This window comes from Capsicum annuum, chromosome 4 (genome assembly GCF_002878395.1).
Source record: "Capsicum annuum cultivar UCD-10X-F1 chromosome 4, UCD10Xv1.1, whole genome shotgun sequence".
NCBI lineage: Eukaryota > Viridiplantae > Streptophyta > Magnoliopsida > Solanales > Solanaceae > Capsicum > Capsicum annuum.
This window is the reverse complement of record NC_061114.1, coordinates 4,378,986-4,451,074: the sequence shown is the minus strand read 5'-3', so window position 1 is coordinate 4,451,074 and position 72,089 is coordinate 4,378,986. Positions and strand designations below refer to the sequence as shown.

At 36.1% G+C, this 72,089-nt stretch overlaps 2 protein-coding genes and 4 long non-coding RNA genes across 15 annotated transcripts; 2 read left to right on the top strand and 4 right to left on the bottom strand.

Moving 5' to 3' along the window:
• Nucleotides 1-5,342: 5,342 nt before the first annotated feature.
• On the bottom strand, nt 5,343-8,052 carry LOC107869258 (receptor kinase-like protein Xa21). The gene is made up of 4 exons (XM_047411476.1): nt 7,352-8,052; nt 6,528-7,135; nt 6,158-6,391; nt 5,343-5,599 (listed from the first exon to the last, which is right to left on the bottom strand). The coding sequence occupies exons 1-4, from the start codon at nt 8,050-8,052 to the stop codon at nt 5,343-5,345; spliced, it is 1,800 nt and encodes a 599-aa protein (XP_047267432.1).
• A 2,866-nt stretch (nt 8,053-10,918) lies between these two features.
• On the top strand, nt 10,919-13,198 carry LOC124897605. The gene is made up of 2 exons (XR_007054369.1): nt 10,919-11,162; nt 12,946-13,198. It is a non-coding gene; the product is annotated as an uncharacterized LOC124897605 (long non-coding RNA).
• A 7,077-nt stretch (nt 13,199-20,275) lies between these two features.
• LOC124897604 lies at nt 20,276-22,089 on the top strand. Its single transcript, XR_007054368.1, has 2 exons — nt 20,276-20,586; nt 21,779-22,089. It is a non-coding gene; the product is annotated as an uncharacterized LOC124897604 (long non-coding RNA).
• Nucleotides 22,090-25,610: 3,521 nt separating this feature from the next.
• LOC107869259 (putative leucine-rich repeat receptor-like serine/threonine-protein kinase At2g24130) lies at nt 25,611-33,734 on the bottom strand. Of its 10 annotated transcripts, none has more exons than XM_047410621.1 (4): nt 32,128-33,734; nt 27,610-31,781; nt 26,848-26,920; nt 25,611-25,925 (listed from the first exon to the last, which is right to left on the bottom strand). In XM_047410621.1, exon 2 carries the CDS (start codon nt 30,849-30,851, stop codon nt 29,931-29,933), a length of 921 nt encoding a protein of 306 aa, XP_047266577.1. In that variant the 5' UTR covers nt 30,852-31,781; nt 32,128-33,734; the 3' UTR covers nt 25,611-25,925; nt 26,848-26,920; nt 27,610-29,930. The 10 variants fall into 10 exon arrangements, with proteins under 10 accessions (XP_047266577.1, XP_047266573.1, XP_047266570.1 ...); XM_047410617.1 differs by lacking the exon at nt 26,848-26,920 and adding an exon at nt 26,298-26,438 and having other exon boundaries at nt 25,611-26,125; XM_047410614.1 differs by lacking the exon at nt 26,848-26,920 and having other exon boundaries at nt 25,611-26,438; nt 27,610-29,708; nt 29,794-31,781.
• Nucleotides 33,735-37,392: 3,658 nt separating this feature from the next.
• Nucleotides 37,393-40,330, bottom strand: LOC124897603. The gene is made up of 2 exons (XR_007054367.1): nt 39,592-40,330; nt 37,393-38,046 (listed from the first exon to the last, which is right to left on the bottom strand). It is a non-coding gene; the product is annotated as an uncharacterized LOC124897603 (long non-coding RNA).
• Nucleotides 40,331-62,243: 21,913 nt separating this feature from the next.
• On the bottom strand, nt 62,244-63,046 carry LOC124897602. Its single transcript, XR_007054366.1, has 2 exons — nt 62,695-63,046; nt 62,244-62,595 (listed from the first exon to the last, which is right to left on the bottom strand). It is a non-coding gene; the product is annotated as an uncharacterized LOC124897602 (long non-coding RNA).
• Nucleotides 63,047-72,089: the final 9,043 nt, after the last annotated feature.

Here is a 72,089-nt window from a genome sequence, read left to right as displayed (position 1 = left end):
ATGAACCATAACACTTTCGACATAGCCTACCACTATTGCGACTCCAAATTTATATCCCTCTACTATGAGAATCAAGATCACATCAAAAGGCTCAACACAATTAATTAAGGCTCCTTAACTTGGCTATCTAGAACACCTAACTAGTCTTTTTCCAACTAGGAACTCAACGCTACAACTAGTCACACGGAACATGAAATAGTCTTACAGAATTGCCACAACTCCATATCGTCTTGGGCATATTTACCCACCATACCTAAAACATTATACTTCATTACGAATCAACTTAAACTTAAGCCATTTCATACAACGTTCAAGCCTATTAGATCACTTCCATTACCATATAACTAGTATCATTAACCAAGAAATCATCACATCCACCTTCATGGACATCAACTATTCAAACTTAATATCTAGTGCTATGCATGATTTACAACCCAACCTTACACAAAATTTTCACTTGGAAACTATAAATAAACATCACGATACACTAGTGCACTAGAACTTCATAACCAGAATAATCGATCATGACCTAACGGTTTTTCTTATCATAATCCATTAGCATGTACTATTTCAGCACCTCAAGCCTACTAATTTAATCCTACAAAACATGCATCATCAAACTCTTGCCACTACTTACCACCACACCATTTAAATTCAAGCCTATAGTTTAGTATCAATCATCTACCACCAATGAAGAATGTAACATAATATAAATATACTAATCCATCAAATTGGAACATTCTACCCAAATATCTCAAAAATCCACTACATACCTTCTCACAAGTAGCACTAGTTTACAATTACCAATGAAAAGAGGGTCAAGGGGGTTAAAGCCTCATAATAGACATGGTCAACCTTATCCTTATATTATAACCCCGTACAATCGTATCTACTTATATTGCTTTCTCATATCACAATTACTTACCCAAGCATACATTTACACTATCTTCAAAGTCCACAACAACCATGAGTCTATACTTATAACCGACTGGCTAATCCATCCATTTTCATACTTCAAGCAAGGATAATTCACCTTGCCTAATAACTCCTTCTCTATCTTCTACTAATAAACTAACACACAAGGACGGATCATCTCTTTACCGGCCCAATCGAATGCAACTAGATTCAGCTATACATACATTAAACCTACACAAGAACAACAAGTTGCTAGTGAATAGAAATAGGCCTCACACGACTTCACTAGACTTTGATTTTGTATTTTGAATAAGAAAATGGGATGAATGACAAGTCAACTATGCTAATGAATCGAAAGAGCCCCACACGCTCCACTAGAATTTATGTTTCAACAACACTTTGATGACAATATTTCATGAGATGGAGATTTAATACGCAGTATTCAATGAACTAAGAATACACATCTTACTCTGTAGAAATAAAATCGGAGTCAAACACTTCCTCCATGGACTACCATACTGTCCATACATGCTGCTAGCTACCAAATTCTTTTATCACTATAAAGGGGTAAATCATCCTTACTCTGAAGCACTAACGGACCCTTCTCAAGTCCTTGTAACAATCTTATATGATTCGATCAAAATGAACTATACAATTTAGACTCTAAGCTTCTGTACTTGAATCGGCCCAATGATGAGACATGACTAAGAATGTTCGAGTAAGGAAAGAATTGGGATGACTGTTACTTTCGTATAGACGTCACCATAGCACGAATTAGAGTATGAAGGAGGAGCATTCTGACTCTGTTGCACGAAGTAGAACATGAAGAAAGAGAGACATTTCTAAATTCCTAGTAGCCTCCTACTTATAAGTGTGGCGTGCTACACACCCATAAACAAGACTCTACTCGACGCAACTTTGCAGACACCCTGAGACCATGAATCGTGCTTTGATACCAAGTTTTTCATGACTCGAACCAGGCCCTGGCCGTGATGAGTATTCCGAACCATGAGGCCCAAAACACCCCTATCTGTCTGGTAATCACGCACACAATTCATATGATAAAAGAAATACGGAAGATACACAATATAATGAAAACATGGTCAAGAATCATGCGAAAGTAATAATGGGAAATAATGTCCCACAATCTCAACACAACATCTCTATAACGTCTCTGAAATATCTACTACAAGACTAAAATAAATGTCTATTTGAAAACTGGGACAAGGCCCCCAATAGACCCAAAACTAATAAATGATAAATTAAACTGCAGACATCCGGCCTACCAAAATATAGAAGGCTCACCACTTAATTCTACGATCTGTTGGAAGGAATCTACTGGTTGTTTAGACCCCTAGATTGTGCATCCGAACCTGGGAGGAGAGGGGGTCAATACAAAAGAACTGGTACGCAGAGAAATCAAAACAGAAATATAATATTTTTACACAATATAGGTAAGAGCCATTATAAAGCAGTTTCATTTCAAATTATTTGAAAACACATGGGCATAATTTAATAGTTTTAAATACCAATGTAATGAGATTGAGGTAGGTGGAATACCCTATAATTGTAATTCCACGACTATGTGGAATCCGCCTCTGGTGCTCGGCGGTCAAGACTCCAATCCAAGTAGCTGCTAGGATTTAGAGCCAGTATACCCCCTATGTGAGTACATCGCTGGGAATCCCCCATGTGAGATGTCCCAATTATTTTTTTATCCTCCCATTTAGGATACAATATCATTTGACCCGCATCAGAAACTACGATTTCCAGTGATGATCCCTTTCACTCAAATGCCTTCTTCAGGCGTCCACCTTTCTCATGAAAATAAATGCATTCAAACTTTGTTCAAGCCACCAATATCACATCATTCTTCTAATTCAACCATTGTATTCAACATGAATAACCTTCTCGTTTTCAAGTCAAAATCATATCAATTCTCAAAACATTTCATGTCATGCTCTTCAAGATGTTTTCAAACAATTTACATCATATGAACATTTAAAACAAATTCACATCAAGAGAGGAAATTTCATATCATTGATGCTCTCAAGTTAACATCGTTTTGAGTAGGCCTAAGGGCCAAATCAATATCATAAAATGTTTCAAACATAATCATATTCGTAATTTCAAAACCCCCATTTGAAAACATGAATTTTTAAAGCCCATGAGATTTTTAAGATAACCCCACGTACCTCGATTACTATGAATATTAGGTTCTTCTTGAAGCCTAGAGGATTTCAAATATGCAATTAGTTTCTAAAATCCATGGTTGAATCTTGAGTTGCTTGGGTTTTTATTTTGAAACCCTAGTAAGAGTTATTGAACAATTTTGATGAATGAAGGTGTATTTTGGGGTTTTTGGAATTGAATTTCGTGTTTAGGGCTAAGTAAGGGTGGAAAAGGACCATTTTGCCTAAAAAACGGAGTGTTTAAGTCACTTAAAACCTTTACATAGCCGCTGCCTATGCTAACGCCTATGTTTACAAAGGCTCCGCCTATGCTATTGCCTATGTTTACATAGGCGCCGCCTATGATATCGCCTATGTTTACATAGGCGCCGCCTACTACTTTGAAAGGCCATAACTTTTTGCTCGGCTGCCGTATTTTAGCAAAATTGGTATTGTTGGAAAGCTAACTCAAAGACCTATCATTTGAAACATAGTAGGATCTCTAATTTGACATATACAGAGAGTTATGGTCAATGAAAGCTATCACAAATTACAACATCCACTAAAACTTAATTGATCGAAATAGTTTCAACTCGTCCTTGAGTTGAAGGATCTCTATGGTCGAAATTAAAGCTTGAATAGATTAACATACTATACAAATAATTAACATGCCATATTGGCATGGGATTTATGGCTTCGGGATTATCAACGCATCGAAATCATGGTCTATATTGTAGCCCGAAATACGGGACGTTACAACTTTTTAGGTCTTCTCTCGTTAGTTATGAATGATGAATGTATGACACATTGAAATCCTCTATCTTTATAGTAGAACACCTTAGAGTAGTTCTTAGTTAGGGCTTGGAAAAGCCACCTTAGTGTAGGGCTTGGAAAAGCTAGTATTGATCTTTGCTTGGAAACAATGGATCTTGAGGTGAGTCAATTACCTTGGCGGTCACCGTAATAGTGTGGTTTTGATTATTATATTCATTAGGGGTTCAGTTTTGAAATACACTTGGTTCTTAATTTTGTAATAATCTAGGTCTCACTATCTATCCTTTTCTTTCTTGTATTATTGTTGTGTTTGTTCTTGTCCTCTACTCTCGTTTTGTGTTTGTTGTTGTTGGCCGAATGGTTGCTCATCTTGTTTATCATATTGTGTTGCTAATATTAGTTTGGGTTGGCTGTTTTGGTGTTCTAAACACCTTGTTCATCTCGTTATTGTATTGTATTATTGAATCCGAGAGTTGGTCACCAAAGAGGTCCTCGGTTTCTTGAGCTTGTGGACTGATTTTGGTGTGTGTTTCGTGTTCCCCTTGTGCTTCTTGTATCATTGTACTGAAAAGAATAGCACCAATTGGAAAATTAGTTCAACAGTTTGAAGAAGTCATAAGCAGAACCTGTTCCTTTTACTTAGAGATAAAGAGTCATAAACTTTATGTAATAGGCTCTCGAGTTGTATTTTACTTGAATTCTAGTCTCAGTGAAGTATAAACTGAGTTAGGATTAGTGTCTTCAAGTTGGAGAAGTTGAAGACTTGGATTACTTATTTGGGAAGATTTGTGTTATTGTAGAAATAGGAGTTAGAGTTTAGTTCCTAGTTTACAATATTCTTGTAATTTGCTGATTGTTGAGGCTTAAGAGTTTTAGTAGAATCGGGGTTAAATCGTAGAGGTACAGGTCGTGGTTTTTTACTCCTCTTTAAGACGAGTGTTTTCTGTTGATTTTTGCCTTTCTTACCAAATTTTAAGTTTTACTTTTTCTTGTAAGGAAATAAAAGTAACCATAAATACTTTTACTTTTCCTGAAAGGAAAATATAAAACTTTTCCATATTTGGCTAACTTCTTTCTTGGAGGAAAGGTTTTGGGCATCTATAAATAGAAGACCCCTCTTCTCATACCATAACATAATAGCATCCACAATATAGTCATTAAAGAGTCTTTGTTTAGGGGGAGATTTCTCCCAACAGGTTTAATGTTTTTGATATTAGGTTTTATAATATGTAGGCCGATTGGCCAAAACATATAATAATTTTATGCCTTTTTAATATTATTTTCTTTTTCATCTGATTTACTGTCTCAAGGTCTGCAAACGTTAAGCTTCCGCATGACGCCCTCTCGATTTCGAACCCAACATTTTCCATGCAAAAAATGCTGTGTCTTTTACTTACGCAGCTTGAGTGAAACACGTTAGACTGCCTGTTCCTTTGATAGGCAATTACTAGAGTAAAATAAGTAAATCAGTAGGGTACGCATTCAACAGTATGCAGTTTTCTCAACGTGACCAGCAACCTGTTTTCCTCTACCAACGCTCTGTTCAATCATTTTATCACCTAAAACACCTATGTTTCCAGGTAGCTGCTGCCCTGATTTGATATTTGAAGCACCGATCAAATTAGCAGCAAATTTTGGGACTTCAACATGACTGTGACCCCTGGTAGACATAACCAATGCATCAGATCCTGGAAGATCTTCCTTGTTTGTATCCTTTTCTCCTGAGTATCGCCTTGATACTGCTCAACATCTATAGGATTCTTTGCAACTTGCTTATTTATGAGAAATCGAAAATAGAATATTCCAATCTACCTTAACCATATCTAAAACTGAAAATAGCTGTGCCTGATCAGACATGATCCATATGCAGGTAAGTCAGTTTGACAAATTGAAATGTCGTTTACCAGCAACCAGCTGTCTTTTCCCTTTCAAATAAAATTCGGCCTTACTCCTCTTTGAAAATTTCCACTTCGGCACACTTAGCTTTAGAATTCTATCTAATGGGATCCATTGTGTTAGTGCTGATATGAATGTATCCTAACTTCCATAAGATGTGAATTCCAATAGTCCAACTTTACAACTTCGAAAACTTGATGAAGAAAGCACATTGATAGGATAGTATTGGACCACTTATATAAGGTACCCAGGATTTAGTTAAAAAGAAATAGTGAGATTTATTGCAGATCATGCACAAATCAAGTGCTAAAAAAAAAAAAGCAATCTTTACATAAATCCAACAATTTAGCAAACATTTGGAACAAGTAATTTGGACAACAGATTCCAACAACATGCTCAACCTGCAAGAAGTTGAATCATGATCTTCTGTAGCATCCCAACAACATCTTTCATGTTTGTCCTTCCTTCCGAAGATTCAGCAGAGAAATCTAAAGCCACAACATCTAGCTCCTTTTGTAAGCGATTATTCGTTGGTGTTATCAAATTGGCATCTAGAACGTCCATTATTGCCTCAGGGAGTGAATGACTCACCCATTGCTTCAAGCTGATCTCCCTCAAAATCATTAGGCTTTCTCCTGGTAAAAGTTTCCAGCAACATGATCCCGTAACTATAGACATCGCATTTAGTCGACACCAACCCATCTTGCCCATATGGTGGAACATAAAAAGAACTGGAAAATAACAGTTTCAGAGAAAAATCAAGAGACATACCTGGCGCAATATAACCCAGTGTTGCTAAGGTTTTTGTGAATAAATCGCTCTCATCTTCACCAAGAAGTTTCAAGATGCCAAAGTCGCTTAGGTGGGCAACCATATCCTCATCCAGCAAGATGTTACTAGGCTTCACATCATAGTGAATCACTGGCAATGTGCACCCATGGTGCAGATATTCCAAAGCACATGCCACATCTATCATTATGCTTAGTTTCTGCTTGATGTAGAGGAAGTAGTTGTGTGAATACAAATACTTCTCAAGACTCACATTAGGCATATAATCCAACAGTAAAGACTTAAAATCAAGGTTGGAACAACTATTGATGACCTTTACGAGATTCCTGTGGCGAAGGTTGCGCAGAACTTCACATTCCATATCAAAGCTCTTGAATGCCTTATCCACTTGCAGATTGAACACTTTAACTGCAATGGCAGTTCCACTTGTGAGAATGCCTTTGTAAGCAGAGCTAAAACTTCTGGAACCAATCAGATTACTCTCGCTAAGCGTATCAGTTGCTTGGAGCAATTCATAGTATGAAATTATTTCTCTTGTTATGGAAGCCAATGAATCAGCTTGTTGAGGAGCCCTTTTACGTCTTCTGTACCTTATCCATACACACACTAAGATGATAGAAGCAAATAGAAATATGAATCCCAGCAAAAGATATAGAACTAGCAATTTTTTCCTGTTTGATTTGTTCTTTGATGAAGTGGGGAATGGCGGGACACTAAATCTTGAAGAGCCACACAATGCTTCATTTTAGATGAAAAACTGAATTGAGAGGTTCTTGAAAGGACCCCTTGAGGGTATTTCAACATACAATTCGTTGACAGAAACATCGAAATACTTCAGGTTTTGAAGTTTCTCCAAAGACTTGGGAATGGTTCCCGATATATTATTGTGAGAAAGGTCTAGGAATTCAAAACCTACCATGTTGCTCACTGAGTTCGGTATAGATCCTTGCAATTTGTTATGTTTCAAAGAAAGGTGCACCAGAGTTCGCAATCCTCCAATTTCTCTAGGAATTTCATTTGAGAACTGATTCATTGCCAAATCTATCAGTGTCGCAACCTTTAGATTTCCAATTTCTGGAGGTAAAGAATCTACCATGTTGTTTGACGATAAGTCAAGAACCAATATATCTTGAAGGTTCCCTAAGCTTGGTGGCATATTGGAACTCAATTTATTGGAACCCACATGTATCTCCCTAAGGGAAGTAATATTCCCTAAACAATTAGGAAGAGATCCTGAAAGTTGATTTTGATCCAAGTAAATATCACCCAGACGCTGCAATTTACATATATGATCACCAAAATATCCTGTAAGTTTGTTGTTACTCAAGTTGAAGCGCTGAAGGTTTCTCAAGTTGCCAATTGATGTGGGAAACGGTCCAACCAAATTGTTTCCAGAAATATCAAGGAACAATAAGCTGCTTAAGTTCCCAACCTCATTAGGAATTCGCCCTTGGATTTTACAACTGCCGGCAAAAAATTTTGTAAGAGATGTCGAAAGGTTACCCATGGAGGCTGGAAGCATACCATTTAGAGGGTTGAAAGATAGAGAAAGATATATTAAATTTCTGCAATTGGTTAAGGAAGTCAAGAAGCTTAATGATGAATCACTGGTTAAATTGTTTCCCCCTAAATTTAGATACTGTAGATGAGTCAAATATCCAATTCAAGCCAGTGAGTTTGTTGACTGAAAGATCTAAAATAGTAAGTTTTGAACAATTGGAGATAGAATGGGAAATAGTCCCAACAATATTGTTAACGGCCATATAAAGACCATCAATGTTATCGTTAGAACACATGTTTGGTGAGAGGCTTCATGATAGATTGTTGAATGAAAGAGAAATCTCTCTTAGCCCGGATATGTTGAAGATCTCTGTTGGAAGTGGACCACTGAATCTATTATTCGGAATATTAAGTTCCTCCAACTCAATGAGATTGCTTTTCTCTTTGGGTATTTCACCTGGAAACACATATAGTTGAGTACTAGTGAGTTGGTTCAATCTATTTTTGCTAAAATATAAGAATTGCATCTTGTTTAAGTTGTCAATCTCCCGTGGTAGAATCCACTAAGATTTTAACTTTTATATTGTTGGTGATGCGAAAGTATCAGAAGAAAAAAGAAAAAAAATATGTATAGAAGATAAATATATTTGAACAGAACCTTTAATCTGGCTTCTCTCCATGCCTTATATGACCAAACTTAGATACCTCTTAATTCAATAACTGAAATTATCCGAAGCAATTAGATAAACACATTCATAAGATAAAAACTGTTGGGGTTAGCATTTGAGATTACTTTTATAGAATGTTATTTTGCATTTGTGATGTAACTCCTATCCGTTAATATGGTGAAGCAGCAAACACATTATCCCATGGTGTAAATAAGTGACGACATTAAATAAAAAGCATGTCATTTTGGCTTCTTTTTTAATCTAAAATTGTGAGGTATTTTATACCTATTTACTCACATTAGTAGTGGTAAGAATGTAGGTTTTAATTCAACTTGGTCATTTACACTCTTGTAACCTAAATAGCCATTAGTTTTTGTAACTCTCAATGTCATTAGTTCTTTTAACTTCATGGCCATTACTTTCATGTAACTTATGTAACATAAGACTATTCATCTACCCGTCATTTATCCTATTCAATACAAGAATGAATACCTCACCTATAAATAGAGATGGTCTTGCATGTTATTGGAAGTACAAGGAAATATGATAAGGAAAAAAAGATGTGAAGTGAAAGAGAGAGTTGAGACATAGAAAATGTTCTAAGTCTTCATCTATATTCACTAAATAAAAAAGAGTAAATATACTAGTAAAAGAGAGTTGAGACACAGAAAATATTCTAAGTCTTTAACTATATTCACTATATAAACTATATGTTGAAGGAAGGTGCTCTTTTGGTAGAGCTTTGGACTCTACAACGAATTCGGAGTTGCTTGAGTTGTACATCGTTGATGGGCTGTTGTATCCTGGAGGTGACAAGTCAAGAGATATACTGCTAGATCGGTGTAGATTATGCCGCAGTGGGCTTGAATCTCCTTAAAGAAAGTGAGATATCCGCGCCTCAGTCAAGAAGAAGATGATCTTATTTTCTTCATTCTTTGTTTATTTTATTTCAATTGTAACAATTATTGTGATTTGTGGTATATTACACCAATAAAACATACATGTGAATTGGTTATATCTGAGATACAAGAACTGCAGATTAGTTAATCTTCCAATTTCACTATGTATTGGTCCATCAAAATCATTTATTGATAAAGACAGTCTTTGAAGTTTTGAACAATTTGACAAACTTGTAGGCATATGACCGTGAAGATTGTTTTTGGATAGATAAAGCCCTTTGAGTATTGGGAGACCATTACATAAACCATTGGGGAGATTTCCTGATAAGCTATTGCCTGTAAATCCAATGATTTCGATCCTAGAAATATTGAAAATTGTGGATGGTATAGAACCCGTAAGTTAATTATATTCTATGGCCAACCAGTTCATGTTGATGCCGATCCCTTCTGGAATGTTTCCTTGAAGTGAATTATAAGATATATCTAAAGTCTCTAACCTTGACGCATTCGAGAGTGACAGAGCAATAGAACCTATGTGCTTGTTAACCCTCAATTTTAATTCTCTAAGGTTTATAAGACTTCCAATCACTTTTGGTATTTGGCCCTCGATGGAATTGAAATTCAGATTCAAAGTCTCAAGTGTGGACACATTAGAAAATGAACTAGGGATGGAGCCTGTGAAACTATTATTTCCAAGATTTAGAACTTGAAGTTGGTGTAAGAATTCAAATCAAGAAGGAACCACCCCGCTGAAGTTGTTGACACTTAAATCAAGGAAATTAAGCCGACGCAAGTGTGCCATTTCTTGAGGCAAAATTCCCTGGAAACTGTTGCTACCAAGTCAAGAGAAGAAAGAAATGAGAGGTTTCCAAATTAACGGTGAATCTTGCCAGTAAGAGCCATGTTGGAAAGATTCAAGGACTTCACTTGCTGGTGATGAGACTCGTAAGTGACTCCCACCCAATGGCAAGAAAAAGTAGTGGGAGACCAACTTTCATCCAAGAAGTGAAAAGGATCGGAAATGATCTGGGATCTTAAAGAAAGAAGAGCTAATTTATCAGTGGTAGTGTTGGTTTGGGTCATGGCTGAACCAACCATAACATAGTGAAGTAACAAGAGTGTTAAGAGAAAAGACGTAAAATCTTTCTCCATAATTGAATTAATTGGTAGCAATATTGTAACATCTCAGGCCCACTGGTTTGTGAGGTATTTCAAGGGTAATTTTGTCTTTTCGTTTTGCAATTTATTTCATGTAATTAAAACCCTCTTAAGTTATCAGTTACAAGCATTATTTCCTTCAATGGAACATTAATTTTTCTCAGCTAGATACGCCTCTCTACTTCCCATCAGTTACATGCTTTAAACCAAGCACTCTATTTTCCACCTGTTCATACTATAAAAAGCCTCACTTCTCCATCAGTTTTGAGAAGTTTTCCATTAGAATATATCTCTATTTTTCCTCTCAATCACAACTCCTAAGAAACACAAATTGGTGAGAATCACGTTGGAATTTTTTCTTCCAATCTCAAAGTTCTTTCAACGTTTAAGAGGTATGTAGGACCATTCCTTACTCTCGTTTCTGGACGTTGTACTGTTATCCAATTCCAATTGCTCTAAAACTATTGAATGGTTTAATAGTTGTTGGATGTGTAAAGATAACTCTCTGTTTCATGTTCTTCCTTTCTGAATTTTGTGAGTTCCAATGACCCTCGTGATTGATGTACGAACATAGATGATTTTGGCAATAACTGTGAAAGATTTATGATCTGCAAAGTCAAGCAATTACACCTAGAGTGCACCCCATTATTTAAAAGAAGTGAGAGAGAACTAATTACATAATTTGTTGATCAAAGATGACCTCTCCTAGTTATTTTTGAATTTCCAAACATATCTACTCTTTCTTTGACTTCATTGCGAGATTATATATCCTTCTATAACGTGTTTTCTGTACACGGTTCACTTTCCAGCAGTCCTGATACACCAGTGTCGCAGCCTTGTAGCTGCAATATGCTTCATTACATTCTTTTTGAACTGCATAGTTACAAAACAACAACCAGCACAGACTACTCGCTCTTCCGCTGCAACGTTCAGACAACAACAAAAAAAAAAGAACATACTGTTACATTGCTAATTCAAATATATCCTACTCTATTATTAAGTAAATATATTACACAGTATGGAACAATTTCTTGGCAGACTCTGTCACAGTGGAAATGACCAGCCTGTAAATTGATATTTTTCCTCACCATATGACAACATACGCCACCATCATAAACCCGCAGCAAACTACTGCACCTCTGCTGCATTATCTTAGCCCAATCTTCCATGTCAAAATGTCAAAATCTCAGCTATGCCATCATGTGAACGTTTCTATTAAAGTTATAAGATATAATTTATGAAACTCTTAAAAGTATAATTCTTGTTCCATAATCCATAAGAAGATAACCTTCCCGCAACATTCGTAAAACTCTTTGCACTGTGATGTATACGTTATGAATTTGCAAGTCTTAATATAATAATACCTACTTCCCGGGAATCCCTCATTGACCTAATAAATAATAATATGAACATGAATATTCTTACAAGAATGCTTCCAATCATGTGCATGAATTATATCATATCGAACCATGAAATTACCTATCATGACTCTCCAATATTGATAGTGTTAACTCATGAATATGAACCTATTACTGTTAACTCTCAGTATGAGCCCAAAGTGGCTTTACATAATTATGAGCTTAAAAAAGGTAAACCACAAGCATGAGCCTAAAAAGGCTAAAATATTAACATGAACGTAACAAGACGAACTTTTTGATCAATTTCTAATCAGATAAATAAGACAACGTCATGAGCATAAGGGATTTAGTTAGCTGACCATGAAGGCATAGGATGAAACGACAAATGTCCCAAACTATATTTTTCAACATAGGATAGAGATCATTCCGTAAGTCGGATACTCTCTTTTCTTTCATGTGTCCCGAAAAGGGACTAACCATGGATACTTGCTAGCAAATTATGTCATGTCACGTCCTATGCTCGGCAAGGTATAGGACGGCTTAGCTGATCGAGCCGAGATTAGACTCCATGCGCTCACATGGTGGTTTATGACGGTTCGTTACTTTCTCCCACAAATAATCAAAGGAATTAAACCTACTTTACTTGGTCAATTATAAATTTATCTTATATTCTTGTTCCTTTCCAATTTTCCTCTTTTACATTTGAATTTTATTGTCATTTCTAACCTCTTGATGTACTACCCTCCTGAAATGATTTTGCATACCAATACATTCCACGTATTGACCGCCTTTGATGCTACATCGTTTCATGATGTAGGTTCTGGCTCTCATATCCGTAGTCAGGCGCCCCATTAGGACCTCTATCTTCTGCTATTGGCGAACCTCTTTCCTATCAGGAGGTTGGATGGGATATGATAACTTCATTATATTTTCTTTCCTTTTAGTATTAATACTTATTAAAGGCTTTACAGACTGATTTAGTTACCTAACAAATCTTGTAATTTTTAGTATTACTTGTCATGACTATTGTATCTTCAAACGTTAAGTGATATTGATGAACATTGATGAAAGACTTTAACCTTTAAGAACTCTTATTTCTATTTCCTCTCAATCCATTATGTCAGTTGTATGATCACGTGATATGCCAAAACGGTCGCTCGTACTAGTAATAGTATCGGGTGCATGTCACATCCAGGGCCTCAACTTGGGGCATGACAAATATGGATATGGCTAGTAATGATGTAGGTTTGACTTTAAATATAAAAGAGATCTCTTGCTCTTTAAAGGTCAGCCCAGTGCACTAAAGCTTCCTGTTGAAAATTGATTTAGTTACAGAAATTTTTGTTAATAAGTTGTTTAGAATTAAAATGAGTTTGAATTTTAAATTTTAGCTTAGGTTGTTTTAGTTGTTGAGCTATTGTAAATTATTTTGAAATTCAAATTATGTTGATTTTTGTTTTATGTTGGCTATTTAAAGCCCCTCAATGCTCAATAAACCAATTGAAAGTTATTCAATCCATTGAGAGTCATTTTGACTCCCTTTTCAAAGCCCCATTTTTCTTTAAAAAAACAACAGTGGTATCAAGAACTTCATTGATCTTACAGGATCTGTGAATTCTTCAAAAACGCTACCATATTATTTTAAACCCGCAAGGGATACCTTTTTAACCAGTTAGGTCTACCCATTTTAATCCGTCAGGGCTACCATTTTTAATCTCGTGCTTATTTTTAAAGCGTAGGACTATTTTCAACCAAAAAGATGTCAAGCAGTAGTCTTTCATTGAATGCCCCAAAAATTTTCACAGGTAAAAACTACCAAATTTGATCAGTGAAAATAAAATCATATCTTCGAGTCTATGATCAGTGAGAAGTTGTAGCGGATGATACACCATTACAACCACTCCCTGAAAATTCTACCGTTGCTCAAATTGAATCTCATTCAGCTGAAAAGCTCAAAAAATTCAAAGCCAAAACTATAATTCAAAATTCAGTTGCGAATTCAATTTTTTCTAAAATCATTGCTTGTGAGACAACAAATGAATCTTGGAAAAAACTAAAAAAAGAATATCAAGGAAGTGACTGAGTTAGACATATACAAATTTTGAAACTATTGCTAAGTATTATGAAAAGATTTCTTTGCTTGCCGGTATACTCAGGTCACTTGGCGAGGATTTCAAAGATTATAGAATAGTAGAAAAAATTCTTGTGACTATTTCAGAGAAATTCGAGTCTAAAATCTCATCTCTGGAAGTGTCTAAAGATCACTCTACTATCTGTGTTGAAGAACTAATAAGTGCTCTTCAAGCACAAGATCAAAGAAGGGCCTTTAGACAAGACAATGTTACTCAGATTGCCTTTTATGCACAAAACAAAAAAAAAAGAAAAAAGTAATTATCCTCCTTCCAGACATTACAAAAAGAAAACACACTTGGGAGAAATTTTTGTTGGTGGAGACCTGATGCAATCTGTGGAAATTGCAAACAAGTAGGTCATGTTACAAAAGTGTGCAAGTTTAAACACAATCCTCAAGTACAATTTGTGGAAGCAGAAATTGAGGAGGAGCAACTTTTTTAAATTGCAGTAACTAAATCAAAGGAGGAATGTTGAAAATTGATTTAGTTACAGCAATAAATTTTAGTTAATAAGTTGTTTAGAATTAAGAAGAGTTTGAATTTTAAATTTTATCTTAGGTTATCTTAGTTGTTGAGCTATTTTAGATTATTTTGAAATTCAAATTATGCTAATTTTTGTTTTATGTTGGCTATTTAAAGCCCCTCAATAGTCAATAAACCTATTAAAAGCTATTGAAAGTTGTTCTATCCATTGAGAGCCATTTTAACCTCCTTTTCTTCGTTGCCCCATCTTTCTTTAAAAAAACCAACTCTCGCGCTATGCACAAGGTCCAAGGAAGGGTCCCATCACAAGGGTGTATTGTACGAAGCCTTATCTTATATTTCTGTCAAATACTATTTTCAAGGCTTGAATCCGTGACCTCCGGATCACATGTCCATGATCTCTTTCTCTTTCTTTTAGAATATCTCTTCATTCAAACAACTTTTAAGGCAAAAGGAAAAGCTTTCCATTCTTTATGTCATCTCAAGAGTAATAATACAACTAAAGAAAGAAAAAGAAAGTGACTTTAATTTGTTCAAGAAAGAAATATAACTCGTATTGACTCGAAAAGGAGTCTTCCACTAACTTTTATAAACAAAGGTAAGTTGTTCAATAACCCAGAAAGAATGAATTCGGTAATATTTAACAAAAAAAAAAATTAAATATTTGACAAAGACTAAAAATATTATCTTTTAACAAACTTAAAGAACCAAAACTATTAAATACATGCTTAAGAGACTATTTTGAATCTAGCATTAAGCATAAGATGCCATTAGTGTCATTTTATCCTAACTTTTGTAACCAAATGTAAGGATGTAATAACTGTTCTCAAAAAATTTTCGTTAACGCTGAAAATTAATTGCAAGCAAAAATAAAATAAACAAAAGGACTAATTTGATATAAATAAATTTTGTTGGTACAATTCTGTTATTCTCTTGATTCTTCTCTCCTAAGTTTTTCCGTGATTGTAGGGCCTTTGCAGCGTGATTCTCGAATGTAGGATGATTTGAGCCTCCTAGAAATGTGTTTAGAAATGTGTTTGGATCTCCGGAAGTTGTCTGACAGCACTTCAATTCGTCTTGTCGAGTTGATCTCCGGGCAGAACTCCGTTAGTCAATTTGTTGTTGTGTAGTCAATGCAGAAGTTTCCTCCAATGCTTGCAGAATGCCCTCCTTTTTTTCTTTCTTTCCCTTAGAATGTTATGTTACCCCCTATTTATAGTTGTGGGGTAGGCCTAGTTGCTTGTGATCGGACGAAACATGTCATTTTGACACTTGGCACCTTTTGACTGGTTGTTGAATTTGAATGAGATTTTCACATCATTTGTACATATGGCTGCGTCTCATTGGTTTTGGATTTGACTGTGATGCCACGTCACTTGATAAGTTTGGGCTTCAATGTGAGATGGACCTTGATGAAGAATAAAATAGGCTTATTATTTTCTTTAGTCCAAAATAAATTTAAACCCAATAACATATGGTTCAAATTCAAATTTTATATGAATTTGATCCAATAAATTTTATGTGTCTACAATTACACACAAAGAATGAATTGAATTAATATTTCAATAATTTATACGAAAGATGTTCATGTTTAAAATGTCTCTTCCTTGCATAAAGTTACCAATAATTTCACTCATAGACCAGTACAGGGAACAGGAAGTAAAGTTGTGGGCTCCAAAAAAAAATTACAAAAAAAGGAACTAAAGGGATAGATATGAGATTCAGACTTATAATAGATTTTCTTGGTTGGAGTATTATTTTTGTTTTACACCAGTGGACAACTTAATAGTAACATGCTGACTATTACATCATAACAAATACGGACTTAGTTTTGGCAAACCAAAATGTAAGTAGTGTCAGCTATGGGTTCACTGGTATTTGTAACTTTCGATACAGAGTATAGGTATATATCGAAAACGCTACTAACACATCCACAACTTTTATGTTTGAAACCATAATTTTGATATTTCAATGTACTCAATATTGAAAAAGCTACTAATATAACAGCCAATGTTAGATACTTTTTTCATTTTCCAGCAGAAAATATTATGGCTTCCGTTATATGTTGACACATCCAACGAGCATACAAACCCTGGCTGTTACTTCAAGGTAATTACAAAAGCTAAATCAGCCAACTTCATCTTTCACGGTAATATTAGGACTTTCCACATTCGTATCTGCTCTACATGCACAGTTTCCTGTACGAAGAAACAACAGGTTCGCCGGTTCAGGCATGTCAGAAGCAGACGTAGGGCAATCTCTGTACGGACCTCCAGGAACGAATAGGATCTACACCATAGTATTGATGCAGTAGTTTCTGTTGCAAAATATGTCCTAAAAAAGTACTAACATTTACGGTTTACAATACCAAGTAACTGAGCTCATGCTTTCACCTCTCTACTAATAACTAACAAGTAATCTAAACCAGTTACCCCATCAAGCTGGAAATTGATAGACATATAGTAATCCCACAGCCTTTGGTGAGCAAATCTGCAATTTCGAAATGAGTTTCCAAATGTTGAGGTTGAATCAGCAGTGGTTTGATTTTCTCCCCGACAAAATGGAAATCTATGTCAATATGCCAAATAGAATTAGAGGCTATCTGTATAGAAGCCTTGCTATCACAGTGCAATGCGACAATTGAATATCCTTCCCAGCAAATTACTGAGTGATTTGGTGTTTTCCCAGAAAACAAAAAATAATAAACCACTAAACCCAAATTGATAATAGCATTTCCCATTTATTATTCTTTTTGTGAAATGTGCACGTGGCATTCGGAAATAAAATACAGACAAATATCTATGCAGACATTCTGAATAAAATATAATAATAATGCCGCATCACGTGGCCCCTCCAATTACATCAATCAAGTCAAACTCTCCCTCCCTGGACAGTGGTTTTGTTTGGTTCCCCCACCACTGCTCTTCCCCCTATGCTTCTCCAATTACATCAATCAAGTCAAACTCTCCCTCCCTTGACAGTGGTTCATTCCCCCACCACTGCTCTTCCCCCTATGCTTTCTTTCATCCTTATAACTTGTGAAAATAGCACCTAAGAAGCAAAAAAGTAAGAAGGGGGCGACGAGGGTAGAGAATGTGAATGGAGGAGTTGAGAAGGTGTAATGACCCTTACGGTCATTTTCGTGTATTTTTATATAATTTTAGTATTATCTAAATCTATCCTGGATTATTTTAATTTAATTTGGCATTTTGTAGGAATATAGTTTAGTACCCCTCTAGAATATTTTCGATACAAGTAAAATTCTTGATGTGACGATATATTTATATTACTTTATAATAGATTTTTATAATTTATTATATTTTAAATAAAGATAATAAATTTAAAAATGTCAAAATATTATTATTATATAATAGAGATTTTGTTAGAAATAGTTTTCTATTAATTATGGTATATTCAAAATATTGTAATTATTTTACTACGAATTTATACAATACCCGAATATGTATATAGTGTAAAAAAATAATTAATTATGGACAATGCCATGACATGTGGAAAATGATATGTGGATTGCAACATTTTGCTTAGTGGCAGTCATACATGTGCCACTTGATTAAAGTCCTATCTTCTTTTATACATCTATACTAGTTACGGCAAAATTCAGAAATAGCATACTTATCTCCTTAATTATGAGTTTCATAATTATATAATATAGCAAGTTGTATTTTGTATTTTTGTAAACTGTTTCTACAAAAATACAAATACATATGATTTTTACTGCCCTTATGATCGAAATTTATTTTGTATTTTTGCAAACTGTTGCTACAAAAATACAAATACATACAAATACATATGCTAAAAAATGTAATTTGATAAAAGTGTTGTTATTTTTTGTAATTTAATACTTCAGTATGCTACTTTATGTATTTTTCCTACTAGTTATCCACAGCTCGTGCTAAGCCCGGGCCCAAACTCTAAATAAAAAAATAACAATGCTTTAATTAAAAAAAATTAATTGGTATTATATTCTTTTAGTGCATAATTTATAAAACCTAATGACACATCAAAATGAATTGTTCATAAATTTTTATAATTACTAAATTTGTCAAAAATTTATAATGAAAAAAAAATATAAAGAGTAATTTATTTGGCTTTCTTATTCATAGTTATGATATTTTTATTTTTGTCATACTCCTTAAAAAATTAGTTTCCTCCATAAAATAAAAAATGATCTTCATTAAGTAATTTTAATTAAATAGTACCTATTTAATATAAGTTTTTCATTATGTAAAAATTCAACTGTCTTAAATTTAATTTTCAAAAATATTATTAAGACCTTCATCATTATATAGAACACATTAATTACAAATTAAGTATAAGAGTTAAAAATAAAATAAAATAAAAATCAGAGAAAGTAAAGAGCTAAAAATTCATAAAAATTTGTTACTCCTTCATCTCAACTTAAGTGTCTTGCTTATTTTTTAGTATGTCCAAAAAATATATGATTTTTCTATATTTAATAAGATTTTAAAATTTTAACATTCTATATGACAAGTCTAAGACCACAAGATTTAAAAACTGGATGGAGTTAATATAAATCAAAGAAAATAAAGATCTAAAAAATTCATAAAAATTTGCTACTCCTTTATCTCAATTTTAATGTCTTTATTTCTTTTTTGATATGTCTCCAAAAGAGAGATTTTTTCAATATTTACTATGTTTTTATAATTTTAACATGTAAATTTTATATATATACCGACATGTTTACCATTAATTACTAAAAATCCCAATATCTTTCAAAATATCCTAAAATCCCAACATTTGACCTCTGATGATACAAGTTAATTACATTAGATACATACTGCTGATACATGTATCTAATGTGATTAACTTGTATCACAGTAGATACATACATTAGATACATGTAGGGTTAACTTGTATCTCAGAAATAATAAAAAATATTAAATGTAGGGATTTAAGTAATTTTTAAGAAGTGGAGGAATTTTTAGAAGTTTAGATAGTTATGTTGTGGTTTTAGGTAATTTTTGCTTTTAACATTCAACATGAAAAGTTTAAAACCACAAGATTTAAAAGCAACCTGTTCCATCCATCTCATAGTAGTTGTCTACATTATCAAATATAGCCCAAATTATTTGTCAATTTGTAAAACAAAAGAGAATTAATTAATTTTTTCTATTTTACCCTTACAATTGAAATTCTTTTTGAAGTGTATGCAAGTTTATAATTTTTTTTTAAGAAAAAATCATAAAACTACTCTTCTTATTTATGGAAGGGCATGTGAAGAAGGTGGACAACTAATATGAGATAGAAGGAGGATATTTCTTTAATTTAAAACCACAAAATTTTAAAACTTCAATTGAAATGGAAGAAGCGTAATGTCAAAGACTCAAAATACACCAATCATAAATATTCATGTAAAAATATTTTCTTAAAAAAAGAATTGAGATAAAAAAAAATAAGAAGAAGCCAAAATAAAAAATGATTTAAAAAAAAAAAAGACCAAAGAAAGAGCCACATGAAGCCACTTGAATGGATAAAATTTTTTGCGAGGACTACCAAAACTTGGTATCCTTACCTATATATAAGTATAATTTATATATACTTGGTAGTGCCTTGCAAAAATAGAGAAAATCTTTTTTTTTTTTTTTAACAAAAAGGGCAATCTATGTACTAGTATTCTTATATGTAAACATATACCGCACACATATATACATATTCGGTAGTAACAGGTTATGGGATAAAATATTTTGGCATCATTTGAGCTTCAAATTAAAGATTGATTATCCGAATCAATTATTCAAAGCTCGGGTTCTACTAGCGTTATTTTGAGGCTTTGCGAAAAGGCTTTTCGCGTTGGCGTCCAGGTAGGGTAGGCTTACCCTACCTTTTAATTGAACTTATATACCGAAATTGTGAACTATTATTCTATCTTTCGATAAGTGTTTGTAGATGCATATTTTTTAATAAATATAACCTGTCTTATTTATCCAGATTAGGACCCCGTTGTAGCAAACTTTGGTATTTTGTCTTTCGATTTATTATAGCATCTATCATTTTAGGACTTGAAATTAAATTGCAAAACCTTGAAATTGCCCCTTTAAAATTAAGACATGCGTACGATAATTAGACGTATTTTAGCTGTTGTTCAGGTTTAGTATATATTTTATTTCTTTCATTGATTGTGAACTTTTGTACCATACAGTATGGATTTTAATATTACCATTGGGTATGGTTACTATGAGTTCCGGTTCGAGTCCCACATTTGATTATTATTATTACTATGAGTTCCGGTTCGAGTCTTGTATTTGATTATTATTGTTACTATGAGTTTCGATTCGAGTCCGGCATTTGATTATTATAGTTACTGTGAGTTTTGATTTGAGTCCAACATCTGATTATAGTTATGGTTCCTCTGAGTTCCGGTCCGAGTCCAGCATCTGATTATGAGTTCTATATATGTGGCCTATTGTTATTATCCACTATGTCCGGTTCGAATCCGACATGTGTCCTCTAGGTATTATCCATCACTACCAGTTCGAGTCCGGTGTATGGCCTCTCGTTACTTTCCATTGGTGGTGGTTTGAGTTCGGTGCACATCTGGATGACTATTATGATTTATTGGGATTAACGCAGTTATAGATTATTTATGTTTACTTTCATTACTTATGTGTTCCACCGGCTTATGGGGGTACGGTTGGGTTAATTTTCTTCTTCATTGTGCCTGGCGGACTTATGGGGGCACAGTTAGGTTATGTTTTATTTGTCTGTCATTACTGCATTATTTATTTTTTGTATCGCTTACATTTATTCCTTTATCTCATTGGTGTTCATTATAGCATTATTTATTTTCTGTATCGCTTATATTTAGTCCTTTATCTTATTGGTGTAGCTTGGCAGATGTTTACCCTTTCTGTCTCTTTTTACTGTTGACTTGGATTATATCCTCGCATTGTAGTTATACCTTTTTTGTATTGAGCTCAGTCGACCGATGATGCCTACTGAGTATCCGTTTCTTTGGTACTCATACTAGACTTCTACATCTTTTTCCTGATGCAGATCCAGGTACTAGCAGTCGATCTTGATGTAGTTCCTACCTTTCAGTACTGGTTCGGAGCAGGGTGAGCTTACTGTTGTCCGAGGATGATCCTCCTCTATCTACTCCAGTTAGTCTTTTGCACTCGAGACTGCCTGTATATGTTGTGTATATCTTAGATTTTTGTCTAGTACTATGGGTACCTGTTTAGTAGTGGCTCTAGTACTGACCTTATCAGGTTTGGGGAGGAATTCATTTATATAGTTGGTCTTTTTTTTTCCTCCTCTCGTTTTGATTATAATATATATGATCCCTTCTTAGTTTTCACTTATTATTATTGTTGTTATTATTATACGTGATCTTTTATTTGGTTTCTGCCTGTTAGCCCGTTACTTATCATTCCGTTCTATGGCTTGGCTTGCCTATTGGTGAGTTAAAGTAGGCATCATCATCACTTGAGAAATTGGGTCGTGACAGAAGGCGGCGGCTAGGGCGGTGAAAGTGAACGGAAGGTGGAGGAGAAAGTGAAGGGTTTGTGGAGGAGGTGCATTACCGAGGAGTATGGAAGAGGCCGTCGGGGAAATATACGGCAGAGACTAGAGATCCGAGGAAAATATGCAATAGTTTGTTAGGTATGTTTGACACAGCGGAGGAGGCAGCGCAAGCGTCTGATTTGATGGCTATTGATTTTCGCGGTGTGAAAGTCAAGACGGATTTTCTGAATCTGATGGACAAAATGAATTGGACTCCCAGTAACGTTGGTACTGTTGAGTCCTTGAATGTGGTGGCTGTTGTGGCAATTCAACCATAACCACTGCATTTTCCTCCACCAAAACCGCCGCCATAGCCACTACATTCGATGACTCACCAATATTGATCTGACTGTAACTTCGACAGAGGGCTCATAAATGTGTGGCCCGTCCAACTCGTCTAGACTTTAACGGGTCAGGTTCAACTACAAAATGATTTTAATTTGGGCGGGTAATTGGGTTAATACACAAATGCAACCCATTTTGACTCTATTCATCCAAAGAATATTTAGGTTGATAGGTTATGACATGTTCATTAACACAGCCCATTTTGACCGATAATTCTCATGTGTTCAACTTTCGCACACCTTGACTAATTCAATGGGAACCTGCCACTTCCCACCAACAACAGGTAATAGGTAACAGGTAGCTATGTCCACCAATGCAGTATGGTTTGCATGAAACTTACATAAAGAAGTCCGGGGACCCTTATTTTCCCGTTTCTTTCTTCTATCCTTTCTGTTCCAATTTCAATACAGTAAATGCCTTTCTGTTTGTTGATCCAATTGTGAACTTGCCTTAACTGTCGTCTGTTTCTTTTATTTCTTACACTGTGCATGGGGCCATATTGACACTCATGAAGCAATTAGTACATGGTCGAAAGGTTTGAAATTTTGCTACTGATGATGAATCCCTTTGTGGAAGGATGAAGATGGCTCCCTGGAAGCTGTGTATGGAAAACAGATCATCGGTAATAATTTGAAGCTTTCCAACATAAGATAGCTGATATGCATAGGCTGTTCAGCTGTATTGATCCTGTGCATGATCATGAGGACAAGTTGATGACAATCATTTTTATTCCACTTCTTTGATAAGAAATGTACCAGCATTAAAACCAGTCTTTGCAAGCAACGATTCCTTTGGGGGATCGTCTACTCTGGCCATGACAATACTAGACTTCTCCATGTTTGCACTTAGACCAGTGAGTTTACTGAATTGATTCAGTGCTTCCATAACTCTGGAAGGAAATCCATAACCAATTCTCAACTGACCGTTTCATGCGCTTTTCACATATCAATCTTCATTAAACACCTGGGAGAAGTTTTCCTCTTATAGTGTTCCGGTATATCATGGCGAATCAGGATATTGTGCATCATGAACCTTCCTTGAACAATTTCAGCTTGATTTCCTGCTACTATATCCTTTATAGTCCTTTAAGCCTAATACATAGCATCTTAGATATGCATTTATATAAAACATTACAACACGATATAGGCCTGCATTGGCTAGTAAATATATGAGCATTTACCTTAGGTAGGAAAGCAATACACGTGAGTCAACAGCTTGGTTGTTAAGTATCCCACATCGGAAAAGGGATGAGTAATTGGTCTCCTTAAATGGACTTGGGCAATCCTCTCCTTTTGAGGTTGAGTTAGGCCCAAGACCAATTCTTTACATGGTATCAAAGCCAGACTCATCCCAAATCTTTGCCACTGTATTATATTGTCCATGCTCCATTTAAAGAGGCTTGGGCGTGCGCGGTAGTATTAAGTATCCCACATCGGAAAAGGGATGGGTAATTGGTGACTTGGGCAATCCTCCCCTCATGAGCTAGCTTTTGAGGTTGGGTTAGGCCCAAGATCCATTCTTTACATTGTTGTTATGAAAGAAATCCATCACTGCATTTGTGACATCTTTACCCACTATATCCCCATGATGCTTTGAAGAAGCCACTTCCAAAACCATCGGGCCTTGGGCTGTTATTGCTGTCAATCTGAAAAATTGCATCATAAGGATGCAAAAACTCAATTTGTTGTTCATTTCTAAGCAATGGACCAAAAATCTTTTATTCTGTCCTCCCCAATATATCTTGATAATAGTTCACAAAAAATTCCTCAGGATCAGACTTCCACTCCCCCCTTTAATTTCATTCTTCAGTTGTGTTGTGGCATGATGCAATCCTTTAGGCCCAAGATCTATTCTTTAGATTGTTGTTATGAAAGAAGTCCATCACTGCATTTGTGACATCTTTACCCACTATATCCCCATGATGCTTTGAAGAAGCCACTTCCAAAACCATCGGGGCCTGGGCTGTTATTGCTGTCAATCTGAAAAATTGCATCATAAGGATGCAACAACTCAATTTGTTGTTCAATTCTAAGCAATGGACCAAAAATCTTTGATTCTGTCCTCCCCTATATATCTTGATAATAGTTCATAAAAAATTCCTCAGGATCAGACTTCCACTTCCCCCTTTAATTTCATTCTTCAGTTGTGTTGTGGCATGATGCAATCCTTTGTCCTTAATAACAAAGAAGAAATAGTTAGTGCTATATTCTCCTAGTCTTGTCCAATTTACTTTACTTCTTTGTTGTAGATACACCTCAGCCATATAGAATGAACTTCTAAATTGTTTTTGGGCTTGAAACAGTGTGTCTCTATTTTCATTTTCTTCCTTAAGTGACTTTTTCATGAGTTTTAATATTGTTTGAGAGAGAGATCGTCTTTTAACTAGATTTAGCTTAAAAGTTTACTTGTTTTATATTTTCATGTGTTACTAATATACGTACCCGCGCGATGCGCGGATACCTTCAAAGAAAGAAATCCACCAACACTTTTATCATGTACAATCATTATCAAAATAACTGTTTTATTTCATATGGCATTATTAATTGTGGCTGATTTATACCCCATACAATTTATTGAAATCTCAGAATTTGAACCTCCTAAAATTAATCTACATTCAAATGCCATAGGTATTGTGTTTTCAAAAAATTATCTTTCTTATATAATTTGATCTAAAACTGTTGCACGTCGAATAAAGAAAACTCATTTATTGATGATTGAAGTTTAATCAAAACAAAAGTCATAGTAGCAATGACTATTATACTAAAAACAACTATGAGAAAAGTAACACACAATAACTAATAAGGAAATTAAAATGAAACAAAAAAAATTGTAAACAAATATGCAAATTATATAAACTATATAGATGTAAGATGTAACTTAAGTGGTAACCCAAGTAAACACGGCTTACTATTTCATACATAATAACATTATCGAATCTCCAAAAATTATGAAAACCAACCATAGAAGAACAAATAGATGCAAAAAAAATGTATCATAAATAAATTAAAAATATGGAAATGGTTGTATTTTAAAGTTTTAAAAATGTTCCGACATAATAGTAGTGCTTCATGATTTTAATTATAGATTTAGTCTTATCAATCAAAATTATTTGGCCTATGCTTTCTTCATCATTCGATCAAGAAGATCTTTAACTCTAACCCAACCAGTTGTTTAGAGTTCCTATGCTTCATGTTCTTCTCAGCTATTGCAATCTTGTTGCTGCAGCTCCACCGTTTTCTGAGTTCCAACCCCAAAACTCAACTTTTTTCAGTCATTCTTGACCTCCTCAACACTATAAAGACATAAAAGATGTGATTCTTTTAAAATGAGCTTGAAATTTGATTGAACACCTACAAGAACACAGAGGGAGGGTTGGAGAAATGCTCAATCTTGAAGATGTTAGTGAAAAAAAACAGTGGCAAAGTTGCATAGATGGTGCTAGCAATATGCGATTCACCAATTTCAGTGTCGCTGACAGGCATCTTTCCCACTCTGAAAAAGTCATAGAACGCAACAATTACTTCTTCAGGATGTTCAGCACAATACTGCATATGCCTCATAAACTTAGGAATATACTTAAGGAAGTACTACAATTAAATGACTTAATAGAAAATTCTGCCTTCTGCCCTTACATAATATTACAGTAAATTTAATTTTAAATAACCTGAGTTCCTTGTTCAGGTTATTTGGATGAGTTGTTACAACGTTTTCATCCCTATAATTTGACCCAAAATCATCTTAACACGCTCCAAAAAGACTATTGCAAATTGTCTTCCAACTGACTCATCAACAACCACATAGTAAGCTGTAAATTGAATGATAGCATTAGCATAGACAAGTCTATTAATCAGCAACTGTGCAAAATTGATATATATGTAATAGTGCAAGAGAGCAGGAACCTATTCACATGAATGAGACTAATCAGAACAACGTTTTCCTCAAAAGAGGAGCAGTTATTTCAATTTGATGGCAAGATCCATACCAACGCTTTCAAAGAGGGGCTTATCAGTAGATCATTGATTACATAAACAGCTAAGAATACTTGAGCCAGAAAACAAATACAGATACTCAAAATTAGGTGACCTAAGAAATGCAATACTGCGTATTTGAGAACTCCTTCAATTACGACAAAAAAGGATAAGTAGGTAAGTTGTAACCATCTTCAAAACTGTAATGTATTAAGAGAAAAGGAAGTATTGGAGAAGAATCAGTACCTTCCTACAACAACCTTTGAAGTTAAGTAAGCATGATCAATTTTCTGTTGTAATGCCTCCGACTTTCTATTACCTAGTCGATTTTTGTGGCATAATTAAACAAAACTTATCTGCGTCTTCTTCAATATGTACAATAATAAAGTTTTCATATCTATTACTATATGATAAGTTCGATTTTTGAGGCATCATTAAGGAACACTTATCTGGTTCTTCTTCAACATGTAAAATAATAAAGTTTTCGTATCTATTACTACATAGTAAGTTCAACCGACAAACTAAGAGAAAGCATCTACCTTCAAACTACAGCAATATACTTGATTTATACTGGAAGACTTCTTATTTTAAAATCAATCTGTAGATTCCTCCCTCAATTAGTAACATACTACTCAAGAACCTTCAAAATTTAAGAGCATAACTTGATAAATTTACATCAGACTTAAATTCAAAGCTTTGAACCATCCTGATACACAGAATGAGTCAAAGAATGTTTCCACATATTTCACCGAATGATTGCAGTTTCACTTGTGACAAATCAAACACACAGAGTATGACTTTGAAATCCAATGACACAACCAACCATTCACAATGTAGAAATGATTCTCTGAGAAAAATAATTTAACAGACAAAATATAACCAACAACATTGATGAATCATAACATCAAAGTCAATATTATAAAGTACAACAACGCATGCCTATAGACAACAATTTCTAACTTAGATAGTATATAATCCACACAAAGAGAAAAATTCAAACATAAATACCTGAATAATAGAATAACTGCGACGATTAAGACGATCTTTGTAAAGTTCAAACGTCTGGTTAATGCAAAGATAAGTGTTTTCCATCGCATTTTTTGAATTGTGATATTGCTGGTGAACTCTTGCTGATGAACTCTAAAAATTTTTTTAAGAAGACGTTAGTATTTGGAGAATGTTGAGAGAGATTTGCATAATTGAAGTATTTTGCCCTATATAAGGAGTTATATGGAAGTAGGACAGGTTTTGGATGATGAGATATAATAGGGGAAGTTATGGATAAGATGGAAGAGTAGTTGTGTACTAACACGTATGTTAAACTGCTGACTATATATTGTGATTTTTTTTTTTAAAAAAAGAAAGTAAAAAATGTTTTTTTTTTTTTAAAAAAAGTAACCCAATATTGAGGGAAATGTGCATCTGCTGAGATGCTGTCATGTTATCCAATATTTGAATTTGAACTTTAAATAAATACGGGATATTCTACTTATGAGAAAGCTATGGCAGTTTTTAAAATTAAAAATATTTTAAAAAGTATAAATAATATATCATATCTAACCTAACTAATTCCTTGTATAGTGTAAAGGGTAGCAATTATAACCATTTAAATAAATACGGGATAAGCTACTTATGAGAAAGCTATGGCAGTTTTTAAAATTACAAAATATTTTAAAAAGTATAAGTAATATTTCATAACTAATCTAAGTAATTCCTTGTATAGTGTAAAGGGTAGCAATTATAACCAATTAATATACCAAATACGAGACAAAAAATTAAAATTTGTAAATTAACTGATAATTTGAATTTGATATTTTAAAAACAACAAATGAATATAAAATTAAGTAACTGAAAGTTTGAATTCAAAATTTTTAAACCAACTAATTTAACAACTATTTCCTAACTAATTAACTAAATTGACAGGTGTCAATATGTAATGCTTCCACGTGGCTTAATGGAGAGGCTTTGTCCTCTCCTTTTAATAATATAATAGTATAGATTTGCTTCGACTCTTCAAAAATGTCGATGGGTGCCTGTCTGATCCTCAAAAAGTAGTGTATTTTTGAAGGATCCGACACGAGTATAGCAACCTTTTTGGATAGTCCAAGCAACATAGCTCAATGTCACAAGAAGTTGCATTTCGCTTCACCAACGAAAAAAAGAAGTGGAGGCATTTTTTTTCTGGATGAACGAAAAAATGCATTCTCTTTCTTTATCTTCTTCAGCATTAAATAGGACGGACGCTGTGCTTGAAACAAATCCATTAAGTGTTCTTTTTGGGGTGAGTAGGAACCTATGTTGCTCAAAATTGTTGTCCAGTGTATGTTGAATACTTCAAAAGAAATATATTTTTGCAATTGTGGGGCAACATTTTTGAAAAGCTCAAGTAACATAGGTAGAAATTTGAAACAGGTAATAAGAGGTCTTAGGTACAAACACGAATTAGTTAAACTAACTTTACAATCACATACCCCGTAAAATCTCACAAGTGATGTCTGGCAAGGTAGTGTGCATGCAAACCTTACCACTACCTCGTGAGGTAGAAAGACTACCACCAAGGGGGTGGCTTTTGCGGGATTAAGCAAAGGGCAGAAGCACTGAGCTAACTAGCAATCTCAGTGCTGTTTCAAGATTTTCAAGTTCCACCCTTATGCAATATACAAATCAAAAGGTAACAGCCAGATTTATTGCAACCAGCTAGAATTTCTGAAAACAGAATCATGCACAAATCAAGTGCTAAAAGTTAAAAGACAACCATTATAAAAATGTTCAACATGCAAGAAGTTGAATCTTGATCTTCTGCAGCATCGCCACAACATCTTTCATGTTAGTTCTTCTTGCCGGAGATTCAGCACAACAATCTAATGCTACTTTGAGGATTGACGCCACAACATGTAGCTCCTTCTATAAGCCCTTACCTATTGCTGATACCAAGTTGGCATCTACAACATCCATTGTTTCCTTTGGGAGTGAATAACTCACCCATTGTTTCAAGCTAAGATCTCCCTCAAACTCATTAGGCTTTCTCCTAGTAAACGTTTCCAGCAACATGATCCCGTAACTGTATACGTCACACTTTGTTGACACTAGTCCATTCAGTCCATACTCTATAGTCAAACAATTAATTAAACGAGGCAATACACTTTCTAGCTGGAAAAAAAAAAGGAAAATCAGAAACAATAAGAGACGTACCCGGTGCAATATAACCCAGTGTTGCTAAGGTTTTAGTGTACAAATCACCCTGATCTTCACCAAGCAGTTTTGAAATGCCAAAGTCGATGAGGTGGGCAACCATATCCTCATCCAGCAAGACGTTACTAGGCTTCAGATCACAGTGGATCACAGGCGGCGAGCACCCATGGAGAAGATATTCCAAAGCACATGCCACATCTATCATTATGCTTAGTCTTGATGTCGAGGAAGTAATTGTCCGAATACAAATACTTCTCAAGGCTCCCATTAGGCATATACTCGAGAACTAAATCCTTGAAATCAAGATTGGAACAACTAGTAATGACTTTTACAAGATTCCTATGGCGAAGGCTGGGCAAAACTTCACATTCCGTATCAAAACTCTTGAATGCCACATCCAGTTGCAGGTTGAACACTTTAACTGCAATGAAAGTTCCAATTCTGAGAACACCTTTGTAAACTGAGACAAAACTTCCGGAAACAATCAGATTACTCTCACTAAGCACATCAGTTGCTCGGAGAAGTTCATAGTATGAAATCCTTTCTTTTGCTACGGTAGACAATGAATCATCTTGCTGAAGAGCATTTTTACCTCTTCTGTACCTTATCCATAAAACAATAAAGGTGCTAGGAACAACTACTGCTGCAATTCCCAGCAAGAGAAAAAGAACTAGTAATTTTTTCCTATTTGATTTGTGCTTTGATGAAGTGGGGCATGGAGGGACACTAAATCTTGAAGAACCACACAATGCTTCATTATAGATGAAAAACTGACTCGAGAGGTTCTTTAAAAGACCCCCCGAGGGTATTTCACCATACAATTTGTTGAAAGAAGCATTGAAATACTTCAGGTTTTGAAGTTTCTCCAAAGACTTAGGAATGATTCCGGATATATTATTATGAGAAAGGTCTAGGAATTCCAAACCTACCATGTCACTCATTGAGTTAGGTATAGCTACTTGTAACTTGTTGTGTCTCAAAGAAAGGTGTGCCAAATTTTTCAATCCTCCAATTTCTCTTGGAATTCCATTGGAGAATTGATTCATCGATAAATCCATCTTTGTTATAGCCTTTAGATTTCAAATTTCTGGAGGTAATGAACCAACCATGTTGTTTGACAATAAGTCATGAACCACTAGATCCTCAAGATTCCATAAGCTTGATGGTATATAGGAACTCAATTTACTGGAACCAAGATGTATCTCCCTAAGAGAAGTAATGTTCCCTAAACAATTAGGAAGAGATCCTGAAAGTTGATTTTGACCCAAGTAAACAGCACCCAAATACTGCAATTTACAAAGATTATCTCCAATAAATCCTGTAAATTTGTTGTTAATCAAGTTGAAGCGCTGAAGGTTTCTCAAGTTTCCAATTGTTGTGGGAATCGATCCAACCAATCTGTTTGCAGAAAGATCAAGGTATAATAAGCTGCTTAAGTTCCCAACTTCATTTGGAATTCACCCTTGGATTTTACAACTGTTGGCGATAAATTTTCTAAGAGATGTTGAAAGGTTTCCCATGGAGGATGGAAGCATGCCAAATAGAGGGTTGAATGATATATCAAGAAATGTTAAGTTTCTGCAATTGGTTAAGGAAGTCAGGAAGCTTAACAATGAGTCACTTGTTAAATTGTTTCCCTCTTAAGTTTAAGACTTGTAGATGAGTCAAATATCCAAGAGAGTTGGGAATCAAGCCAGAAAGTTTATTGCCTGAAAGCTCTAGACGAGTAAGTTTTGAACAATTGGAGATAGAATGAGGAATAGTCCCAACAAGATTGGTTAAGCTACTCAGATAAAGCTCTTCAATGTTGGGTATGACAGAACACATGTTTGGTGGGAGGCTTCCTGATAGATTATTGGGTGAAAGAGAAATCACTCTCAGCCTGGGTATGTTGAAGGTCTCCATTTCAAGTGAACCACTAAAACTATTAATGTTAAGAACTAATACCTCCAACTCAACAAGATTGCTTATCTCTTTGGGTATTTCACCTGGAAACACATATAGTGGATTACTAGTGAGTTTAAATAGTTGGTTCAAATTAAATAGTTGGTTCAATCTATTAAACCTATTTTCGCTAAGATATAAGAATTGCATCTTGTTTAAGTTATCAATCTCCCATGGAAGAATCCACTAAAATTTTAACTTTTATATTGTTGGTGATATGAATGTATTAAAAGAAAAAAGAAAAAAAAATACGTATAGAAGATAAATATATCTGAACAGAGACATTAATCTGGCAATTATTCAATACCTCAAATTATCCTTGCAATTAATGTGTAATAAAATAAAACTCCCAAGCAATTACATTCAAGCATTCATAAGAGAAAAACATACCTGTAAAATGGTTATGTCCGAGATACAAATACTGCAAGTTACTCAATCTTCCAATTTCAATATGTATTGGTCTATCAAACTCATTATAAGATAAAGACAACATTTGAAGTTGTGAACAATTTGACAAGCTTTTAGGCATACAACCATGAAGCTTGTTTTTCGATAGATAAAGCCCTTTGAGTATTGGTAGACCATTGCATAAACCATTGGGAAGACTTCCTGATAAGCTATTGCCAGTAAATGCAATGACTTCAATTCTTGAGATGTTGAAAATTTTGAATGGTAGAGAACCTGTAAGCTGATTATATTGTATGCCCAACAAGTTCATGTTGTTAAGATTGCCGATCCTTTCCGGAATGTTTCCTAGAAGTGAATTATAAGATAATTCTAATGTCTCCAACCTTGAGGCATTCGAGATTGATGGAGGAATAGAGCCTATGAGATTATTTCCATACAAGCTTAATTCTCTAAGGCTTATACAAGCGAGAAAGGCCCTTTCTATCTTCATTTAAGGCTTCTAATTACTTTTGGTATTTGGCCCTCTACGGAATTGAAATTCAGATTCAAAGTCTCAAGTGTGGACATATTAGAAAATGAAGAAGGGATGGAACCAATGAAACTATTATTCCTAAGATTTAGGACTTGAAGATGGTGTAAGAACCCAAACCGAGAGAGAATCTCCCCTCTGAAGTCGTTGACTCTAAAATCAAGAACCTTAAGTCTATGCAAGTGTACCATTTCTTGAGGCAAATTTCCCTGGAAATTGTTGCTTCCCAAGTCTAGAGAAACAAGAAATGAGAGGTTTCCAAGACCACGGGGAATCCTGCCTAAAAGAGCCATGTTGGAAAGATTCAAGGACTTCACTCGTTGGTGACGAGAGCCACAAGTTACTAAAACCCATTGACAAACTGAAATAGCGGGAGACCAGTTTTCTTCCAAGAAGTGAGAGGGGTCGGAAATGATTTGATACTTTAAGGACAGAAGAGCTAATTGATCAGTGGTAACGTTGGTATGGGTCATGGCTGAAGTAGCCATAAGCAACAAGAGTGTTAAAAGAAAAAATGTGAAGGCTTTCTTCATTATTGCAAATATTAGCAGGTATGCTCTATAACATGTGGATTTTAGACTTTAAATAGCAATGAGGTCTCCCTTTTGGTCTTCATGATTTTGAAAAGAATTACTTTTCTTCATTCATTCTATTATATTGAGTGGTGGAGTCAAAATTTTCATTAAGTATGTTAAAATATAAAAAAGAAAATTCATGAAAAAATCAAAGTGTCAATAAGAAATATATACATAAAAAATATTTTTATGTACCTACACAATGTATGTTTTGACGAACATGTGTCTCCGCCATTGGTCATATCAATTTTAATTTCAACAAGTCTTGCACGTTTCAATCAGCCAAAGACTTGCGCAAGTCAACCAAGTCTTGCTTTATTTTATCTAGATTTGAATTGTGCAAACATGGTATGCGATATTCCTCTAAGAAGTTAATTTTACTTAACTTTTCAAGATCCGTCAACTTTTGTTCATTCAATGAACTAACAGGTAGCTTTCCCACTATACCAAAAAAAAAAGCCAAAAAAATGGAAATTAATTAAAAATGAAGACTGTAAAGTCATCCCGAGTGAGAATCTTTCGACCCAACATAGGCTCTTGGTTATGGATTTGGGTATAAAGAAGAATAGAAAGAGGAGGAGTAAGGAGTGTAGACCGAGAATTAAGTGGGGCGGCTTGACGCCAGTGAATGCGTGGGAGATAGGGGAGAGGTTGGCGGGAATGGGGGTGTGGGAGTGTAGGGGGGACGTGGATAATATGTGGGACAGGGCGGCAACGTGCATCAGGGAGAATGCAAGGGAGGTGTTGGGTGTTTCTAGGGGCCGGGCCGGACATCATCGGGGGGATTGGTGGTGGAATGAAGAGGTGGGGAAGAAAGTGGAGACCAAGAAAGAGGCGTATGCTAAGTTGGTGGAAAGCAAGGACGAAGAAGAGAAGCGGGTAAACAGGAAAGAGTACAAGCTAGCGAGGAAGGAGGCGAAGTCAGCGGTCACGGCAGCTAAGACGACCGCCTTTGAGAGCTTGTATGCAGGGTTACAGGGGAAAGGAGGGGAGAAAAAGTTGTTCCGACTCGCTAAGGCTAGGGAGAGGAAGGGTCGTGACCTCGATCAGGTGAGGTGCATTAAGGGGGAGGACGGTAGAGTGTTGGTGGAGGACGGTCACATAAAGAAGAGATGGCAGTCGTACTTTCATAGGCTCTTGAATGACGAGGGGGACAGAGCTATTGTGTTAGGGGAACTGGAGCACTCAGGGGAGTGTTGGGATTTTAGCTATTGTAGACGTTTTAAGGTAGACGAGGTTAGACAGGCAGTCCGCAGGATGCGAAGGGGTAGGGCGACGGGGCCGGATGAGATACCAGTGGAGTTTTGGAAGTTCGTTGGAGAGGCTGGTGTAAGGTGGTTGACTGCATTGTTCAATGAAATTTTCAGGACGGCAAAGATGCCCGAGGCGTGGAGGTGGAGTACCATGATCCCCCTCTATAAGAATAAGGGGGACATTCAGTGTTGCAATAACTATAGGGGGATTAAGTTACTGAGTCACTCTATGAAGATATGAGAGAGAGTGGTCGAGGTGAGGCTGAGACGGATAGTGTCTATTTCGGAAAACCAGTTCGGATTTATGCCCGGCCGCTCGACGACGGAGGCAATCCACCTGGTACGGAGGTTGGTGGAGCAGTATAGGGAGAGGAAGAAGGATCTGCACATGGTGTTCATCGACCTGGAAAAGGCGTACGACAAAGTCCCCAGGGAAGTGCTTTGGAGATGCTTGGAGGTGAGTGGAGTACCGCAGGCATATATCAGAGTAATTAAGGATATGTATGAGGGAGCGAAAACCCAGGTGAGGACGGCGGGAGGAGACTCAGAGCATTTTACTGTCCTGACAGGATTGCATCAGGGATCTACTCTTAGTCCCTTTTTGTTTGCGTTAGTAATGGATGTGTTGACGCGGCGTATCCAAGGGGAGGTGCCGTGGTGTATGCTTTTTGCAGACGATGTAGTCCTGATAGATGAGACTCGAGGGGGTGTGAATGACAAATTAGAGTTGTGGAGGCAAACTCTGGAGTCTAAAGGGTTCAGGGTGAGCAGAACCAAGACAGAGTATGTGGAATGTAAGTTTAATAACGTGAGGCGGGAGAATGAGGTAGGAGTGACGCTAGAAGCACAGGAGGTAGGGAAGAGGGATAAGTTCAAGTATCTCGGGTCCGTGATCTAGAGTAACGGTGAGATTGACGAGGATGTCTCGCACCGTATTGGGGCGGGATAGATGAAGTGGAAACTCGCATCGGGGGTGCTGTGTGATAAGAAGGTGCCGCCCAAGCTTAAAGGCAAATTCTATAGGGTGGTAGTCCGTCCGGCCTTGCTGTATGGAGCGGAGTGTTGGCCAGTTAAGAACTCCCACATCCAAAAAATGAAGGTGGCAGAAATGCAGATGTTGCGCTGGATGTCTGGACTGACCCGAGGGGATAGAGTTCGGAATGAGACTATCCGGGAGAAGGTTGGTGTGACTTCAGTGGAGTGTAAGATGCGGGAAGCACGATTGAGATGGTTCGGACACGTGAAGAGGAGGGGCATGGATGCCCCGGTCCGTAGGTGTGAGAGGCTAGCGTTGGATGGTTTTAGACGGGGAAGGGGTAGACCGAAGAAGTACTGGGGTGAGGTGATTAGGCGGGACATGGAACAGTTACAGCTCACCGAGGACATGACCCTAGATAGGAAGGTCTGGAAGATGCGAATTACGGCAGAGGATTAGGGCCAGTTCGGGTCGCTAGTGTAGGGAATTAATTGGTGGGGGTGTATTCCTGTTATGATTCCGTATTCAGTGTTTCGTGTTCCGTGTTCCATGTTTATTACGAATCTGTGTGCTTTCCTCTGCTTTATATTCCTGCATTCCTGCTTTACTCTGTTTTATATTCCTTATGGGTGCCGTATCTATGTTATGTCATCTGCTTCTGTACTGTACTATGTGTTTGTGTGATATCTCGTGACTTGAGCCGGGGGTCTTTCGGAAACAGCCTTTCTACTTCATCAGAGGTAGAGGTATGGACTGCGTACATCTTACCCCCCAGACCCCACTAAGTGGGAATACACTGGGTTTGTTGTTGTTGTTGTTGTTGTTGTACATGTTATTAGAAGCATAAAGAATAACAATGATGAATGGATGAGAATTCCATCTTTTAAGTGTCCATTGTAAAGCTAAAAAACCAGCATGTATATCTGAATTAATTGCTACATAAACTTTGTTTTCCATCTCCATAGCCATAACCATAGTCAAGAAAAATGACTTAAAGAAAAAAAAAACTTGAAACAAAAAGAAGTTTTATATGTGTATAGTAGTTTTATAAGTCATCATAGATAGAAAAAAAGTTTTAAAGTGTATCAAATGTGTGTATCATCTACGTGGCACAACACTCTGATGGGTCCACGTAGGCACATGTGTGTGCCACGTGTGTGACAACTAAGGGTGTCAAAGTTACATTTTTAATTAATTCAGGGGTAATAGGACCCCCTTTTAAGTTAAAGTGTGTCTCAGCCGTTTTGGGTATTTATTAACAAGTTCACAAAATTAATTTGTATTGGTTGCTGTAATTTGGCTCTTCATTTAAATGGCTCCTTAACTTATGTGGGCCTCAAAGACTTGACCAACTTGCAACCGTAATAATGGTGGCAAAAAATATTTTTCTAATAGGTCCAAATTACACCAAATCCTTTTGCGATACGGCAAGTCAATTTTCATTCAAATGACACTTTAATTTTCTCATTCAAGCAATCAAAAATATATAATTGGAATCAACCAAGTCTTGCAGACCGTAATTGTGGTGGCAAGTTTATTCCTCTAATCAGTCCAAATTCCAAAGATTTGTGCAAGACTGAATTCTAGGTAAAAATGTCTAAACTTCATTTATATGTTATTTCAGATATGGCAAATTGAAGTTGTTAAAATCAAAACCAAAATGGGTGTACCTATAAATGTATTTAAAAACTAGATATATACAGGTTTATAGCAGTGTCCAAATAAAACTTTTATATTTTCCAACCTTAATTGTAGTGGAAAAACTATTCTTCTAATTGATCCAAACTCCAAAGACTTTTCTTAGTGGATTATTGGACGGAATAAACTTTTGGATAGTTTTTCTTTTGATCCGGGTCCAATTTGCTATTGTTAAAAAGGAGTTAGTGACAGAGAAACGAGACAGAGAAACCAAGATTTTCTCAATAGCAATTTTTCTTCTGTTCAATAATACATAATGAAATACTTATAGCTATACAACTGTAGGTTAGAGTTCTATTCTAGGGAAGAATATATATTATTATAACTACCCAATCTATAATTAAATCCTATTCTAGGAAAGAAAATATTATGTCTATACAATTATAATATTGCCTAACATCTCCCCTCAAATTGATACCGGTGATCACATAGTAGATATTTGGAGATAAGGTAGCTATGTCGTACGCGTGTCATAGCCTTTGTAAACAAATCGACAAGTTGATCATGAGAAGAAATGTGTTGAAGAGTGATAAGACGGTCAACAACTAGTTCCCAAATTAATGTAATGATATTCCACCTCTATATGCTTTGTGTTTTCATGTTGCATAGGGTTTGTGGCTATTTTAATCGCACTACTGTTATCATCATGTAACACCGTAGGAGATATAATAGCAACACCAAGCTGATCAGATAATAGGCGTCGTAGACAAACAATTTTCGAACTTGCTGCCGACGTAGCCCGATACTAAGCCTCCATAGAAGATTTAGATGTACGGGATTGTTTCTTACATTTCCAAGATATCAAGGATATGCCTAGAAACATGTACCAACCAGTAATGGAACAACGCGAATCGGGACAACCAACCCAATCTGCATCAATATATCCCACAAGATGTGTAGGAGAATCAGAACGGAAGAGAACACCTTGATTCATAGAACCACAGACATATCGAATGACACAAAGTAATGCAGTGTGATGTATAGTATACGCTCGAGAAATATTTTTACATGATTAGAATATTTTATATAGTTGATCATAACATGTCATATTCATAATCCTTTTATCTCTAAGCTAGGACAGAATGTAGGGACATTTACTATGAAGTTACTTTTTACAGATAGTTTAGCACATTTATATGGGATGGTAATAAAAGGAGTTTGTTTGAGTCTTGACTGAACTTACTTTTAGTCATTGTTTATATTTTACATGATATTTTAAGAGTATGTTTTTATGAACTTTTTTTTTTTAATAAAAGAATACATAAAAATAATTTGTATTGGTTGTTATCATTTTAGAAAATTTTCCTTGTTATGTGGCCCCAAAGACTTTACAAAATTGTAGGTCAAAAATACGCCAAGTCTTGCAACTGTAAATGTAGTGTCAAATTTGTCACATCCCCTTTTTCGTACTCCAAAATGATTGGTTTTAAGTTTAAAAGGGTTTTATTATCAAAGTGACAAAAGAAGAACATTAGTTTCGAAAAAGACTTTTAACAATCAAAACTCAGAGTTGCCACTTTGCATAATCTGGTGTGCCAAGTCACCTTTGGAAAATCCTTTTCAAAACGGTTTGACTCTTTAAAAATTGGTTTGAGAACAGAGATTCCGGTTAAGGAATTCTGCTGATCGAGGGGAAGGTGTTAGGCACCCCTCAATCCCGTGGTTCGGCCACGGTCGCTTGGTGGAGCATATCGGCTAATTTGACATTACGAAATGTATAAAACACACAAAAGCACGCAAAACAATCAAACAACAAACAAAACAAAACAATCCAAAATGTAATGTTCAGTCCAATTATACAGTCCGAAATATAAAAAAAGCAAAAATATAAACCTAGGCTAACCTAAACTAATACTAACTACGCTCCCGTGCTTTACCCGACGCCTCGAACCTTCACCACAAACATCTTCTAAATACAAGATACCTCGGGGCATTCCCCGGATAAATCAATATAGAGTACTTCGGGGCATTCCCCGGCAAATGATACAAATGATTCCAACACAATATAACTAAACCATTCAACACGCATTTCGAGCATTCAACAATTCGATGAGCAAAACACTTATTCCTAAATATTTGCCTACCCGAACATACTTTTAGCTATTCATTCGATGGCCTAATCATGATGCTATCCAATTCAACAATACTCAGTAATGAATCAAAATAAACAACCTTTGACTTATTCGATTATCAACTTTTCGATCTCGACCCCCAAAAGACCAATTCGACTATCAAGTTAAAAATTCGAAATCAATATTGGACACATACCCTAACGAGGATTCAAACATTTAAGCATACCAATCATTCACATCCACCACAACAATCAACATTTTTACTCAAAACTTTCACAACCACATCACACAATCACGATATTAATGAACTTCCATATAATAAAAATAGAGTTAAGAGACGGACCTTTGAAGAACCGGTATCATCGGTAATAAGATTTAAGAAGGACCGTACTTAGAATCCTGAATAGAACACTCAACGACGAACCAACTCGATAAAAAAAAAAACTGATCTCAAAATTCGAGTCGAACTAGAATCCCGAAGAACAGCCGTCCACGCAAAACCAGAAAAAATGGAAGAACCAAAACAAAACCACGACTAAAGCTCCGGTAGACTCGAATGGCGAGAAGAATCGACGGAAAAGAGTCGGAGTCCGGCTACTTTAGCGTTTTCCGCCGAGATTATGCCTAAAGGTGGAGGAAACTCAGGGATTTTTTTTTGGGGGGGGGGGGATTTTGGGACTGGGTGAGTCGTCCCGATGAATTTGAACCGATTATGGCGAAAATTTCGCCAGAAAACACGAAATAAACCGGATTTATCGCCGGTATCACTGTTCCGATCCGCCCTTTTTCGAATCTCAGTCCATTTTTTTTCCTTTTTCCTCACTACTTTGGCTTTCTCGACCTATCTCTCACTCTCTGTCGCTGTTGACACTTCTTAATATCTTTGATTCTCGTGTGTGTGTGTGATTTTTGCATATGTATGTGTTTGTATCGTTAGGAAAATTGGAACCATGGAGAGTTTTTTCTTTCTTTTCCCTCTCTGTATGTGTCCTCCCCATGAGGAAAAGAAGCCCCTTCTATATATCTCTTCTCAGGAAAAAGAGAGAAAAAAAAAACGTGCTTGGGGGACCATGTGGGTAGGGTGTGGGGTTGGGTATAGTGAAATTTCCTGGAAGGTTCTTTTAGTATTTTAGTATAATATTCTCTCATTTCTTTTTTGGTCTTTTGTGACTTGATTCCAAAAAAAAAAAACGTGACAAAGGTGGGTTGGGGGGCACGTGAAGGGGTGAGGGGGGTAGGGGTAGGATAGGGAGTGATGTGTTGTTTTTTTAATTGGAGGGATAAGGGTCAGGTGTTTATTTTTGATTGACTGGATTGTTGAAATTTTTAAAATAAGACGAAATTAGTTAGGTTTATTAAATGGGATAAGAACAAAAATAAAAACAAATAAATAGACGAATAAAAGATGAGGTGGTTATTTATTTTCTTGAAGCAAAATTGCAAAACAAAAATGGGATTAAATTGTGTGATATTGGAATAAGAAATATTATTTATGGGATAAAATTACGTGTCTACATCATGCCCCCTTTGAATGTAAACACCTAGTGTTTTCATACAAAGAAATAGATAACTAGACAGAATTTTGTCCCGACCATTATTCGAATAAAGAAACTGAAGAAAGAAGGACAACCGAGTCTTGGCGGACATCTTACCTACCCAAGTTATGATGGAATCAAGTGATAGGTATCTCAAAGGATTGGAAGGAGATGGACTATACCGAGTTGGAGAGTCGAGTGAGGTTCCATCGAGGTTCCAATCCGCGACTCTGTCATTACATCAAAAATGATAATTACAAGTTAAAAAAATAAATAAATGGAATTACTAAAATCCTATCTATACAGCTTCTATTGGACTCTTGACTCGCTACTTCATCACCCTATTCTTCAGGCGGGCTCCTGATTTGCAATTTCTTGAACTTGTTGTTTGACTTTCAATTGTTTTACCTCATTGCTTAACTTTCAATTTCATCACCCTATTCTTCAGGCGGGATCCTAACTTGCTATTTTTCAATCTATTAACTTTCAACTTTTCACGTTGTTGATTTGTTTTTAACTTCTTCACCATGTTGCTTCACTTTTAACTTCTTCACTTTGTTGCTTGACTTTTCATTTCTTTACCCCATTCTCCAGGCGGGCTCCTGAAATCACATCAAAACTAAAATGAAAATTATCCTAAACAAATATTATTATAAAGATATTTCATTTTTTAAAAGTAATGTCTCATTCTTCGGGAGGGTTCTGAACAAACGTAAAATTCCATTTTTTAGAAGCGTCCTGAACGGAATGTAAAATTCCATTTTTGAAGAGGGTCTTGAACATAAAGTAAAATCCCATTTTCCAGGAGGTCCTGAACATAAAGTAAAATCCCATTTTTCAGGAAGGTCCTGAAAAGAAAGTAAAGTCCCATTTCAGGAGGGTCCTGAACAGAAAGTAAAGTCCCATTTTTCAGGAGGTCCTGAACAAAAAGTAAAATCCCATTTTTTAGGAGGTCTTGAACATAAAGTAAAGTCCCATTTTTTAGGAGGGTCCTGAACATAAAGTAAAATATCATTTTTCACGAGGGGCCTGAACAAAAAGTACAGTTCCATTTTTCAGGAGGGTCCTGAACAGAAAGTAAAATTCCATTTTTCAGGAGGGTCCTAAACATAAAGTAAAGTCCCATTTTTCAGGAGGGTTCTGAACATAAAGTAAAATCTCATTTTTCAGAAGGGTCCTGAACAGAAAGTAAAGTCTAATTTTTCAGGAGGGTCCTAAACAGAAAGTAAAATCTAATTTTTCTGGAGGGTCCTGAACATAAAGTAAAGTCCCATTTTTCAGGAGGGTCCTGAATAGAAAGTAAAATCCCATTTTTCAGGAGGGTCCTAAACGTACAGTAAAATCTCATTTTTTAGGAGGGTTCTGAACATAAAGTAAAGTCCCCTTTTTTAGGAGGGTCCTGAACATAAAGTAAAATATCATTTTTCACGAGGGGCCTGAACAAAAAGTACAGTTCCATTTTTCAGGAGGGTCCTGAACAGAAAGTAAAATTTCATTTTTCAGGAGGGTCCTGAACAGAAAGTAAAATTCTATTTTTCAGGAGGGTCCTGAACATAAAGTAAAATACCATTTTTCAGGAGGGTCCTGAACAGAAAGTAAAATCCTATTTCTTAGGAGGGTCCTGAACCTCCTGAATAGAAAGTAAAGTCCCATTTTCAGGAAGGTCCTAAACAAAAAGTAAAGTCCTATTTTCCAAGAGAGTCCTGAACATAAAGTAAAATCCCATTTTTCAGGAGGGTCCTGAACAGAAAGTTAAATCTCATTTTTCAGGAGGGCCCTGAACAAAAAGTAAAATCCCACGAAAGTGCTTTTCCAATGGCCGCTGAATTAAGTGAAGCAAATTTGCCCCTGTTTCATCAAAGAAAATTTGTCAGTTAAAAACTTACTGATGGTTTGCAGCACTTGACTTTCCTGACACCTGCTCCAATGTCCATTCCCTTTATTTTATTTTAGATTGCTGGCACTTGCCCTTACCTTGTCGCATCATTGACCCAGACCAGATCGGGGAAATGCCTTTAACTTAAACACCGACTATTTTACCATGCCTTTGAGATGCAACTTTTGACATCTGATACTCTTATGAATCCAGCAACCTGTTAGTTGATAGACTACCTTTGCCTTGTTTTGAATTATGATCATGTTTCTCTCGTGTGCTGGTCCTTGGCTTTTCCTCATACAATTGGAAAGACTAGTATCAAGTTTTGAAATTCTTTCTTGCTTGTTTTGACACAGAATAGACTCAAAGAGTGTAAAGAAATGATGGTGACTTTTCTTTTGATAAAAGACATAAAAGGAAAAAAATATGAAGGTATAAATGAAAGAAAAATTGCCATGTTCCTCTTTTTAACAAAGAAGAAAACTTATCTGAATATGACAACCAACTCTAATGACTATGACATGCATTTCGGATGAAACTGCCTGATCTTCCTATCCAAACTTCCATTTGTTGTTGGGTTCGTGCCTTTTCCGCTGAGCCGCTTCTTCAAATCCCTTGGACTCATATATCTCATTCAATTGACGACATCTTAAAAGACTTTTGCCGACAAATCTCTTTCCTTTTCACTTTTCTCTCGAACTAGCCATCGCCTTACGGTGCCCATAAGGGTTTTCACCAATAAGACTCTCTCATTTTTATTTTTCTCAACTCCCCATCGCCTTATGGTGCCCGTGAGGGTTTTCACCAGTAAGAATCTCTCATTTTTATTTCTCTCAGCTCACCATCGCCTTGTGGTACCCGCAAGGGTTTTCACTAATAAGACTCTCTCATTTTTATTTCTTTCCTGACTTGTTATGCTGAGAAAGACAAGTAGTACCCCACAATGTATCATAATATCCATTGCATGCTTAGCCTTAACATTATCAAAGATTGATTGAAGGTCTTTCTTTGGTTGTAACTTGGTTCTTGGATAAGGTTAGGAAGAAAAGTATAGTAGGAGGCTCAGACGACACTTGAAGTGGGGTTGGGATTTATAACTTTTGGAATCGACTCAACAATATGTTAGCTCATGCCCCAGTTTTTTGTTGACTGGGTGAGTCTAAAATCTTTATTTGGTTAGACCGAGCCCTGAATAGGGCAACCTACGTAACTCACTCCCAAGAGAGGAGAATCAGGTTGCACGTAGTTCCATCAACTTGTTCTTTGTTTTGATCTAATTTTCTCTTCTCTCTTTTTCTTTTCTTTTTTTTCTTTTCTTTTATTCTTCTTTTCTTTACATTTATTTCTTACTCTATTTTGATTCCAAAAGAGGGGTATGAAAGAAAAATAAAACTAGGCTAAAATGGGGTAAACAAAGGATGACACAATGTTTGGATAGCAAAATGGAATGCCTTCATCATATTAATCTTCAAAAATGCAGGTACTATGCATGCAATTGAACCAACAAAGGAATAAAATAGCATATATAATATCTTTTGACTACATCTACATTGATATCCATTTCTGCCATTTTGCCTTCAATATCTGTGAAATATAAGGCCCCATTAGGCATACTTTCTTCATAATAAAGGGACCTTGCCAATTTGGGGAGAACTTGCCTTTAGCTTCAACCTGATGAGGAAGGATACGCTTCAATACAAACTGACCAACTTCAAAACTCCTGGGGCGTACCTTTTTGTTATATGCATGAGCCATTCTTTTCTGATACAATTGACCATGACATACCGACGTTAGTCTTTTTTCATTAATCAAGCTCAACTGTTCCAATCGGGTTTTGACCCACTCATTATCATCAATCTCTACTTCTACAATGACTCGAAGAGAGGGAATTTCAACTTCTGTAGGGATGACTGGTTCTGTCCCATACACCAATAAATATGGAGTTGCACCTGTTGAAGTGCGAACAGTAGTGCGATAATCTAGCAATGCAAACGACAACTTCTCATGCTATTGTCTAGACCCTTGTACCATTTTTTGTAGTATCTTCTTGATATTCTTATTGGCGGCTTCCACAGTGCTATTAGCCTTTGGACGATACAGAGTGGAATTTAGGTGTGCGATGTTAAACTATTGACACATTTCTTGCATCAAATGACTATTGAGATTGGCAGCATTGTCTGTAATGATCATCTTTGGAATTCCAAACCTACAAATGATATTTGTATGAACGAAATCTACCACCTCTTTCTTTGTTACTGACTTGAAAGTTACTGCTTTTACCCACTTTGTAAAGTAATCAATGGACACCAAAATAAGTGTGCGCCCATTTGACGCTTTCGGCTCAATAAGCCCAATCACGTCCATCCCCCAAGCTACGAAAGGCAATGGAGTAGACATCGTGTGTAATTCAGCAGGAGGGGAATGTATCAGATCACCATGTACCTGACATTGAAGATATTTCCAAACAAAATGAATAGAATCCCGCTCCATAGTAAGCCAATAATAACCTGCTCAAAGTATCTTCTTTGACAAGACATAACCGTTCATATGCGGCCCGCATACTCCAGAATGTATTTCAACCATGATTACCGAAGCTTCTTATGCATCAAAACATCTCAAAAGTCCCAGATCCGGGGTTCTCTTGTATAAGATTCCCCCACTTAAGAAAAATCCACTAGCCAAATGCCTAATAGTCCTCTTTTGATCATTAGTGGCATGTGTTGGGTATTCTCTGGACTGGATGTACTACTTGATATCAAAGAACCAAGGTTCGCCATCAAGCTCTGCTTGATAACGACTCTGTATATGCACTGGATCGATGTAGGCCTTATCAGGGTGCTGGAGTATTAAAGACAGAGTGGCTAAAGCATCAGTAATTTCATTATGAATCCTAGGAATATGCCTAAATTTTACTAACACAAACCGTTGAAATAGCTCCTGCAAGCATTGTCGATATGGTATGAGCTTCAAATCTCGCATCTCCCAATCTTCTTGAATTTGATGGACGAGAAAATCTGATTCCCCCAACACTAATAGTTGTTGGACTCCCATATTAACAGCTAACCTTAAACCAAGAATGCATACTTCGTATTCCGATATGTTGTTGGTACAATAAATCAAAGTTGCGCTGTTACTGGGAAATGTTGCCCTGCCTCAGAGATAAGAACTGCACCTATTCCGACTTCTTTCATGTTGACAGCTCTATCGAAGAACAACTTCTAACCTGGATCATCATCTATAACGACTTCATTGACACACAACACTTCTTCATCATGAAAATATGTCTTTAATGGCTCGTACTCTTCATCAATGGGATTCTCATCAAGATGATCTGCCAAGGCTTGGGCTTTCATGGCGATTTGAGTCACATACAAAATATCGAACTCGGTGAGCAATATTTTCCACTTTGCCAATCGACCTGTCAGCATAGGCTTCTGAAAGATATATTTCAAAGGATTCATGCGGGATATGAGATAAGTAGTGTAGGATGAGAGACAATGCTTCAAATTCTGTGCCACCCAAGTTAAGGCACAACATGTCCTTTCAAGAAGAGTGTACCTGGCCTCATATGTTGTGAACTTTTTGCGAAGATAATAAATAGCCTTCTCCTTTTTGCCCGTGACATCATATTTACCCAGGACACAACCAAAAGAATTATCCATGACCGATAAATATAAGATCAAAGGCCTACCAGGCTCCAGCGGTACTAGCACGGGTGGATTTGGCAGATATCTTTTGATTTTGTCGAATGGTTCCTGACATTCTTCAGTCTACTCTACCGTAGCACTCTTTTTTACCAACTTGAAAATGGGCTCATACGTGGTTGTGAGTTAAGAAATAAACTTACTAATGTAGTTTAGCCTACCAAGCAGACTCATCACCTCTATTCTGTTCTTGGGTGGCAGCAGATCCTTAATGGCTTTGTTCTTCTTAGGATCCAATTCGATACACCGACGGCTGACTACAAACCCCAACAGCTTTCCGGGTGGAACTCCAAATACACATTTTACCAGGTTCAGCTTGAGATTATACCTGCGAAGCCTTTCAAAGAACTTTCTTAAATCTTTAACATGGTCAGCCTGACTCTTTAATTTAATAATTACATCATCTACATAGACCTCAATCTCCTTATGCATTATATCATGAAACATAGTGGTCATGGCTCTCATGTATGTTGCTCTAGCATTCTTCAAACCGAACGGCATCACTCAATAATAATAGGTCCCCCATAGTATGATAAAAGACGTCTTCTCCGCGTCTTCATCATCCATAATGATCTGGTGGTATCCGGTATAGCAATTTACAAAAGAGGCAACCTCATGTTTAGCGCAGTTGTCCAGCAAAATATGGATGTTGGGCAGTGGAAAATCTTCCTTTGGACTTACTCTATTTAAATCACAGTAATCAACAGATACTCAAATTTTGCCATCTTTCTTTGTGAAAGGAACAACATTGGATAACCACATAGGATAACGAGCCACTCGAATGACTTTGGCTTCAAGTTGTTTATGATTTACTCTTTGATTTTAATACTTACGTCAGTTTTAAACTTCCTCAACTTCTGTTTCACAGAGGGGAATGCGGGATCAGTTGACAATTTATGAGACACTAATTCAGTGCTTAAACCAGGCATATCATCATAAGACCAATGGAAAAACATCCTTATAATCAATTAATGCTTGAATCATTCCATCTTTTAGCTACGGCAAAGCCTGTACACTGATTTTAGTTTTCCTAATATCTTCTTGGTTCCCTAGATTAACTGGCTCAGTTTTATTCAAATTAGGATTCGGCTTGTCTTCAAACTGTTCCAACTCTTTTCTTATTTCCTCTAGTGCCTTTACTTCATCATATTCCCCCTCTTGCTTCATTATATCTTGATTAGTTTGGATTTTAAGATCAGGCTGAAAATTCTGCATGCATGTCATGTCATTAGAATCAGCATAAAGAGAACTGTATAAAGAAAATGAGAAAAACAAAATATATTAGACACAAAATAAGGGGACATTGAATTTTATTAAAAGGGAAAGATAGAAGGGTTTAAACACAAATGAAAACAGAATATAAACAAACTAAATTCCGAATTACAACCTTGGAATAACTCGTATACATAGAAAGAAAAGCAAAATAAACTACCAAAACTCCCTTCTGACGGGGAGATGAGTGACATCCCAATTGTTGAGTTGGACCTCAGGACCTATGAACTGCACGTCTGCCTTACTGGTACCCTCTCCTGCTTTAACCATATCAATATCAATCAGCAGGTTCTGGAAGTCATCAACTAATTCAGTTTCAAATTCTACAGGCTTCGTGACATTGCTCTTGACAAATGATTCACTGAGTAGCGGCATTGGGCGAGGGAGTGGCCGTATTTCTTTTTTCCTTTCCTTGGCCTTCTTCAAATCTTCAGTCGTAGGTTTACATCCTAGACAAAAAGTACCCATGTTCTCTCTCGGATATATGGGATGAACGATACCGTGCAGAGACACTCCCAAACCCTTCCTTGGCACAAATCCATATTTGAAAAGCTCACTCACCATCATGATATAAGCGGAAGACAATTGTGGTCCCGGAATAACCTATCCTTCAAGGATACGATCTACTGGCACTGTATCAAAAGTTTGATAGACAAATGTCTCCTCTATATTATTTGCTTCAATTAGAGACTAGGGAGAATCTTCGTAGGGGGACAAATCCCCTTCACCGTGAATAACCACTTCTTGCCTATCATGCTCAAACTTGATCATCTGGTGCAACGTAGATGCAACCACATTAGCCTTGTGGATCCATGGTCATCCTAACAAAAAATTGTAAGAAGAGTCGATATTCAATACTTGAAACTCTAGGGTGAATTCAACAGGCCCTATAATCAACATTAGTTCTTTTTTGCCAATGGAGTTGGACTTCGTTCTATTGAAAGCCCAGACACATACATTGTTGGGCCTGATCCTCTCAACACCAATATTCAACTTTTGCAAGGTGGAAATAAGGCAAATATTTGAGCCAAAACCTCCATCAATCATGACATGAGTGACGTAAAAATCTTCACACTTCACGGTAATATAAAGCCTCCGATTATGCCCTGTACCTTTAACTGGCAATTCGTTATCAGAGAAGCTGATCCAATTGACCTCAAAGATTTTTCCGACCATTTTCTCAAGTTGATTTACTGTAACCTCCCAAGGAACATATGCTTAATTTAATACCTTCAATATAATATCACGATGTTCCTTGGAATGCAACCACAATGATAAGAGGAAAATTTGAGCAGGGGTCTTCTTCAACTGATCTATTATTGAATACTCCGATAATTTCATCTTTTTAATAAATTCTTCAGCTTCTTCTTCAGTGATAGGCTTTTTGATAGATGAAGGCCTACTCATGATTGTCTTGGACTTCCTTAGACCTTCAGGCACAAAGCATCTTCCTGACCGAGTCAGACCCCTTACCACATCTACCTCTTCCATGACTTCCTTCCCTTAATAAGTCATCACAGTCCGCTTATAGTTCCAGGGGACCTTTTTCGTTTCAAAAATCAGAGGTTGGGTCACCGGTTTGATTATAATAGGGACTGCAAGCACTTCTTTCACCATCAAGATAGGCTTACCCGTAGCTCCTACCACCGTCAACTTAGGTTTATCCTGACTTGAACCAATAGCTGTTCTACCTCCTTTCACCATGATCACGAGTTTCTATTTTCTTTCTTTGACTTTATATTCTTTCATTTCTTCCTGGCTCAATGATATTGCTTTCAATGAATCTTCCACATTTACTGATTTGTCCTCATTGGTCTGTATTCTAACAATAGGCTTATAACACCTTGATGACTCTTTCCCATCATATATCAGTTCTAACATATTGGTTTCAGCATGGGTTGGCAATGGATTCTAGTTAATGTTTGGAACTTTTGGGGCCTGAACCAAAATTTTATTTGCATCAATTAAATCTTGGACAGCTCTCTTCAAATGTCAGCATTTCTCAATATCATGCCCCGGCATGTCAGAATAATACACATACCTTAATGAATAATCAAGATTTCTTAGAGGTGGATTCAAAAGCCTTCCTTGAATTGGGCTCAAGGCCTTCAACTTCCTCAGCCTATCAAACAGACTGGCATACGACTCTTTGGGAGGTGTGAACTAATTCTTGACTGCCTTCTCTTTCTTATACTTAGGCCTAGGTTGGAAAGAGGGTTTAGAGGGGTTTTGGTAATTTGGAGGAGCTGAAGGACTATTTTGAGGAGCTTGGGCATGCCATTGCGGGTAGGAAGGGGTTTGACCATATGGTTGTGCACTATATACTGGGTACGAGGGTGGTGGGACGAAATATAGTGGATTTTGTGGGGGATAGTAATGATGGGGAGGAATATATGGAGCTTGGGCATAGGCTTGGGGTTGGGGTTGGTGATAGGGGCAAGGCGGTCTTTTGGGATAGGAATGGGATCTTGCTACAACGGTCGCCACATACTCTTTCTTCTTTTTACCTCTAAAATTTCTAAAGCCAGCTTGAATTGCTTGGGTGGTGGCCTTTAATGCGGTAAAACTCATAATCCATCCAATCTTAATTCCATCCTCTATAATCTCTCCCACTTTTAGGACTTCAATAAACAACTTTCCCATCTCCAGAAGTAAATATTGAAAATAGGTTTCATCCTGTGCCTGAATGAAGACCTCTACCAACTTACTCTCCTTTATTGGAGGTTTTACCCTTGCGACCTGTTCACGCCATCTTATCGCGTATTCCCGAAAGCCTTCAGTACTTTTCTTCTTCATGTTGACCAGGGATTTCTCATCAGGAACCAGATAGATGTTATATTGAAAATATTGCACAAATTCGTTAGCTAGGTCATCTCAGTTGTTCCAATTGTCAATATCCTAATCGATGAACCATTCTGAAGCCAGACCAGAAAGTCTCTCGCCAAAAAAGACATAAGCAACTCTTCTCTTCCTCCCTAAGCCCTCAATTGATTGTAATAACGTCTCAAATGCACCACGGGATCACCGTGCCCTGCGTATTTCACAAACTTGGGCATTTTAAAAGCAAGGGGGAGGTTAATGTCTAGGAATATGCAAAGATCTTTATAGGCAACACTCTTATAACCTCTGACTCCCTGTAAATTACTCATGGCCTGTTCTAAACTCTTCAACTTCCACGTCATGACTTCTTGTTCCTCTGTTGCAATAGGCTTCTCTATATCAAATGGAAACGCGGGCGGATGAGTGTATCCATACGGTTCATTCATCTTCAAAGTGGGCTCTGGGGCACAATACTGATTCTCCAAAATTTTAAACATTGGTTGACTGGAAGACCAAGGAAGTACAATTGTCGGACGTACAACATAGGTGGGAGCTTCGGGCGGTGGAGGAGCTACAAACACAGGTGCTGCTGGTGGTATCGGCTGAGTAGCGAACCTTGGTTGGGGCGCTGCCAGGGGCACACTAGAAGTGCCCGAATAATATTATCGTGGAGTGAATCCTGGTGCGTACTTGGGTGACTCAATAGGAACAGAGAATTATGCCTGAGAGAGCGGTGGGCAATTGGGATATTCCCAAGATCTTCAGGGAGTGGAGGAGGAGGCATGCCACTAGCCCATGCTCGGTGCAGATCCAACAATTGTTGTCTAAGTATCAATACCTCATCATTGCATTCTAAAATTTCTTCCCTGAGATCCTAATCTGGGTTAATGAGTAAATTTTCAATCTCCCTACTAGCCATGACAAGCTTCACTTTTGATATAGTGAATTACGAGTGACTAGCCAGAGTTCTACAAACCAACCACTTATATTTAAAAACATGCTCATCAAAGACAAAACCCATTAGGATTACGTCAAGCAACAAGCATAGAAATTATATTGTACACATCATAGGTTTATGCACATTTCTACCGACCTTTGAGGGTAATGAGGCCATTTTAACATCATCCCAATTTCCCCATTACATTATCACACCTCTCTTTTCTGCTTTTCACCCTCACTTCTCTCTTCTTTTGCATCAGTCTCTTCTCTTCCTCTTTTCTTCTCTCATTGCTCTTTCTTTCTTTTTTTCTCTCGCTATCTCATTTCTTTTTATCATTCTTTATGGCTTTTGTTTTTCTTTAAAAGAGGAAAATTGGGGAAAATCAAAGAAACAAAGTATTAGATCGAACCCAAAAGTAGGTTTTCTATGTATCATGTTGTTTATGAATCATATCTTGCGTAGTTTGGGATGCATATGCATAAACATCACATAGTTGAAGGTTTTTATTTTTTTCAGGAAAAACGAAAACAAACAAACAAAAGAAAGACGTAACATCATAATATTTTGATGAAAGAAACAAAAAAAACAAATAACGAAATTAAGGCAACCTCGATACTAATCAACAAAGACTGCATGACATTTTAGACTAACATGACAACATTCATAATGCTCCTAATAAAGACTCCAAAGTTAAAGCAAACTTGACAATGACTTAATAAAGACACAATACTACAAATGGAAGAAAAGTAAAGGACTCAAACTAAACAAAAGATAGGAAATGCTCCTTCAAACTGGTGCTCTACATAATGACCCTGGCTGAGATAGACCTTCTTGTGAAGTTCTCTTTCTCCCATTCAAACTATGTAGCATATCTTGTAAGGACCCTTTGATATTTTGGAAGATGCCTCTCTCACGTATTCCTGCCTCATGAGGAGTACACTTGAAAAGACTTTTCTAACACCCCTCTACAGTTTTGAGCAAACCTAATAACTAAACTATTAGTGCCTCTACTTTGTCCCCCGCCCCTTCATCCTGATGGTCGCCAACTATGCATTTATCTTGTATCCTCCCTCTAAGCTGCACTGGTAATGGTATGCTGACACACCGAGGAATAAATTGTAACTAGATTCCATATCCTTGAGTGTATTTGGGATTATCTAAACCTGTCCTGAGAGTATCCATGCTCTGTCGTGTTGCATTACTCCAAAATTGCTCATACTTGATCTCACCCCTGGCTTGTTCCCTAAAGTACTCCACATCTTGTTGAAAGTCCACTATTGGCGGAATATCTTGCACTCTACCCAATTGACGCATTACCCTAAGAGGAGTGTATGGTCGGGTATAATTAAGCCCTAACAAAACTAGATAGGGGTGTATGCTAGATCCAACCAAGATTACTATCGGTCGGAACCATAGATAGGTCCACAAGACATTGTTATCTGTTCTTGATTGAAGAAGATCAACCCAAGCGTCGACTTCTATAGGCAATGAGAATTTAGCAAAACCTATTCTATGTTCTATGGTTTCCACTCGACTAGGCAAACATCGGTCAATCACATCAGATTTAAGCAAAGAAGGGGTGTGCAAATGCTCCATCATCCATAGTTTTAACACTAGGTTGCTCCCCTAAAAAAATTGCATACCCTCTTTTATCTCGGTCAAAGCTTTGTATATTTCCACTAAGATCAGAGGCACGATAGTGACCTTGTCTTCCTTATCCTTGTTAAATAAGGCCATCGCTACAGATTGTAACCGAGTATTAATAGGCCTATCTTCCAAGGGGAATACTAAAGTGCCTAACAGAACAAAGGTGAAGACTTCAAGGTGACGTTTCTCCCAATTCTTCTTAGTTGTATAAAATTCATCCCAAAAATAATCAAAACCATCTAGGAGGCCAAACCGAGCATACAAGTAATCGAAAGAGATCTAAGATTGGTTAAGGTAACACAAATGGTCATTAACTTTCAACCCATAACAGTGGAGAAACCTATTGGGAGAATGACACCGCCCTTGAATATCATCTTTTTAATGTAGGGCAATTTAGATAAACGAGATATCTCCGCCAGGGTAGGACTCATTTCACAACTTCCAAACCTAAAAACTAGACAAGTTGGATCCCAAAGGTCAATGCAGCCTCGATAAACTTTGGACGGGGCATGATAGACAAGAGAGAAGTTAGAGTGCCTTTCTTCTTTGATAACTCATGCCTTTCGGAGTAGTAGAACGTGCCCCACCACTTGATTAACTTTTTGGGCACTTTAGAAACCATTAGGACTTTAGACCTTGGAGGCAGATCCATCCTGTAACAACATACAAAGCTTATGATTTAACAATTGATAAAAGGGGAGAAGTTCCCGACCCTCAGGATTTTGACACGGACAGGTTATCATGCAGAAACAAACCATTTTAGACTCAGATTAAAACGAATGGTACAACTAAGTGTGGTCACCCTACTTGACCAAGATTAACCGACGACTCTAGACAAGACTAAAAGGGGGAAGACCCTAAGCTAGGACCAAGATAGTAACCAAAATAAATTTTTACCGGACCCACCGAGGGTTGCCTACGTATCCCGCCCCAAAGGATGAGAATCAGGTACGCGTAGTTCGTCCAGCTTGGACAATAAAGGATTAAATGACAAACTAAACCCTGAATTGAGAGACCCGACTAAAGACATACGAATAAAATCTTTTTGTGTTTTTAATTAGAAACTAACACCAACAACTATGAAAGAAAAATCTTTTTGATATTTTCGTTATGTAAAAATGTACAAACCTCCTATTGAAAAGAAATTTTTTTTTCTGGAGTTTTCGAATTGTGAATACTTACTAAAGGAATAAAAGAAAAATCTTTTTATCATTTTTGATTTTTGGAAAAGGAGTGAAAAAAGTAAAAAAAATATTTTTTTTTTGTTGTGAAAAACAAAAGCCATAAAGAACCCTAAAAACAACCAATTTTTTTTCACTCTTTTTTTCTTCTTTTTTTTTTTTCAATAATTTCTTGCCTACACACTTTGCTTCTAACTCAAGCTTTCGCCCAAATCAGTCTGTCAAATGACCTCGTTACCCTCAAAGATGCAACATTTAGCACTTAGGGATGCTTCAGTGGTGAGTCTCCTACAAATAGCCATGTGCGTCCCACAAGATCTCAATATGATGCAAATAAACATGACCTAAAGGTTGACCTACGCTGGGGTTTACTAACTAGGTTGTTCAGGGGAGAGTATGGTCGATATTGGCTATGCTTGCTTTCCACCCACTCCATACCAGCCGATGGCTTTCCCTCCTAAAAATAAGGGTGACTCAACTATAGGTCGTGTACACAACGTGTACTACAGAACTTGTTGCAGAAAGAATTGACTCGGGTTATGCAAAAAATGTCAGATATAAAGCAAAAATATATAAGAGAAAAACTGTAAACACGTAGCACGTAAACACTCCACAATGATAAAACAATAACACAAAATAGCACGAACAAAATGTTTATACACCTATAGTGCCAAACTAAGCTGATACAACTCCAAAAAATAAGCTCTAATTATGAAATGGTTCCCCAGCAGAGTCGCCAGAGCTATCACACCTCTTTTTTCGTACTCCAAAAAGATTCATTTTAAGTTCGAAAGGGTTTTATTAGCAAAATGACAAAAGAAGAAAATTAGTTTCGAAAAAGACTTTTAACAATCAAAACTCGGAGTCGCCACTTGGCATAATCCGGTGTGCCAAGTCACCTTTGGAAAATCCTTTTCAAAATGGTTTGACTCTTTAAAAACTGGTTTGCAAACTACGGTCGAGGGGAAAGTGTTAGGTACCCCTTAATCCCTTTGTTCAACTACGGTCGCTTGGTGGAGCGTATCGGTTAATTTGACATTAAGAAATGTATAAACCACACAAAAGCACGCAAAACAATCAAACAACAAACAAAACAAAACAATCCAAAATGTAATGTTCAGTCCAATTATACAGTCCAAAATATAAAAAATTCAAAAATATAAACCTAGCTTAACCTAAACTAATTCTAACTATGCTCCCGTGCTTTACCAGACGCCTCGGGTCATCACCACGAACATCTTTCAAATACAAGATACCTCGGGGCATTCCCTAAATAAATCAATACAAAGTACTTCGGGGCATTCCCCGGCCAAATGATACAAATGATTCCAACACAATATAACTAAACCATTCAACACGCATTTCGAGCATTCAATAATTCGATGAGCAAAACACTTATTCCTAAATATTTGCCTGCCCAAACCTACTTTTAGCTATTCATTCGATGGACTAATCATAATGCTATCCAATTCAACAATACTCAGTAATGAATCAAAATAAACAACCTTCGACTTATTCAATTATCAATTTTTCGATCTCGACCCCCAAAAAACCAATTCGACTATCAAGTTAAAAAATATGAAATCAATATTGGACACATACCCAAACGAGGATTCAAACATTTAAGCATACCGATCATTCACATCCACCACAACAATCAACATTTTTACTCAAAATTTTCACAACCACATCACACAATCACGATATTAACGAACTTCCATATAATAAAAATAGAGTTAAGAGACGGACCTTTGAAGAACTGGTATAGTCGGTAATAAGATTTAAGAAGGCCCGTACTTAGAATCCCGAATAGAACACTCAGTGATGAACCAACTCGATACAAAAAGAAACTGATCTCAAGAGACTGATCACTCCTAATGAAAACCCAAAATTCGAGTCGAACTAGAATCCCGAAGAACAACCATCCACACAAAACTAGAAAAATGGAAAAACCAAAAGAAACCATGCGACTAAAGCTCCGGTGGGTTCGAACGGCGAGAAGAATCGACGAAAAAGAGTCGGAGTTCGGCGACTTTAGTGATTTTCGCCGAGATTACGCCTAAAGGTCGAGGAAACACAGAGATTTCTTTTTTCGGGGAATTTCGGGACTGGGTGAGTCATCCCAATGAATTTGAATCGATTGTGGTGAAATTTTTTCCAGAAAGCATGAAATAAACTGGATTTATCGCCGGTATCACTGTTTCGATCTGCCTTTTTTTGAATCTTAGTCCATTTTTTTTTCCTTTTTGCTCACTACTTTGGCTTTCTCAACGTATCTCTCACTCTCACTTGCTGTTCACTCTTCTTAATATCTTTGATTCTCATGTGTGTGTGTGTGATTTTTGCATATGTATGTGTGTGTATTGTTAGGAAAATTGGAACCATGGAGAGTTTTTTCTTTATTTTCCCTCTCTGTATGTGTCTGTATGTGTCCCCCCCCCCATAAGGAAAAGAAAACCCTTCTATATATCTCTTCTCAGAAAAAAGAGAGGATAAAAAAAGGAAAAAGGCTCAAATATGCCACTGAACTATCAGAAATGCTCATTTATGCCATCTGTTAAAAGTTGGGCTCATTCATGCCATTGCCATTACAAAACCGGCCCATCCATGCCATTATTTTTTAACAGATGGATTTTAAAAATGCCTTGCCACGTGGTAGCTTATTAGAGGGCCACATCATTTTTTATGTTTTTTAATTTTATTTTAATTGTTTTTAAAATTTATTTTTTAAAAAATAATTTTTTTTTGGATCCATTAAAAAGAATCCACTCAACTTTTTGATCCATTAAAAATTAGTTTGATCTATGCTTTTAAAATTTGATTAGTTTTTCATGAATATATTCTTAAAACATTCTCGTTCGATTCGTTTTTTTGTCATTTTTGACATATTAAGATTGTTTTCATATTTTTCCTTCAATATTAATTATTTTTTTCTTCAAATTAATTTCAAATACAATAGTACACATCATTTAATAAATATATTATAATAAAATAGCTATTTTAATTGAAGGACGAGTAACTAAAAGGGAACAGAGAGAGTATACACTCCACGTTTTTTATCACTTTATTTTTTTAAAAGATTCACGTTAACTAAAACTTTTGTCATTTTTCAGTTGAAACTGAAGGGATATATAAACATCAAATATTATTATTATATTATTAATAGTTAGCTTCTCATTTAGCCAACTCTACGTATACTATATCTGTCAGCATGTTGTCGCCTTCCTGTTTTTGCAATGATAAATAATGATGCATAAAGTGTTACGTACAAATGTTGAATGCCGATTAGGGGTGGCTCAACCCTTTAGGATAAAAGGCAGCCGCCTAATACCCCAAAATTTGAGGGGCCTATTTTTGTTTAGTAAAAATAAATTACAAATTTTAAGAAATATATTAAATACTATTTATAGAAAAAAGAAAAAATTTATATAAAAAAATAAAACGCAAAGCCTCCATTTCATTTTTGACTTAGGCCATAAATTTGCTTGAGTCGCCCCTGATGCTGATGATGCCATTCTATGCTTAGTAAAAAAATAAAAAACTAAAAAGTTACTTACATTCGACTGACAAAATATTTCATGTATGCTAAGACATACTATATGCTTAATTAGAATAACATTTGGTTATAAATTTTAGTAGTAATTTAAAATAATTTTTTTTTTAAATATTTGTTTGATCATGAAAAATTATTAAATTTTAAAGGCGTAGATCAAATTAATTTTTAATGGATCAAAAAATTGGGTGTGTTTTTTTTAATGGATCAAAAAAAAATTTAAAAAGAATTTTTTTTAAAAAAAATAAAAAAAAATAAAAAATGAAGTGGCCCTCTAATAAGCTGCCACGTGGAAAGGCTGTTTTTAAAGACCGACTGTTAAAAAGTAATGGCATGGATGAGCCAGTTTTGTAACGGCGATGGCATAAATGAGCCCAACTTTTAACGGATGACATAAATGAGCCATTTCTGATAGTTCGGTGGCATATTTGAGCCTTTTCCTAACGTGCTTGGGGGGTCATGTGGGTAGGGTGTGGGGTAGGGTATAGTGAAATTTCCTGGAAGGTTCTTTTAGTGTTTTAGTATAATATTCTCTCTTTTTTTTTTTTGGTCTTTTGTGACTTGATTTCAAAAAAAAAAAAAACGGGACAAGGGGGGGGGGGGGGGGGGGGCACGTGAACGGGTAAGGGGGGTAGGTGTAGGGTAGGTGGTGATGAGTTGTTTTTTTAATTGGAGGGGTAAGGGTTAGGAGTCTATTTTTGATTGAGTGGGTTGTTGGAATCTTTAAAATAAGACAAAATTAGTTAGGTTTATTAAATGGGATAAGAACAAAAATAAAAACAAATAAATAGACGAATAATAGATGAGGTGGTTATTTCTTTTCATGGAGAAGAATTGTAAAAAAAATATGGCATTAAATTGTGTGATATTGGAATAAGAAATATTATTGACGGGATAAAATTACGTGTCTACAAAATTTATTCCTCTAATCAGTCCAAATGACTTTCCAAGTTGCCTTCTACAAAAGTTATGTATATTAATTATATAGGGAATTTTATGTGATAGTATAATTAATTAATTCTATTTTCTTTTTAGGTAATATAAAACTCGGTCAATTTTATTTGTTTAAAAAATTAAAGGCATAATACTTAAACAGAACCTTTACTTGACTCCAAATAATAGCGATACACTTTAACTTTGCTAGTGTACAGGTAGGCCTTTAACTAAATAAAAGCTGAACAAAAAATATTTCAATTCTGCAACTTTCATGCATAAAACTCAATCGCTCCTGCGTGGATTAGTAGTCCATTCAAATGATGTCACCTGATAAAAAAGACACATTATAACTATGACCTTTAACTTTGCCAATGCATAAGTAGACCCTTTAACTATATAAAAGCTAAACAAAAAAATACTTCAACTCTAACTCTGACGCGTGTGGTTTTGAGTATATACACGAATTTTTCCAGGTAAGATTGGAGTGTTCTTTTGTTCAGTTATTGTATAGTTAAAAGGGCGTACTTGTGCATTGATAAAGTTAAAAGTCATAGTTATAATTTGATGTCCTGTTCAAGGTCCTATTTATGTATTATGCTAAAATTAAAATATTGGATTTAAAACTTAGCAAGAAGTTCTTGAAAGGGCCCCCCTGAGGGTATTTCACCATACAATTTGTTGTTAGAAACATTGAAATACTTCAGGTTTTGAAGTTTCTGTAAAGACTTAAGAATGATTCCGTATATATTGTTATGAGAAAGGTCTAGGAATTCCAAACCTACCATGTTTCTCATTGTGTCAGGTATAGATCCTTGCAACTTGTTGCGTCTCAAAGAAAGGTGCACCAGAGTTTGCAATCCTGAAATTTCTCTTGGAATTTCATTTGAGAATTGATTCATTAGCAGGTCCATCTCCATTGCAGCTTTTAGATTTCCAATTTCTAGAGGTAAAGAACCGACCATGTTGTTTGACGATAAGTCAAGAACCACTAGATCTTGAAGGTTCCCTAAGTTTGGTGGTATATTTTAACTCAATTTATTGGAAACAAGATATATCTCTCTAAGCAAAGTAATGTTCCCTAAACAATTCGGAAGAGATCCTGAAAGTTGATTTTGGTACAAGTAAAGAGCACCCAAATGCTACAATTTACATATATGATCTCACTAAATCTTGTAAGTTTGTTGTTACTAAAAGAGAAGCGCTCAAGATTACTCAAGTTACCAATTGATGTGGGAATCGATCCTACCAAGTAGTTTCTAGAAAGATCAAGGTGTAATAAGCTGCTTAAGTTCCCAACTTCGTTTGGAATTCTCCCTTTGATTTTCCAACTGTTGGCTGCCAACCTTGGAAGAGATGTGGAAATTTTACATATAGAGAATGGAAGCATGCCATTTAGAGAGTTCAAAGATAGAGAAAGATTTGTCAAATTTCTATAATTACCAAAGAAAATCTTTTCGGTTTTTCAATTTTGAGTTTGATACAAAATTAAATTTATACATATTAAAGGAAAATCTTTTTGTAGTTTTCTTTTAAAGATGTATATGAAACACCTACTCTAAATGAGGAATGAGGAAAATCTTTTGGATTTTTGAAATACGATCAACCAAAAATAAAACCTACAACTACTAAGGAAAATCTTTTTGTAGTTTTATTTTCAAGGCATATGTGAAACACCTACTCTAAATAAAAAGTAAATAAAATCTTTTTGCATTTTTTAAATAAGATCCCCGAACCCATAATAGGCTGCCTACGTATCTCACTCCCGAGAGAGGAGAATCAAGGGCGCGTAGTTCGTCCAGATTGGATAATTAAGGATTAAATAACAAGCTAGACCTTGGCTTAAGAGATACGACCAAAGACAAATGATGAACAACGTTATGAAATATTTTTGAGTTTTTTCATTTGACACTTCACATAAAACTGACACCAACAACTACGAAAGAAAAATCTGTTTGGTATTTTTATTTTATGAAATGAACACAACTACTACCATTTTTTTGAATTTTCTTTTATAAAGAAGCTCCTATTAAGAAAAAAATCTTTCTGAAAAATTTGAATTATGAATGCTTGGTAAAGGAATAAAAGGAAAATCTTTTTGATGTTTTTGAGAACATGAGTGCAAAAGGTAAAAAATCTTTTTGATTTGTGAAAAAAATCAAAAGACAAAGAACTCTAAAACTATGAAACACTTTTTTTTTACTCACCTTTTCTTTTTCTCTATTTTTTTCAACACTTTCTTGTCTACACACTTTACTTATAACACATGCTTTCCCCAAATCGATCCGTCAAATGACCACGTTATCTTCAGAGATGCAACATTTAGCACGTAGGGATGCTTTAGAGGTGAGTCTCCTACAAAGGACTAAGTGGGTCCTGCTAGGTCTCAATATGATGCAGATAAGCATGATCTAAAGATTGACCTACGTTGGGGTCCATTAACAAGGTTGTTCGGGGGAGCGTATGCTCGATAGTGGCTGCGAGAGCTTTCCACCCACTCCATAACACCGACGGCTCCCCCTCCTAAAATAAGGGTGACTCAACTAGAGGTCGTATACAACACATGTACTACGGACTTATTGTAGAAAGAATGACTCGGGTTATGCACATGATGCCAGATATAAAACGGTAACACATAAAGAAAAACTATAAACATATAGGAAGTAGGCACTCAACAATGATAAAACAAATACGAACAATAACAAAAACAATGTCTATACACCTATAATGTCAAACAAAGCCGATACAACTTCAAAAATTAGCTTGAATTCTGAAAAATCCCCAGCAGAGTCGCCAGAATTGTCACACCCCATTTTTCAACTCTAAAAAAAAGATTATATTGGTTTTAAAGATTGGAAAGGATTTTTATTATTAAAGTGACAAAATGAAGATTTCTTTCGAAAAGGACCTTTTATTTTCAAAACTCAGAGTCACCACTTGACATAATCGGATGTGTCAAGTCACCTTCGAAAATCCCTTTTCAAAACTACTTTTTGACTCTTTTAAACAGATTTGCGAACAGAGATTCCAGCTAAGGAGTTCTGTTGACCGAGGGGAAGGTGTTAGGTGCCCCTCGATCCTGTGGTTCAACCACGGTCGCTTGGTGGAGCGTATTGGCTAATTTGACATTACGAATGTATAAACCACAAAAAATCACACAAGAAAAACAATCAATCAACAAACAAAACAAAACAATCCAAAATTTAATGTTCAGTCCAATTATACAGTCCAAAATAAAAAATACAGAAATGTAAACCTACACTAACCTAAACTAGGCTCTACCCGATGCCTCAAGCCTTGATCACGAATATCCTTTGCATACAAAATCCTTTGGGGCATTCTTCGATGAGTAAATACAAATGGCTTTGGGGCATTCCTTGGCTAAATAAATACACTTTCAAATATGGTAAACAAAACATTCAACAAGTATTCCAATTTCCAAACATTCCAATAAACCACCAATTCTAAGTTTGCCTGCCTGGGGCCTACTGCTTGCCTACCGGCTCAACGACGTATTATGTTCAACATCAACAATGAATCAAAATACCCTAATATCCATTTTTATCAATTTTTGATTCTCGCCCCCAAATTCTACTCAAGGTTCCAACGTGATAATTCACAATTGCTACTTTCAACAATCCATAACCAATAACAATAAAATCAAACAATGAATCAAAATCACCAAAAAACACTCATGTCATATCATGCTTCACACAAATCAAACACGTAAATAAAATAAAAGTGAGAAGAGACAGAATCGGACCTCCAATTACACTTTCAAAATCAAGGTATTATTCTAATTAAAATCGGAGAATTTGCATCTGATGACCTCGACTCAAACCTCAACCACGAACCGAGCTTGATATAAACAAGTAGGCTTCAAAACCTGATATTAAAACGAAATGTGAGTATAGCAAACCCAAAACAGATTTCGGCAATTTTCAGTAGTTTCGGGACGATACTGGGTTGGATCTATTCAACGTACCGGAGCTAATTTCGGCTAATAATTTTTCTGGAAACCTTAAACCCTACCGGAAAAGCTTGAAGCTCGACCGAAATCTAGTGTTCGTCTCATCAGATTCTTCTCCCTATCCCGATCGGTATGTGTGCGTGCGTTAATCTGTGTATGTGTGTGTTAGTATCTTCAGTGAATTGAGAGAGTGAAGCCTATCTAAGAAATGAAAAACGGGAGCTCTTTTGTGTGACCATTTCTGTGTTTTGTTAGTGGAGTCTCGCAAGTGAGTGACGATGGAGATAATTGTATGCCTCCCTGATTAGAGAAATGGGGATCTTTTTTATGTGAGTTGTGTGCTCAATTCTGTTAAGGGGAATATGCCGTGGGGTCCTTGTATTTGTTATGTGGAGTGTATTTTGTTATGGTTTGTTAACAAAAAGAAGAAAATGTGAAGGGGTACGTGGCGTAGGGTAGTGAGGTAGGGTAGGGGTAGGGTAGTGTGGTGGATGAGTTGGTTCGGATAAGGTATGTTAGGATGGGGAATAGATTTATTGAATTTTGTTATTGTTTGTATTTTTGTGGGGTATAATTACACGGGTGAAGGCACGCAGTAAGACGGGGGTAAAATGGTAAAAAATTCTTTTGGGAGGGACAAAATTAGGTGTCTACACATGCTATTACTTTTAACAACCGGTTTTTAGAAAATAGCTTTGCCACGTGGCGGCATATTAGAGATCCACGTCATTTTAATTTTTTTAATTTTTTTTAAAATTAATTTTTTTTCAAATTTTTTTTGATGCATTAAAAAGAATCGTCCCAATTTTTTGATCAATTAAAAATTAGTTTGATCTATGCTTTTAAAATTTGGGATTATTTGTATATTGCCCCATATCAATAGTTTTTTTTCCTTTATATTGCCCCATATCAATAGTTTTTTTTCCTTTTCTGGCTTTCACATGTGACTCTGTTCACAATACGGATCAATAATATGATCATCTCCATTTGAACTAAGTTTTACTTGATTAATTACTATTAATGAGTTAATTTTGAGATTATTTGTGTATCACCTCATATCATCCAAGTATTTATAGTTACCAAGCTCATGTTGTGAAGATTGCCGGTCTCTTCTGGAATGTTTCCTTGACTTGAATTTTCAGATATCTCCAAAGTCTCCAACCTTGAGGCATTCGAGAGTGACGTAGGAATAAAGCCTACGAGCTTGTTACCTCCCATGTTTAATACTCTAAGGTTTGGAAGATTTTCAATCACTTCCGGGATTTGACCCTCTATGGTATTGAATTTCAGATTCAAAGTCTCAAGTTTGGAAATATTAGAAAATGAAGAAGGGATGGAGCCAGTGAAACTATTATTTCCAAAATTTAGAACTTGAAGTTGGTGTAAACATTGAAACTAAGAGGGAACTCCCCACTGAAGCTGTTGAAACTTAAGAACCTTAAGTAGATGCAAGTGTGTCATTTCTTGAGGCAAATTTCCATGGAAATTGTTGCCTCCCAAGTCAAGAGGTCTCTTTCTCTTTCTGATTTTAAAATCTATAAAAATCTTTTTTGTGAGAATTTTCCATACATACTTTAAGGAAAAAAAAGAACAGCTTTCCTTTTTTTATTAATTAAGCCATCTAAAGAAACAATACAGTAACTTTAATTTGTTTTAGTGGCAGACCAAGAAAGAAGACTCAAAAAGGAGTCTTTCCACTAAGTTTTATACCAAATGTAATATGCTAATTGGAGGAGCAAGAATAAATTGAGTAGATTTTCATTATTATTATATTTGTGTAACTCAAGTAGATACAGGTGAAATTCATAATTTGAGTTAACAACTTAAACAGTACTACAATATCATAATGAATAGAGATTTAGTTTTGGCAAACCAAAATTTAACTAGTTCCAGATATGGGTTCACAGGTATTTATATCTTTTGATACAGAGTATTGATATATATATATATAGAAAAAGCTACTAAAACATCAACAACTGTTAGGTTTGAACCCCCGGCAAAGTTTTTTATTACTCATGTGCAAGCCCTGAAGATCTCTTAAGTAGCCAATTGATGTGGGGATTGATAGATCCAATTAAGTTGTTTTCGTTGAGATAATGACATGTTAAGCTGGTTAATGTAACAATTACAACGTCTATAACAAGTAGCTATTTTGTTATTTTATATTCAGCTTTAGTTTTCAGATACAACGATGCGCTATAACTTCTTATTCGAGGAAGCAAAGAAGGGAGAAAAGGGAAACTAACAATTGTTGGTTTTTTAGAAGATGGGACAGCAAAATGGGATTAAAATGACTCTCAATGGATTGAAATGACTTTCAATAATTTTTCAAGCATTGGGGGCTTTAAATTCGCAACTCCTCAGTTTACTTTCTCCTCCCACTTTTTTGCTTCTTTGGCGCTATTTTCACAAATGATAAGATGAGAAAAAATATAGGAGAGAAGAGCTGCTTAAATAGTAAAGTGGTAGGGGAAGCAAACAAAAGCACAATCAAGTGAGGGAGAGTTTGACTTGACTGATGTAATTGTGGGGGCCACATGTGATGTGGCATTGCTATTTCCCTTTCTCGATTACATAGGTGCTTAATACTATTTAGAGACAACATAAAACAAAAATACTCATCATTGATTTGTTTCTTGACCAATAGGCTACCTCGGATTCTTCCCTTTATGTATTAATGAGGTGGCAACTTATTTTATATGGATAAGGATATTTCTTATTATTCTAATCTTGGTATAGTTCCAATAGGCATATTCTTTGACTCTCCTATAGTGTATTAGTATATTTCTTCCATTATATACGGATAAGTATATTTCTTGTCATTCTAATCCTTATATAGTTCCAATAGACATATTCTGAACATCCTCCTTTAAACTTTCTTTCAACAGAACCAAAACGAGTCTTGTCCTTGCTAGTTGGAGAAAACATTGTTCTATTTTTCCTTAGCCATATACCAATAATGCATTAGTATTGGGAGGACCAATAATGCATCATAAAAGCATTACTTGTGGAGTAATAAGAAATTATTGGCACTTCACCACCTATTAATAGAAACACAATTGACAAAATAACTCTACTTTTTCTCCTTTGAGTCACACTTTCTGCAAGAGATTGATCTTCCAAATCATCAATGTCATTTCCAGTTTCTTCATCAACATCATTTTTTAGAGGAGTTTATCTCCAGAAACCGATGTAACCTAGAGTTAGACTGATAATATGACAAAGGCCCCAAAGAGCAAAGAATGCATTTTTAGACTTGTCTCTCACACCATCAACTGTACCAAAAAAGGACTGAGACTTTACTCGAACAGAAGGTGGAAGATAACGGGAGGCGTACCTGTAGATAATTTAACTAACTGTCCATTGTTGAATTTACGGGCTCGGTATGGCCGCGAAAAGGACGTGGTTTCAAATAGGAAACATAGTGAGTCAGCATAATGGGGAATCCGGCGGATGCATTGAAAGTAACAGATCCTTTCTGAAGTGTTTGGACAAAGAAAATCCATTCCGCTCTAATCAGGATATTTTATTGTACTGATCATTTGTATTACTAGCCTATCTGTATGCATACAGTTCATTTTCAAGAGGAACAGTTTGGTTTTAGTTATTCAATTTACAAGTTCCACATTTTGCAATAATAATATTAAGAGGAAATAGTGAGATTTATTGCAACCATCTATCATTTCTGAAAACAGAATCATCCACAAATCATGTGCTAAAACAAAACAAAACAATCTAATGCTACTTTCAAGATTGAAGCCACAACATCCAGCTCCGTCTGTAAGCCAGTTGATGCTACCAAGTTGACATCTACGACGTCCATTACTGCCTGTGGGAGTGAATAACTCACCCATTGCTTCATGCTAAGGTCACCCTCAAACTCTGTAACACCCCGTAAAAGTCGTGCATGGATTAACCTTTAATAGAGTGCCCTTAGACTTAAAAACTTGAAAATTTTTCTAAGTGTAATGAGGACTTAGAGTCATTTTAGCTGGCAATCTTCGGGATACAACTTTTCAACCTTCCCGACATCCGTTTTTAGATTTTCAAGTTGCTTTATGATCGGGAAAGCTCATAGTACATCTCAGATAAGTTTTGGAATTTTTCGGAATGCATAAGGCTGCGTTTGGATTTCAAAATAGTAGCAAAACGCATAGCCTATTGCCGAGTTTTCAGCATTTCAGGGTGAACTTTAAACGATCATAAATCCCTTATATAATGAACTGTGTGAGCTATAATATATCAAAAGAAATCTCTTTTGAGTCCTCTTTCAAATGCAGTTGGTTTCATCCAATTTGAGTATATGAGTAAAAAGTTATAATAGATTTACTCCAGCCTATCAAACTGTCAACTGAGGGACAAATTTGACCTTAATTGTTCCTTAGGGGTATTTTGCTCATCCTCCACCCCTATATATATCACCAACATGGGATTTAATCCCTCAAACACCATAATAGACATACTTTCCCCAAAATTGCTCAAGAACACTCCTTAGGGTTTCAAAATAAAAACCCAAATAGTTCAAGATTCGACCGTAGGTTTTCGAAGATAATTACATATTTGGATTACCAATCCGCAAGCTTCAAGAAACATCTAGTATCTTCGGAAATAGAGGTACGTGGGGCTATCCAAAAAATCACATGGGTGTAGTTTTATGAACATGCATGCTTTTAAATGGGGGTTTTCAATCAAATGCTAATATCTTGCTTTCAATATGATTTCTAAGTCATTTTCTTTATGTCATGGGAATTGTTTGCCTATATACTTCAATGGTTGAAACCATGCATATGTGATTTGAGAGTTTCCATGGAAGTTTGATAAATATGAATGATGAATTATTTTCAAATTCCCATGATAATGTTTCGATACTCCATATTGTATTGTGATCAACAAAATAGAGCATGAATTAGAAATAAATATTGTTCACCACTTGTAAATGATGAAGCACCTTGGTTTTTACCTGATTATGCATATGTGGATGTGATATTGATGACTTGTAAGTCGGGTATGACGATACCCTACAGAATACGATATGCGATTGAATAAGATAAAATTTGAATGCATTGATTTTACATGAGAAAGGTGGATGCCCGAAGAAGGCGTTTGAGACACAAGCGGCTCATTGCTGGAAGAACGTGTTGGCCGACACGGAATATCGGTACCATGCTTTGTGGTCTTGCGTTCCTGATATTATATTATCCCAAATTGGGATTATGGTTAGGAGCCATGCTTTGTGGTCTTGTGTACTACTATATTTGATTTGGGTCGAGACACCATGCTTTGTGGTCTTGTGTGTCTCTCCCTCACTTATAATCTTCTCGGCGGCAACTGAGGTTTTACAGTTGGTGTAAATTATGTAAAGTGTTCCACCTAGCTCAGTTGCATTTCATTATTGTTGAGAAAAAAACTATTGCATTACACCCATGTGTTTTCAAATGATTTTATACGAAATTACTTTATAATGGCTCTCAACTATATTTTGTAAAAATACTATGTTTTGCTTTGATATCTCTGCATGCCAGTACTTTTGTGCTGACCCCCTCCCCTCTCCAACCTCTCAGGTTCAGAGGCCCAGTCTAGGGGTCAAGAGAATCAGTAGAACTTTCTGACAGAGCTGTAGAGACAAGTGGTGAGCCTTCTATGTTTCGGAAGGTCTTATGTCCTAAAGTCCTTTTATCTTATATTCAGTTTTTGGGTCTACTGGGGGCCTTGTCCCAGTTTTTAGATAGACCTTGTTTTAGTCATGTAGTAGAGATTTCACAGGTGGTTTTAGAGATGTTGACTTAGATTGTTGGACACTATTCCCCATTTTCATTTTCGTATGATTCTTGACCATGTTTCCGTTATATTGTGTTTCTTCCGCATTACTTTGATCATATGAATTAGGTGCATAATTACCAGACAGATAGGGGTGTTTTGGGTCTCCATGGTTCGAAATGCTCGTCATGGCCAGGCCCTAGTTCGGGTCGCGACAAACTTGGTATCAAAGCACGGTTCATGGTCCCAGGGTGTCTACGAAATTGCGTCGAGTAGAGTCTTTTTTATGTGTGTGTAGCACGCCATACTTATAAGCAGGAGGCTACTAGGCATTTAGGAATGTCTCTTTCTTCATGTTCTAGTTCGTGCAATAGTGTCAGAATGTTCCTCTTTCATGCTGTAATTCATGCTGTGGTGTCACCCATATGAAAGTAAAGTTATCCCAAATTCTTTCCTTACTTTGATGTTCCTAGACATGTCCTATTATTGGACTGATTCAAGCTCAAAAGGTTGAGAATATACATGATATAGTCCTTTCCGATTGAGTCCTATAAGATTTTAAAAATTGTGCAAAGACTCGATAGGAATCTGTTAGTGCATCAATATATGTTGATTCTGATGTAAATATTGATCCTGATGGAATCTTGCATTCTAACTTACGGTATTAAGTGTATCTTGTCCATCTCAAAATCTTGTTACAGATGTGGACAATGTATAGCCGAATGTTGGAACTATATTTCTACCCGAATAGTAGTATAAGTCAAAGTGTTGTTGTCATGACCTATTGGTAGTGATATTGGACCAAGAAGTTGGTAATGTAAAGTCACAAAGTTAGAAGTCAGAGTGAGGGTGATTTTGTGTAAATGAATATTTCAGTTGAATAACCGATGTTTGAGGATGATTTACCCATTTATAGTGATAAACCAATGTGGTAGCTAGCAGCGTGTGTGGATGGTATGGTAGTCCATGGAGGAAGTGTTTTACTCAGATTTTTATTTATACAGAATAATATGTATATTCTTGGACCATTAAATATTATGTGTCAATTTTCTATCCCTTGTAATATGTAATCTTGTTATCATGATGTTTTTGAAAAAAAAAAATTTAAAGTCTAGTGAAGCCGTGTGGGGCTCTTTCGATTCACTAGCATAGTTGCCTTGTCATCTATCTCATTTTCTTGTTTAAAATACAAAACCAAAGTCTAGTGAAGCCGTGTGAGGCCTGTTTTGATTCATTAGTAACTTGTTATTCTTTCGTTGGTTTAATATATGTATGGCTGAATCTGTTTGCATGAGATAGAGTTGGTAATGAAGTGATTCGTCCTTGTGTGTTATTAGTAGAAGGTAGAGAAGGAGTTGTTGGTCAGGGTGATTTGTTGGTTTCTTGAATGTGAAAATGACTATATTAGCGAGTAAGTTATGATTATAGACTCATGCGTTTTTGAGGAATTTGAAGGCAGTCTAAATGTATGATTGAGTGAGTAAGTTTGAGGCGAGAAATCCGTATAATTAGATACGATTGTACGGGGTTATAATATAAAATTAAGGTTGACAATGTCTATTATGAACCTTTAACCCCCTTGACCCTCTGTTCATTGGTAGTTGTAAACTAGTGCTACTTGTGAGAAGGTATGTAGTAGATTTTTTAGATATTTGGGTAGAATGTCCCAATTTGATGGATAAGTGTATTTATATTATGTTGCATTCTTCATTGGTGGTAGATGATTGATACTAAACTATAGGCTTGAATTTAAATGGTGTGGTGGTAAATAGTGGCAAGAGTTTGATGATGCATGTTTTGTGGGATTATATTAGTAGGCTTGAGGTGCTGAAATAGTACATGCTAACGGAATGACGATAAGGTAAACCGTTAGGTCATGATCGATTATTTTGGTTATGAAGTTCTAGTGCACTAGTGTTTTGTGATGTTTACTTATAGTTTCCAAGTGAAAATTTTGTGTAAGGTTGGGTTGTAAGTCATACATAGCACTAGACATTAAGTTTGAATAGTTGAAGCTCATAAAGGTGGATGTGATGATTTCTTGATCAATGATGTTAGTTATATGAAAGTAATCTAATAGGCTTGAATGGTGTGTGAAATGGCTTAAGTTTAAATTGATTCGTAATGAAGTATAATGTTGTAGGGATGGTGTGTAAGTATGCCTAAGGCGATATGGAGTTGTGGCATTTCTCTAAGACTATTACATGTTGTGTGTGACTAGTGGTACCGTGGAGTTTCTAGTTGGAAAAGGACTAGTTATATGATATATGGTGTTCTAGATAGCCAAGTTAAGGAGCCTTGATTGATAGTGTTGACCCTTTTGATGTGATCTCGATTCTAATGGTAGAGAGGTATAAGTTTGGAGTAGTAATATTGGTATGCTAGGACAGAAGTGGTATGGTTCATCAAAGGCTTGGTGATATCCATGTTAAGTGTTAGAATCTAAGTTTGAGTTTTGAAGGTTGAACGGATAGAAATAAGTGTGCAAGCATTATACTATGACTATTGGTGGCTATGGAAAGATAGAGTGTATCCCAGAAGGTAGTCATTCGGGTTGAGTTCTATGATATGCATGTATTGTTATTTTTTTTCAGACCCTAGAGTGCAGTAAGTGTAGTTCAGTTAGAATCTGGTAAGGTATCTCCCAAACCCTAGATGATGACTTGAAGCCAAGGGGGAGATGATAGAACGAATGACCAAGTAAGACTCTTAGATTCCAGTAGTGATGCAGTATGATTTAGAACATCAGAAAGTGAGGGTGAATCTCAACCCATTCCTACCTCAGTATTTTTTTGTTATCCGGATGCTTACTCATGCCTTACGATGCAGTTCTGTGATAATAGTTCATGATTTCGGTATATGATAAAGAGTCACGTACTCTTCCAGTTCCAAGATAATGAGTTCTAGTTCATTCAAGTAGTCGGAATCACATTCCTTATGTTATGAACTCTAGTTGAGGTCATCCAACTCATGACACATGTACTCACTCTTTATGGTGTGCTCAGTCCCATATAAAGATCTTTTTCACGCTTGAGGGTCTTATGTTTTAACCTTTTAGTGACCCTTCCTATGCAATGATAGTGGTGATGATGTAAATGTTCTTGTTGATGGAAGATCATAGTATGCTTGTTTAGATAAGGCCATAAGTATGAAGTAAGATTTAGGGCCAAATCTTTGATACATGTGATGGTTAGTGGAAAAGTTTTTGTGTGTATGTCTTAGGGTAGCACGTGGGAGTTATATTGACAATAGTTTAGAAAATATGTGAAGTATGTTTTTATGAGTGGTTATAAATTAGGCTTGAATGACATTTTTGGATTGTAGCGGAAGGTCGCAATATGCATTAGCGACTTCATATTAAGAGTCCAGAGTAGTCTTTGAAGTGGTAAGGCATGTTATACTTAGGATGTGATCTTTAAAGGAGATATAGAAGGTGGCATCATATGGTTTAGAATAATAGCGTGGTCTTGCATGTTGTATTTTTTTTTTGTGACTTAGAGTTAGGCTTGATCACGACGAAGGGATTAAGTTATTTCCGACATTAGTAGAAAGATTTGTCAATGGTCATATGAGAATTTTAAGCTGAGTTGAATGAATATGATATTTATAGGGAATAGTATAGTTAAGGGATATTCGGGAAGTGCTCTAAGCCT

Bases quoted from the DNA above. Each gene is read 5' to 3' on its own strand.
- LOC107869258 (XM_047411476.1), bottom strand. From the start codon at position 8,052: ATGGGTAACCTTTCGACATCTCTTACAAAATTTTTTGCCGGCAGTTGT. The intron at 7,136-7,351 runs GTATGTTGAAAT...TGTATGGATAAG, and splicing joins GATGTTTCTGTCAACGAATT to GTACAGAAGACGTAAAAGGG. The intron at 6,392-6,527 runs GTATGTCTCTTG...AACTTTTACCAG, and splicing joins ACTGGGTTATATTGCGCCAG to GAGAAAGCCTAATGATTTTG.
- LOC107869259 (XM_047410615.1), bottom strand. From the start codon at position 30,851: ATGGATTTATCGATGAATCAATTCTCCAATGGAATTCCAAGAGAAATT.